Source organism: Hyaena hyaena, unplaced genomic scaffold (assembly GCF_003009895.1).
Source record: "Hyaena hyaena isolate Hyena2069 unplaced genomic scaffold, ASM300989v1 scaffold_4, whole genome shotgun sequence".
Lineage (NCBI taxonomy): Eukaryota > Metazoa > Chordata > Mammalia > Carnivora > Hyaenidae > Hyaena > Hyaena hyaena.
The window spans coordinates 8,568,546-8,621,238 of NW_024080636.1; the positions used below are offsets into that span (position 1 = coordinate 8,568,546).

The following is a 52,693-nucleotide window of genomic DNA, read 5'->3' on the forward strand; positions in this document are numbered from 1 at the left end:
TATCCAAGCTGTTTGGAATACAACTTTAAAAATCACTTGTCATACCAAGAACCAGGAAATTCATACTTGAAATAAAAAACAATGAACAGACACCAACAGTGAGATGAATCTGATGTTGGAATTGCCTCATGGGGACTGTAAAGCAGCCATCACAAAAATGCTTCAACAAATAATTATAAATTACGTAAAAACAAATGACAAAATACAAAATATTAGCAAAAAAAAAAAAAAGGAAATTAGTGAACTGAAAAATACTGCATGGGCTCAATAGCATAATGGATATGACAGAAGAAAGATTCCATGAACTAGAAGACAGAACAATAGAAATTACCCAATCTGAACAACAGGGAGAAAATAGATTGAAAAACAACAACAACAAAGCCTCAGGAACCAGTGGGACTACATATATATACATATATAAACCTAACATTTGTATCATAGGAACCCAGAAAAAGAAGGGAAAGTGTAAAGCAGAAAAAATATCTGAAGAGCTAATGGCAGAAACTTTCCAAATTTGGTCAAGGACGTACACATTCAAGAAGCTGGGAGAATCCCAAAGGAGATAAACTCAAAGAAATCTGTGCTACACACATGATAATCAAACTTCTGAAAACGAATGACAATGACAAAAATCCTGAAAGCAGAGAGAAACAGCACATTGCTGATAAGTGTAGAGGATCTGGCACAGCAGCGGCTTTTTCATCAGAAACCATGAAGCCCAGAGGTAGCACATTTCTCCAGGACTGAAAGGAAAGAGCTGTCACTGATGAATTCTATGTCAGGTGAAAACATGCTTCAGGAACAAAAGAAAAACAAAAACCTCAGACAAAGAAAACTAAAAAAAATTGACCCTCACAGAACTGCCTTTAAGAACACCTAAAGGAAATTCTCCAAACAGAAGAGAAATGATAAGAGAAGGGTCAGAACTTCAGAAAGGAAAGAACAATGGAATAGGTAAAATAGAGATAAATGTAGTAAATTATCCTTTTTATCATGAGTATCTTAAATTATGTTGGATGGCGGAAACAAAACTTGTAACTATCTGATGTGGCACTAAATATATTCAGGAAATAATTCAGACAATTATATATTTTTAAGTGGGGATGGTAAAGGGAGCTAAGTGGAAGTAAGTTTTCTACATTTGAATCCAAATGCTAAAATGGAATCAACTGACTGTGATAACTTACATGGGCACCCTATAATACCAAGAGAGCCCCTGAGACAGCTTTACAGAATGTTATGCTCAAAAGCACATAAACACATCAAAACAGAATCTAAACAATGTTTGCGTATCCCATAAGGCAAGAAAAGAGAGAGGAATTAGAGTGGATAAACAGGAAACAAATAATAAAATGGCAGACTTAAGCCCTGATATGTCAAAAAAATAATGTAAATGGTCTAAAACATTGATTAAAACACAGACTGTCAGAGTGGATTAAAAAAAATTACAGCCCAACTCAGGCACCTGGCTGGCTGAGTCAGTAGAGCACACAACTCTCAATCTCAGGATCATAAGTTCAAGCCCCATGTTGGTCGTGGAGCCTACTTAAAAAAAGTATAACTCACCTATATGCTATCTATAGGAAACTCACTCCACAACGCAGAGTACTAACCACTATACGATCACAGCGAGCGAGCTTAGGAAACTCACTCCAAACATAATAATGTAGGTAGGTTAAAAGTAAAAGAAGAAAAAAAAGATATAGAATGCAAATATTAGTAAAACTGTAGGAGTGGCCATGGTATATTATTTATTACATATTATAATATCATGTACATCATATGCTATATTATCAGGTATTTTACCATATATTAAAATTAGACAAACTAGACTTCAGAGCAAAGAAAATTACCGGGAACAGAAAGGAACATTATGTAAGATAAAGGGATTTATCCGGCTGGAAGACATAATGATTTTAAATAGGTATGCATCAAATAACAGAGTTTAAGAATACATAAAGCAAAATATTATAGAGTTAGAAGGAGAAATACCCACCTAAAATTATAATCAGGGGCTTCCATACCCCACTCTGAGCAGAACTATGAGACAGCAAGTGAACAAACATATAGAACTCTAAGCCACCAGACACCAATGGGATAGGGCAGTCCACCAAACAACAGAACACACATCTTTCTCAAGCACTGGTGCAAGTGAGGAGTTCTATCCACAGCATGGAATGCCCCTGGGCAGTACAAAGGAACAAAGTATCAATATACGCAACATCGTGGATGGATCTCCAGGGAGTGGTGCTGAGCAAAACAGCCAATCCCAGAAGATCACTCACTATGTGGAGTACTAAAGTGACAAAAATTCTGGGAACACGGGACAGATTAGTGGCTCCCAGGGACAAGTGACAAGGCAGGGGCAGGAGGGAGGTGGTTATAAGACGGCAACACAGGCAATTCTTGTTGCAACTCTTCAGCATTTTAACTGTGGATCCACGAACCAACTTCTGTGGTAAAAATGTACAGAATCTGGGGCGCTTGGGCGGTTCGGTCCACTAAGCCTCCGACTTCGGCTCAGGTCATGATCTCGAGGTACATGAGTTTGAGCCCCGCATCGGACTCTGTGCTGACAGCTCAGAGCCTGGAGCCTGCTTCAGACTCTGTGTCTCCCTCTCTCTCTGATCCTCCCCTGCTCGTGCTGTCTGTATCACTCTGTCTCTCAAAAATAAATAAATGTTAAAAAATAAAAATAAAAGTACAGAATTTGATACATACATTAGGACAAGTAAAACTGGGGAAATTGGAGCAAAGTCGGTGAACCGTATCAGTGTCAATATCCTGGCTGAGATTCCCCCCCCCCCCATCCTTTTAAAGAACGTCAGTTACCATTGGGTAAGTCCAGCTAACAAGGGGTCCTTCAGCATTATTTCCTGGAATTGCATAGGAGTCTGTAATTACCCCCATAAACTTTTCAATTAAAAAAATTCCACTGCTAAGAATGTTTTCTGACGAAGTAACTGGAGGGAACTGCCAAGGTGTCAGAGCAGGCAGGTTTCTCTGAGAAGGTTCTGGACAGGGAGCTGGACACAGCTGGGCTGATTTCACACAGAAGTTGATGTTTTGTTAAGTGAAATCAGTAGAGCAGAAAAGACTACACACAGCAAAATCTTTTCTGTTCTTTCAATCTGCAATCTTGTGTAAAAAAGCCTGGGCAAGATACACATTGAATTGTTTTCGAAGTTATCCTTTTGGGTTGGGATTGTAGAGTTCTCGCTTTTTCTTTATTTTCGTGTTGGCTGGATTGTTTATACCTGTAATGATTACGGTTGCTCGAGGAAATAAAGTATACCCAGTAAAACTTTAAATTTCAACTAAGTAATTTTTTAGTATGAAGATGTCCCATGCGACGTTTGTACTTGTATTTGCTAAATCTGGCAACCCTAGTAATGGCCATAAACTCCAAAGCCATTTCCACCGTGGAAGATAAAGCAGAGCCAGCTCCCTCAGGCGGGGTCCTCCATGCAGGAGGGCCAGGGCCAGCGCGTGCGTCCACCTGAGCCCCCTGCGCCGCACCCGTTCTTATCCAGGAGCCTCCTGGGTGCCTCGGCTCGCGCCAGCAGCAGCCACAGCTGTTCCCCTGGGATTATGTCACCATCCAGTCTTACCTTCTCTCATCCTCCCCGGACCCGTGCCCACCCCAGCCTTAGGAGACCCTCCAGCCCCTTTCTGATCTGACCTCTCCCTGCTCGGCTCACCATTCACACAGGTGCCAGTTCCTGCCCCAGGGCCTTGGTGCTTGATGCGTCCTGCGCCCCCTAGGACCCCATGCCAGCTGCAAGGCCCCTCCTGGCAGCTGCTGCTGTAAGCTCCGCAGCTGCCGCCCCCGCAGCTCCTGCCTGCCCTGGCCCCTTGCCAATTCTGGGATTTCTCTCCTTCGGCCCCCACAGTGTCCGCTGGAGGTGGCATGGCTCACCCCCGGGCCCATCACCTCAGCACCTCCCCGCACCCTGAGCGGCCTGACACTCATCCCCAATGCTCCTCCACCCTCCTCTTCTACACCCCAGGAAGGGGCCAAACTCCAGTGAAGGCCCCCCCAGCCACTTCCTCGTCCTCACTTTCCCAGCCAGCTGGTGTCTCCCTCCTCGGGGCCTCCACGTGGACAGGACCCGTCCGCCCTCGGAGCAGAGGGAGGAGCAGGTCTGGAGGCCCGGGGGCTCCAGAGGGTACAACTCCTACCCTCCTGCTTCGCCCCGTCACGTCACCTGAGAGTGGGGAAAGGGAAGCCCCAAGGTCTCAGCGGCAGGGCTGGGGCTGGGGGCTGGGCAGCGGCCCTGGGCACATTGGGTCGCCTGCCCTGACATCGGCGATAGGCACCCGGGGCCGGTGTTCCTTACATACCTACTCTGTGCCCGGGGCTCCCGCACCTTCCCATTTCCGGCCGCATCACTCCCCAGGCTGGCAGCATCATGACATCAACGTCACCAAGACAGGAACCATTTGGCGCAGCTCTGAGGTTCCAGGGCTGCGTGGCAGGCTTTCTGGAAGCTCATCTACCCCCACAGGAAGGTCACTCCAGGCCATGATTCCCCGGAGGCAAACTGTGGGGACACCTTCACACATTTGCGTTAGGGGCCTGGAGTCCTCTCGCCCCTAAGAGCACAGGGGTGATGAGAACACTTCACAGGTGGTGGCCACAGGGGCTTCCCCTTGCTGGTCCCGGGGGGCCCTGCAAACTCCATTCCAGCCTCCACCCCGGGAGGCCTGAGAGGTCCTGGGGAGAGCAGCCATGGAGACACCTGGACCCAGGGGGAGAGGCAGTATCCAGATGGGGGGCACCCGTGTGGGTGTCAATTCTGGAGGAGAGAGTTTTGGGGTTCAGCTGTGTCAGTGCCCAACTGCACCCTGGCAGCTGCAGCTCCCCCTCGCAGGTCAGGCTTGGTGTCCACCTGCCACCACCCCCCTCACCTCTCGACCCTGCCCTGGTCTTGCAGAGAGTGGAAAGTGCTCATCAAAGATTTATTACATGAATGGACACAGCTGTTCACTGCGGCCACCACACATCCTGACTCGCTGGGACAGCTCCAGTTTATGCTGGTGCTGGCTTCGCGGTCAGTAGCACTCGACTTCACGGCCAGCGTGTCCCGCTCAGGCATTAAGTTACACGGCCGCTGTAGGTACTCAATCATTCTAGGAAGGGTCCAAGTGAGCCACACCTGCTGACCTGCATGAGGGAGGGTGGACTTGGTAAGTCAGTCCCCCAGGGAAGAGTGACTGCCATTCCGAAAGGGGAACCTTTCATGTCCACACCTAGCTTGGCTCCTGGGAGTCGTGGGGACTCAGTCAACATCTTCTGCCACGACTCAGGACCTGCTTGGTCTTCTCCTGCTGGGCGTCACACATGGTGCAAATGACAAAGGCCCTATGCTCTCAGAGTGTGAACTGTACTCAGGGGGGCCGCCGGAGGCCGGGAGGCAGGGGAGGGACAGACGTGCCTCACAGAGAACGGTCAGAGAGAGCTTCCCTAGTACGGTGACATTTGGGCGAAGATATGAAGAGGTGAGGGGCGAGGTGGCCCCAGTTGAGGAAAAGCATTCTAGTCGGAGGGAACAGGCAGCGCCAAGGCCCTGAGGTGAGGCACAGAGGACAGTGTGGCTGGAGCCAAGTCAGGGAGGGAGGGCAGTGTGGGCCTGCTCACCGCGACTGTAAGAACTCTGGCTTTGAGTGAGACAGTCGCCCGAGGGTGTCAGCGGACAGGTGACCACAGCAGGGCGGAGGCAGAATGGAGTTCATTCATCCAGAGCAGGAGTCCACCACTTTTTCTGCAAAGGGCTAGAGAGCAAATATTCCTGGCTGTTGCCGTCACGTGTCCGTTTCGCCTCCTGAACTTGGCCTGTGCGTTGCGAAGGCTGCCGCCGGCCGGGCGTGAGCCAGCGAACTGGCTGTGCTCCAGGACGACTCCGTCAGGACACCGACGTTTCAATCTCCTGTAATGTCCACGCGTCATGAAATATCATTCTTATTTTGATTTTGCTCCAGCCACTGACAAGTGAGAAAACATTCTTAGCTCCGAGACCATAAAAACGAAACCAAGCAAACCAAGCGGGCGGCCGGCCGGATTTGGACGGTGTGTGGCCACACTCTGCGCGCTGCCCCCTGCGCTCCACAAGCGTCCAGCAGGGCTCTGCCGCCGGCGAGGACACACAGACAGCGGTCCGCAGCCCTTGGGGCCTGGTGAGAAGCAGGCGCCGGGCCGCGCTCAGTCACGGAGGTCAAGCCCCGAGGCCGGAGCGGAAGGAGCCGGCGGGGAGGGCGCGGCGGGGCGCCGGGCCTACTCACCTCATCGGTTAGCCTCGTAAAGTGCACGCTTGTCTCACGTCCGCACGACGCAAGCTGCGGCCTCCAACAACGTACATTCAGCGGGCGCGACCTGTGTGGAAACGGCACATCCCACGTGCGGGGCGCACCCACCCCGGGGCCGGCCCAGGGGAGGGCGCCGCCCGGGGGGTCTCGCCCGGACCCCGCAGGGCTTGTTTTAATCCCTGTGCTGCAGTGAGTGGGCCGCGCGCGGAAGCGCCTTATCGTCTTAAGACTTAAGGGCTTAGACGCACGGCCACGAAGCCGCGGCAGCCCTCGCAGCCCCGCGCACGAAGGGAGACGCTCCGCGCGGCTCCAGGGTAAGGCGAGCCCCGGGCCCCGCGGGCAGCTCGGCCCCGCGCCCCCCGCAGGTGGGCTCCCTGCCCCGGGCTTCCGCGGCTCTGCTGCTGGGCAGGCTGGGCGCCGGGCACCGCGGGCAGGAGGCCACCAGCTGCGGGGCCAGGGGCGCCGCGCAGGCCGCGGAGCCGGCCACCGCCCGCAGACCCCACGGCAGCCCACCCGCCTGCGGGCCCGGGGGCGGGGCCGGCACGCCGGGACTGCGCCTGTGCGGTCTCCCAGTCCGGCCCGGGGACCAGGCCGGCGCGCGGGGACTGCGCCTGCGCGGTTGGCCTAGCCGGGCCGGGGCACAAGGCCGGCGTGTGGAATCGGCGCCTCAGAGGCCGGTCCGCAGCAGCCCGGGGGGCGGGGCCGACGCGCGCAGACTGCGCCTGCGTGGGAGGCCCTCTCCGGGATGGGGGCGGGGGCGCGCCTGCGCAGTCGGCCCGGCCTGGCCCGGGGCGGAGACCGCGCCTGCGCAGTGGTCCCCGGCTCTCCCAGTCCGCCGCGCCTGGGTTCCCTGGTGCCGCCCGGCCGGCCGGCCCCGCCCCCGGCCCCGCCCCGCGCCGCGCGGGGCGCTGGGAGGGGCGCAGCGTCCGGCGGCGTCGCGGGCGGCGGGCGGGCGGCGGCGGCAGCGGGAGGGGCCGGCGGGGGCAGACAAAGCCGCGGCTAATGAATGGGAGCGTTCGCCCGCGCCGGCCGTCGTCCGCAGGCGGGCGGGAGCCGCGCCGCCCGGAGCCCGGCGCCCGAGGTGAGTGCGCGGCGGGCGGCTGGAGCGGGCTGTGCCTCGGCCGCGAGCTCGCGCCGCGGGCCCGGCCGTCCCGGCGCGCCGTCGGAGGTCGGGGTCCGCGCGGGGGCAGGGGCCGACGGTCGAGGCGGGGTCGGGGGTCGGGCCGCGGGGCCGGGGGGCCGGGGGCGCCGCGACATTGTCTGCGCCGGGCCGGGGGCGGCTTCGGGGGCGCGGCCTGCGGTGGCCCGGACCCCGCCCGCGCTCCCGACTCGGCCGCGGTGCCCGGAGGGCTGGAGCTGACCCCGACCCCCGTCCCCGGGACCCCCGGCCCCGATCCCCGCCCTCGGGGTTCCGGCCCGCGCCCTGCGCCGCCCGGCCCCGCGGCTGACAGCTGGCGTGCGGCGGGCCGGGCCGGTCGCACCCGAGACGCGTTTTCCGGACGGCAGGATTTTGTTGACAAAACACCTTAAGTGGTTGAAAGTTGGTGCGGGGTGCGGGCCCCGGGGTACGGGGCCGGGGTCCTGGGCGCGTCTTCTCCCCGGCACTTTGGTCCCCGCCGCCACGGCGAGTTGCCCTACAAATCGCATTTGGGATTTTTTTTCTCGGTGTTGCTCGTCTTCAGGGGTATTTCCAGGAAGAGACGGTCGCCGTCTCCGTGTCCGAGGAGGCGCGTGCTTGCGGAGCCCTCGGTCGTCGCGTCCCGGCCCCGCCGCCCCACCTTCATCAGTAAGGTGGGAATCCAACGGCAAAGCGTAATTCCACACGGCTTCCAGTGGTAGTGGTTGGTCTGGACCCGGGCTCAGTCGTGTGTGTCTGTCCCGCAGCGCCCGCGGCCCCCTCGCGCCCCCGCGGGTCGGGGTGACGTTCGGGGGACCCCGCGCGCCTCGCTGGAAGCGGTCTCCGCCAGCATTGGGACTGGCTTCTGTTGGCATTCTCCTCTTTGTGAAAAAGGGAAGTTATTTGTTTTGAAGTTAACTCTGACCAAATCGAGGACATGGTTTTAAAAAAAAAAAATCCTCTTCAGGCTTTTCTGCGGCCAGGTCGTTAAGGCAAGGGCATCCTGGTGACTTTTCATGAGAAATGTTAATATTTGTCGCTTTGTCTGTATCGTGGTGATAAAATGAGGCCTGGAAGTAGTTAGTTGGAGTTTTTCAAAAAGTACTTTGAATAAGCCAGATTTCACTTACAAATTTATTTTGGTCACACTCAACAAAGTTTCCTTTCGAGCTCACAGGAGCTAAACTTCAGGGCTTCTCTTGGGGTTGGTGCTCCTCCCTGTGCTCACCCCCCCCCCCCACACGGGGCATGTCCGCTTCCCATTTTCTCCCACAAGATCTAGCGGGAGGTAAGAGTTCTGAGCATCTGCAGGAAGTTTCGTGGGACACGGTTAGCCTCCTGTATGGGAAGGGAGCTTGGACTCCGTCTACCTGACAGGTGATCACTTGACAGCTACCCCTGACCCCTTCCTGACACCACTTCTTCTGGTTATTCCTGGTAAATTTTTTTTTTTAATTTTTATTTATTTCTAGGAGAGAGAGAGAGAGAGACAGCGTGAGCAGGGGAGGGTCAGAGAGAGAGGGAGTCACAGACTGAAACAGGCTCCAGGCTCCGAGCTGGCAGTCAGCACAAAGCCCGACGCGGGGCTCAAACCCATGATCCGTGAGATCATGACCTGAGCCGAAGTCGGATGCTTAACTGACTGAGCCCCCAGGGGCCCCAGAACTCTGTTCTCTAATGTCACTATGTGCAAGTAAGGAGGTTTGTACAAGACACAGGCTGCGGAAGCAATGTCCCAACGCCTTGGAGGAAGATTTAAAGTAGGTTGTTGGAGTAGCTCATGGGATTCCGAGTCTGCGGTGCAGCTGACACGTGGTGTTCGCTGAGCGAGGTAGTGCGTGGACCTGCGATCCGGGCCCCGTCCGGCGCAGAGTGTGGAGACCAAGCAGGTCAGGGGGGCATAGAGCCGGAGTGGGGGTCGTGGCCAGTGCAGACCCCTCTGCACCTCGGGTAGCGGTGTCGCCGGCTCCTGCAGTCTCCGCACTCTGGTCTGACGCGCTCCCTCGCAGTGACGGCCGCCGTGTGAGAGGCAGGAAGCAGGTGCATCACGTGATGCGTCACCGGACCTGGTGCCCGGGCCTCGGACGCTCGGCGAGCAGCCCCTTCGACTCCTCACCTGCGTCCTCTGCACAAAACACAATGTTTCGCACCCTCGGCTGCCGTTCTTCTAATTCCTGTTTGGTGTTCAGGCCCTGTTTAAGTCCGGGACTCGAGAACAGAAGCCGTAAGCGTCCGTGCTCCTTTTCCGTTCTGTGTTTCACTGATTTAGCTGCGTGGAGACGTCACAGCGCGCCATGGCCCTGACCGTCCTGCCGCCTCGTGTCTGCCTTCCCCTCAGTTTCTGGCCCCCACAGGGGTCTGGCCCTCTCCCCTTCCGGGGCTCACCCTCGTTACGTCCCCGTCTTTCCCGCCCTTCTCCCTCGCCCCACCTTCCGTCACCCGGAGTGTTCTTCACTCCGAAGTAGCTCACGCCACTTCCTTGCTAGTTGTTTGATGACGTGCTGTTGGTAGTTCAAGTTCTGGAAGCATCGCTCTGAGAAAAATGAAGCCTTTCCTTCTCGTGCTCCCTGTGTCTGAGGCAGGGGTGCCTGGGAGAGACAGAGCGGCTGGACTGAGGTGTTCTGGCCTCTCACGCTGTACCTAGCAGGGGTCTACCTGCTGGGGGCAGTAGTGCTTTTGAAAAGAAGGCTCCGGAGACCTGAGCCGTGATGCTGGTCATAGACTTAAACCAGAAAAGAAGGTCCAGCCAAGAAAACACCGGCAGGTGCAGGCAGAGGTGATGGCAGTTTCTGTTTGGGAAGTATGTTCCAGGAGACCCCTTCTTGGACGGAATCCAAGCCTGGAGGGTCTGGGGCCACAGACAGAGCCCCCAGGGAAGAAGGGGCGGCGTGGTGGATGGAGAAGCCGGCCCCTCTGCTTGAGCCTGAGTCCTGCGGGCCCCGCCGCGTCTGCAGCCGCCTGCGCTCCTCTGGGCGCCTGCTCTGGGAAGGCCTGTCCGTGGTCCACGTGTCCCAGAAACCAGGCTCCTGGCCTGGGGACCGGGCTGAGGTGGGCTGTGCCCTGCTGGCCACCCGGGGGCCCTCTGTGCTCCTCCATCCGGAGGGCCCTGCACCTGCTCTGTGCCCCCACAGAGGGACCGCCTGGGGGCTGAATGTCATCCATGGCCACCACGAACTGGTCCTCACCTCGTGGTCTGCCGCTTGCTCTCTGTTCGGGGGGAGGGGAGAGCCCTTCCGGGACGGCTCCGGTTTCTCTGTCACAGGCCATGTTCCTCGTCCTGTGGGTAGAAGGACACTTTCAGTCAGGACCCGTCGTAGCTTCCGGCCACAGTAGCGACTTCAGCCTGTCCCCCGTGGGACTGCCCTGGACCCCGCAGGGAGGGGGAGGCAGCAGGTGTGGGTATGGGTGTTGGGTAAAGGGGACCCACAAAGCAAGTGAGCAGAACCACACAAAGAGCCCTGGGCTGTGACCCAGATCGTTTCAGGGACAGAACAGGGACCGGCTGCCCTTAGCACGGTCTGTTCGCTTGCTTTGGAATGCGCCCTGTTGCCAAGGTAGCCTTATCGCCGCGTCTGACCCCGTCTCATGGGAAGGGCTCTGGAGCTGGTTTCCGCAGTTAACCCTTGGCGGCCGCCTCTGCCCTTGCCCCCGGCCCCCATGTGCGCGGAGCTGGCACTGCAGCAGCCTCGTCCTTCGTGAGCCCCGCCGCCCGGTGGAACGCGGCTTTGAGGCGCGTGGTGCTGCGTCCACCCCCAGGACGCGTCGGTTACGGTCGCTCACGCTCGGGTGTGTAAAGTGACTCTCCCGTGGGGACCGATCCTAGCTTATGACCTTGGGGGAAGACGGTTGTGTCCAGGTGTGAACCAGGCGGGCTGTCGCTGCGGCTCATGGATCCTGGGCGCTGGACAGCTCGCTGGGAGCTGCACACAGGTTGGCTTGGGTTTTAACGGCCAAACTGTGGAGTTTTCTGACTTAGAGCGCTGGCCGGAGCGTCACGGTCACCGCTGCCTTCTGCCCGTCTGGTGCTGGCCGCGCTTCGGCAGGGGAAGTCACATGCCTTCCTGCGCTTCACCCCTGAATGTCCTTTTCTCCAAAGAAGAGGCAAAAGGAGACCCTTCTGTGTGACCAGCAGCGCCGTCACCGGTCACGTCCAGGACGCGGCACAGTGATCTCTTTGCCCCCGCGGGCCGGCTGTCCCGATGCTTCCGTCGCCCCAGTAGCTGGTTTCCCCAAACCAGAGTCCACTCTGTGTCGTTCAGTGCATCACACCTCGTTACTTTCTGTTCTTCTGCAATAACGCCCCCCTACCCCCCGTTGTGTTCCATGGCAGTGACCCCTTGAAGAGACTGGGACCATGGTCTTGTGAGAGCCCCGTGTTCAGGATCTGTTCGCGTGCTGTCGTCTCCCTTGTCCCCAGTGACTGGCGGGAAGGGGGTCAGAGGCAGGTGGCGCATTTCCACAGGGGGACACCGCCTGCTCCGCCGTCCTGCTGCTGAGGCCGGCGTCCGGATGTTCTCGACTTTATCTGTGTCCCTCTGGCCCGGGCATCCCGGGAAGAGGGGACAGACGCCAGTCCCTCTCCCTGTCTCCCCTCTTGTCGGGGTGGACGGTCCTGTCTCCACCGTGGCAAATGCTTTTGTTTTTCCTTCTCCTGTTTTGAGTATCAGCGCAGACCGATGCATTTTTATTTATTCATTGCGTTGGAGTCCGTTAACGGCTTCTGTTTGTGTTGACGTTCACGTGGTTGTCGCTGAGCAGCGGTGAGCCCCACGAGCTGCCTCCTGCCCCTCACGCGGCATCCTTAGGAGAGCACCTCTCTGGTCCCTCTCCTGACCTGCCGTCGGTCACTGCGCCGGAGCTGCTGTGCTCCCTTTTAGCGCAGAAAAGAATTTAGAAGCCGAGACCTCGGTGCTAGATGAGCCCCCCGTGTGTACGATGGCTGCTCTAAGCGCCTGTCTCATGGGCAGAACCATGAAACGTTTTTTTCTTAATTTTTTAAATGTTTTTATTTCTGAGAGAGACTTCTGAGAGAGACAGCATGAGCAGGGGAGGGGCAGAGAGAGAGGGAGACACAGAATCCGAAGCAGCTCCAGGCTCTGAGCTGTCAGCACAGAGCCCGACGCAGGGCTGAACCCACGAACCGTGAGATCATGACCTGAGCCGAAGTCAGACGCTTAACCGACTGAGCCCCCCAGGCGCTCCCCCAAAACATTTTTTTTAAAACATTGTAAGTTCATACTGAATCTTTCAGTACAAATTTGAAATCGTATTAAGGTTTTACTTAATTTTTTTTGATTTATATATATTTTGTTAGTTTGAGAGAGAGAGCATACACAGGCTCACGGGGTGGGGAGGGGCAGAGAGAGAGAGGGGGAGAGAGAGAGAGGGAGAGAGGGGATCCTAAGCAGGCTCCATGTGCAGAATGATAATCACTTATTTGTTTTATGGACAAGTATACATAAAACAGGGTTGTAATATTACAATACTCGGTTACTGCTACTAATGAAACCACTTAAATAAGTTTAAGGTGCTTTTGTATTTGTTTTTTAGGTTTTATTTTTTAAAAATTTTTAATGTTTACTTATATTGGAGAGAGTGAGAGAGACAGAGAAAGAGCAGCAGAGTGCCAGAGAGGGAGACGCAGAATCCGAAGCAGGCTCTGGGCTGACAGCTCAGAGCCCGAGCCCGACGCGGGGCCCAAACCCACAAACTGTGAGATCATGACCTGAGTTGAAGTCGGAAGCTAAACAGACTGAGCCACCCAGGCGCCCCAAAGATTTTAAGTAATCTCTACACCCAGTGTGGGGCTTGAACTCAGAACCCTGAGATCAAGAGTCCCCATGTTCTCCAGCTGAGCCAGCCAGGCACCCCTAAGGTGCTCTTGTTTTTGAGGGTTTTTTATTGTTGTTGTTAATGCGCATTGTGAATAAAGTAGTGTGTTTTAAAACAACACTCTTGATGAATATTCTTTTGTCTGGAATTATGTTGCTCATTTGATATACAGTTAGGTTTGTTCGTTTCAGATTTGGAATTTTTAAATTTTACGTTCAAAATAATTACGTGGCTCAAAAGCCCAAATCCTATGAAAGATAGGATCAGAAATTTCACCCCGTCTCTGTCTCTCCACTCTTGAAGGCAGCTGTCCTATTTCTGCTTTATCCTGAAAAACCAAGCGCCACACGCATGTGTGTATCTCTCGTGGACTCGGCTGGTCTTTCATTAAAGGTGGCGAGTGCCGTTACGCTGTGTGTGTGTGTGTGTGTGTGTGTGTGTGTGTGTGTGTGTCGCCTTTTCATTGAGCACGTCTATGAACGTGCCCGACCTCCCCAGGGGTGTCTGAGAGGCTCTCCGGGCGCCAGGCTCGGACAGGTGCTGTTGTGCGTTGGCGGAGGGCCGTCTGCGGGGTCTGGTCCTGGCGCTGGGATTGCTGGGTCCAAGGATGTGATTGTGGGGGGGGCTTCCGGATGCCCCCCCAGCGTGTGGTCCCGCGAAGCCTTGTCGCGGCGCCCTAGTGCAGGCTGTCTCTGCGCCGCGTCGGCCAGTCCGCCCCGGTGAGACCCGGTGTCTCGGAGTGGTGTGCGCTTAGTACGCGTCAGTGTGGATGTGAACAATGGGAAAACACTAAAACGGACGTGTTGGGTACCCCGAGAGTACGAGATCAGTGAACAGACGGCTGTGTTAGTAAGTGGCCGGGTGTGACAGCCGGCAGCCGCGCCCCCGAGCGCTCGCCCGCTTCCTCCGCCGCCGCGCCGCCGCGCCGCCGCAGGTGGAAGGTGGTTTCTTTCGTCCTCTTGATAAAGAATAGAGCAGCAGCGTCTCCGCGTCCGGTGCTTCTGTACATCTGACTTTTTCTAGCCTATGGAATGGAACCTACCTTTTACTTTTTGGTATTTTTGTCTTTGAAACTAAAAAACGTGAAACAAATCGAAGGAACTTTGGTTGGGGCGCATTCTTTCGTCTCCTCCTCCTCTCCCTCCCGTCGCACGTCAGAATTTGGGGTTGTCAGAATTTGCGGTTGCCGTGCGCACCATTGGGGGGGCGGTGCCAGTTCCTTGACTGCTTGGTGTTCAGTCAGCATCCAGGTAGCCCGGGGGCTGCAGAGAGTGGGGGTGCCTCCTGTCTTGGGGCCCGGGCTGCGAGTGGCGGCCGCGGTGACCATGGAAGGGTGACGAGGTTTGTCCTGGAAGGACCCTGGGTTTGATGTGTCATGGATTTCACCCTATTTCTGTTTGCTGGAGAGGAGGGTCAGAACCATGGGGGTAACTGGTCCCAGACGCCACCCAGAGATCTCCCCTCCCAGGGTTGGGGGCAGAAACCTAACTGTCCTTTATACCTACGCAAATGGATCAAAACCACCACAGCAGCATAACCCTTTTGTGGTTTGAAATCCAAAGATAACCTGCTTCTTTTTTTTTCCCTTTAGTTTGTGCGGAAATAGTAGGAGAAGCTGATTTTCTTTAGTAGTAAAGCTGCTAGATCAGATGGCGGTGGTTCCCTTAAATTAGCAACATCATTGCTGCTTGTGATTATGAAATAATAGGCACAAAATTAGTCAAGCAACAGAGGGATATGTAAAATACATATAAAATAGAAAGTGAAAGTCGTGATGACTGCAGTTAAGTGGTGTATCCCCTTCTAGAAACATGTCTGTGTGGGCGCCCACTCGCACCCTGTGGTCCTGGCCGGCCTCCCCGGTGCTGCGAGGGCAGCCGCCGGGCGTGTGTGGGTGATTCCCAGCGTTTAAGTCCTCCGTCGTGACGCGTCACACACTCACAGAAGTGGTCATCTCTGTGAATTGTCACCAGGTCAAGAGATGGACACTCGCCCCAGGTCCCCCCACGCTCCCCAGTCCCAAAGTTCATCATTTTCCCGGCCTGTACCACTGTCAGTCATATACGGGGGGTCATGTGTGCATGTTCTTTTGTGTCTGGCACCTGCTCACCACGGTAGTGGATATGACAGTCTGTTTGTTGTCGTGGCTGTGGGATGTCCCACTCGCAAACCTGTCGCGCATGTTACCTGCGGTCAGGAGCCGGCTTCTGACCACGGTGATGATGGCCGTGAACGTTTTTGCATTTGTCCTTTGCTGTATAAGTGTCCAGGCACCCAGTGGGCGTGCCCCTGTGAGTGCTCACGCAACCCTGTATGTGGGGCTCTGGTTTGCCGGGTGCGCAGGCCTGCTCTGGTGTGGTTGCACTCGTGTGTCACGGGCCTTCACCAGCGCCGGGCACTATCGGCTCAGCGTGTGTGTGTGTGTGTGTGTGTGTGTGTGTGTGTGGTGGTACGGATTTAATTTGTATTTCCTTGATTTTTAAGTCTTAGTTTTAATGTGGCCTGATTTGTCCATCTTCCCTCGATAGTTCTGTTTTGCCCTAAACCAAGGTCGTAAGGATGTTTTTCCATATCACACTCTTTATTGTTTTGCCTTTAGCGCAACCATGGATTTAGGGGATGGCGTGGATTGGGGGGATGGCGTGAATTAAGAGTCAGGTGTCATTTTTTCCACGGAGAGATGGGCTTGTCCCGGCACCGTGTGTTTAAAAGCTCCCCCTTCCTCACTGCTGTCGGCGTCCCTGGCAACGACCGTTGGTGCGCAGGCCGTGTGCGTGGGTCTGTCCCCAGCTCTCCCATCTGTGCCAGTCTGTGGCCCCAGAACCAACACCACGAGACCCTCCTCGCTGTAGTTTCGTACCGTCCGCCTTTCTTAAACCCTTCTGACTTCGAAGTAGAGTGCGGACACAGACACAGAAGTAAGCGTACGGTTTGATGCGTTGTTATAAGGTGGACGCTTCTGTGACCGTCGCTTGGGTCAAGAAATGAACTTCTGCTGGCTTCCCAGATGCCTCGTCTGTGCTCCCCCCCTCCCCCACCAGAGCACCTGCCGGCCTCACTTGGGGATGGCAAGTCCGTCCTTGCTTGTCTTCGTGGTTTTGTGACCAAACCACGAACCAAGTCCGAATTAAGTGTTGCTGTTTACTCGGATGACGCTTCACGATCATCTGGAGCTCGCCCCCACCTCCCGTGATGGAAGTTTTTTGTGTTTGGACTTGGGGTTCTCGCAGTCTTCGTTCTGCTGATGGCGGTCCTCCCGCGTGGGGTCTCTGGTTTCCTCTAAAGGAGGAGTTGGATATCGAGGTTCAGTCAGATCGGGTTTGACCTCGGCAGGACTCCTTCGCGGCGACGCTGTGTTCCATCATGAGCACCTACCGTGCGTCTCCCTCCGCTTTGATGCTGGCAGCCGGCCGTGCGCGGACGCCGTGGGTTAATCCAGACAAGCAGCTTCGTGTGTCTGCGGGGCTTCCGGTAACCGGAGCCTGTCACCGCCATCGGTTACCCAGCGCTCCAGTCCACAGGACACGGGGATAGATGCTTGGTTCTTCCCTCTGTCAGTTTTCAGAATAATCAGTTTTCTGTCTCCCTCCAAAGGTGATCAGTTGAGGATTTTATTGTTGACTTACCTATTTTTATTTTTGAACGAGAGAGAGAATCCCAAGTCAGCTCTGCACTGTCAGCACAGAGCCCGATATGGGGCTCGAACTCATCAACCGTGAGATCGTGACCTGAGCCGAAGTCAGATGCTTAATGACTGAGCCACCCAGGTGCCTCATGAACTCAGATTTAAACATATTGGATGAGTTTTAAAGACTTTATTTTTAAGTAATCTCTACACCCAGCATGGGGCTTGAACCAAGTGCCCCAATAATAGTTTCTGGGGGGTCAGTCGGTTAAGCCTCCGACTTTGGCTCAGGTCGTGATTTCACAGTTCGTGAGTTCAAGCCCCAGATTGGGCTCTGTGCTGAGAGCTCAGAGCCTGGAGCTGCTTATGATTCCGTGTCTCCCTCTCTCTGCCCCTCCCCTGCTCACACTCTTGTCTCTCTCTCTCTCTCTCAAAAATAAATATAAACATTTAAAAAATTTCTTAAAAAGTCTGTTTGACTGGATATAAAGCCCTCGGCTCACATTTTCTTCCCTTCAGTATCTTAAGTATGGTGTTCTCTTGTCTTCTGCCAAAAACACTGCTGTCAAATGCATGAGAATTTGACTTTCTTTCCCAGATAAGTGACTTAGTCTTTGGCCCGAATGCCGTTCTGTTGTAGTGTTCGTTGTTAAGCATGGATTTCTCGTCCACACGGCCTGCTCCATCGGTATGTAGCTTTACAAGTTGTAGTTCAGGAAAGGATTTTAAGTTTTCCGTATTCTGTTCCCTTGCTTTGTCCGCTGGGACCCTGTGGGGTGGGGCGGGGCTCCGGTGCGTGGGTGGGTGGGGTCTTTACCAGCTTCCAGTCCGTTCCTCCGGAGTGCTCTTTAGCCCTCTTTTTCATGAAAATAAATTCCTTTCCTCTTCTGTTTGTTTTAAGTGATTAGTTGTGGAGTTTACTTGTTCTTACTGCGCTTCCAGCTTAGTCTTTATCTTTATTCTTCTTTTATGTTTGTTTTTGAGAGAGAGAGAGAGAGAGAGAGAGAATGCGAGCCCATGCACACAAGCAGGTGGGGGGAGGGGCAGAGCAAGGGAGAGAACCCCAAGCAGGCGCCATGCTGTCCACATCGTTCGAATCCACGAACCATGGGATTGTGATCAGAGCTGAAATCAGGAGTTGGACGCTCAGCCGACTGAGCCAACCAGGCACCTCTCTTCTGTTTTCAAAGAATTCATGGAGTGTCGGTAGCATTTTCCCTGTAAATGTTTGATAAAATTCACCAGTACAGCTATTTGGGCCTACAGTTTTCTTTGTGGGAAGATTAAAAAAAATTTTTTTTGATGTTTATTTATTTTTGAGAGAGACAGAGTATGTGTGGGGGAGGTGCAAAGAGAGGGAGACACAGAATCTGAAGCAGGCTCCAGGCTGTCCGCACAGAGCCGGACGCAGGGCTTGAACCCATGGACTGTGGATGCTTAACCGACCGAGTCACCCAGGCGCCCCGGGAATATTTTAAATTACTAGTTCAATTTCTGTGCTTGTTATATATAGGTTTACTCCAGTCTTCTAATTCTTTTTGGGTCACTTTTGGTAACAATTATAGGAACTTTTCTATTTCCCCTGAGCTGAATTTGTTGGTAGAGTGTTGTTCCTTGTATTGTTGTATTCGATTTAATCTGTGAGGAGTCATTGGTAATTTCCTACATTTTTGCAACTTGTCATATAAATTAAGGATTTGTCAGTTTTCTTGATCTTTTAAAAGAACTGACTTTTGGTTTTCTTGATGTTCTGTACCAATCTTTTGTTTTCTGTTTCACTAATACCCTCTCGAATCTTTATTATTAACTTCTTTTTTGCTTTTTTTGGTCTAGGCTTGTTGGGGTTTTTTTTTTTTTTTTAAGGTGAATGCTTACGTTATTAGTTTTTTTACATGAATTGTATGACTTTAGGTTTTTTAAGTGTTTATTTAAATTCCAGTTAGTTGATATCCAGTGTAATGTTAATTTCAGGTGTAAAACATAGTCAAACCTTCTATATGGTCTCAGTTTCTTACTGAGACTCGTTTTGTGGCTGAACGTTCTCTATTCTGGAGAATGTTCCATGTGCACTTGAAAAGAGTATCTATTCCACTGTCTTTGGATGGAGAGTTTAAAGAAATGCTTACATTGTTGATCTGAGGCTTGTCTCCTTTCCTAATACAGGTGTTTAAAGCTATGAATTTCTCTCTGAGCCCTTTAGCATCTCCTGCATTTTGGCGTGTTACTTTCATTTGGATGAAAATACTTTCTAATTTCCTTTGTAATTTCTTTCTAACACATGGATTATTTAGAAATGTGCTTTTAGGGGCGCCTGGGTGGCTCAGTCGGTTAAGCATCCGACTTTGGCTCAGGTCATGATCTCACAGGTTCATGGGTTCGAGCCCCGCGTCGGGCTCTGTGCTGACAGCTCTGAGCCTGGAGCTGTCAGATCCCGTGTCTCCCTCTCTCTTTGACCCTATTGCACGCACGCTGTCTCTCTTTGTCTCTCTCTCAGAAATAAATATAACATAAAAATAAAAGAAATGTGTTTTTATTTCCAAGTATTTATTGATTTCTCAGATTCCCTTTGTTATTGTTTTATACTTTTTTTTTAAATATTTTATTTATTTTTGAGAGAGAGCATGAGCAGGGGAGGGCCAGAGAGGGAGGGAGACACAGAATCCGAAGCAGCTCCAGGCTCTGAGCTGTCAGCACAGAGCCCGACATGGGGCTTGAACCCACAAAATGTGAGATCGTGACCTGAGCCAAAGTCGGACGCTTAACCGACTGAGCCCCCCGAGCGCCCCTATTGTTTTAGACTCTAAGTGCGTTGTGGGTGAAGGGCACTTGTATAGTTTTAGCCCTTTGAAAGCAGTTATGCATGTTTCCCGGCTGTTGGAAAGCGGGGGTTGCTCTTGGGCCAGTGCTCGCAGGCCAGGCCACTGTCAGTGCAGGGCAGAGAGTGGAGGGCGGCGCTGTTCAGTCTTCTGCGCCTCTGCCTGCTTCCAGCCCGGCTCTTCTCACTGACGTGCCGTCGGGTTTGCTGGCTCTTTGGCCCGCTTCTGGACCCTCTAGTGACTGTGTCCGTTGCAGCTCTCCGTTTCGACATCCCGTAACTTCTGCCTGGTTCTCCTTCAGCATTTTTCTCTGGACGTCGATATTTATTTGATAAGATGTTGCATATTGTTCTATATCTCGTCTGTATATATCGTTTCCTTTAATTCAGCTAACACGTTTATAATGCCCAATTTAAGGTCTTTGTCTAGTGGGGCACCTGGGTGGCTCAGTCGGTTAAACTTTCGACTTTGGCTCAGGCTGTGATCTCGCAGGTCGTGAGTTTGAGCCCCGAGTCAGAGCCTGGGACCTACTTTAGATTGTGTGTCTCCTTCCCTCTCCGCCCCTCCTCCCCCACACCGCCCCTATCGCTCTCAAGAAAAGCATTAAATAAAGGTCTTTGTCTAGTAAATCCAACATCTGCGTCCTCTCAGGGACACTCTGGGGCTGCTGTCCCCCCGGGTGTGGGCCATGCTTTCCGGCTTCTGTGCGTGTTTTGTGATGCTCTCAGTTTTGTTGAAAACTGGACATCAGATCCTCCTCCCTCTTGTGTTTGTTTTTATGGCTGGAGTTTTGTTTTGTTTTAGTTTATTTCTTCCGTGGCTTTCCTCAACGAATTCTAGAAAGTCTGTCCCTTGTCGCATCTGGCCTCTGTCCACTCTGCTCGGTGAGCGTGGTGGTCAGTTGAGGGTTGGTCAGAGGTTTCCTTAAATGCCTGGAACCGGTGTGGCCGCTGGCCCTGCCAGAGGCTGTGTGTGCACATCTGTCCCTGAGCGTCCCGCCCTCACCTTCACCCCCTGCTCACACAGCGCTTCAAGGTCAGCGGGGGGAGGGAGCAGGCCGGCCGCCCCGGTCTTTCCTGGGCCCGGGCACCGTCCTGCACGTGCGTGTCCTTCTGCGTCCCCAGGAATTGGTCAGAGCTTTTCAAAGCCCCCCGTACGCACCTTGTTCCCCAGGTCTTCCTTGTAAACCTCTGGCCAGGCTCTTGCTGGCCCTACAGGCTTGGGAGCTGTGTGTTCTCCACAGACTCCTGGGGACACGGTTTTTCTCACAAAGCGAGTTCTCAAGTCACATAACAGCCATGCCCTGTGAATGGGGCTTTTCCAGGGACCTGTGACAAAGGTCAGGTAGCCGTGGTGCTGTGGAGGGGGACTTTCTGCGGCTCCCGCGGGGAAGGACGATGGCAGTTCCTGCATCACAGGTTATGTTCTGAGCCAGAGCTGCTCCGGCTGTCGTGAGCCTCCAGTCCCCCCGCCCCCGGAGATCTGGCCAGGCCGGCTCGGACGACTCAGCAGCGCCGGCTGGACTCCCGCGGAGCCGCGGGTCCCAGGGGCCCTGGTCCTGATGTTCTGGAGCAGCGGCTGGCTTTCGGAGGCCCCTTCTCGACGCTGTCCTCCCTTGGCTGCTTTTCTCCCCACGCTGCTCAGTTAAGTCAGTTCCCAGCAGTTCACGCAGGTCCTTGCCCTGGAAGGAAGTTCTGGCTGGTTGTTCGTTCCAGCCTCTGTGGGCCTCCCCATGGGCCGCTGACACACATCAGCTTTGTCGTGCGGCAGCCACCCCGTCCTCGGCACGTCCGCTGAATACCTGTGGGTTTGTCCCTGTGGCTTTGGGATTGCCGGGCTGTCGCGTGCCCGGGCCGCTTTCGTACAGATCTGCTGTCTCACAGGCTTCGTATGTGCTCTTCGTTTGTTCTCTGTGCTTGTGTTTTAGAGATGAGGAAATTCTTGTTGATTCTGCCTCTTTGATGATGTCCTCCTCAAGATCTTGGTTTTTCTCTTCTAGTTCTGTGCTGTGTTATCGACATTAACAAGTGAAGCTAACTGTATTTCAAAGGAATAAAATACGCTTAAGAGGGAAGACTGACCCAAAAAACTCTTGGACACAGTGCTAAACCCACGAGCCCAGACCCAAACATTTATAAATTACTGTCTCTACTTTGAACACTGTTTTTCCTCGGTGGTAAGTGTTAATATCCTGAAACTACTTTCCGGATGTTGTAGGACTGAGCAAATGAGTAAATCTTTGAAGGATCAGGGGAGCCAGATTTCTCACTGTTGGAGAAAGAAGCTACAGATGCAGAAGAGGGAGGCTGGCAGGATCTGTGGTGTTGGGCTGAGATCGGAGCCATCAGTGAGAACTGCGAGTTTATTCACGACGTGCGTGCGTGTAGGTGTGCGAGTGTCTTGATGGTTTTAGTTAATTCCATTGATCAGTTTCTAGAAGCGCCGGCCCCCAGGTGTGATGGGCGAACCGAGCACCGGCTCTTCAGCTACACCATTCTTGTTTTCACTGTTCTCCTCGCCGTCTGTACGCCACTGAGCCTCCCTGCGGGGTTCCGTCATTCCTGCCTGAAGGAACCCCGTCTGCAGTCCCTTCAGTACCGGCCGCCTGTGACACACCCTGTGCTTGCGTTGCCTGACGGTGTTTTTATTTTAGATCAGTTTCTTCAGGAATATTCTGCTGAGTATTGAATTCTGGTTTGGCCTTTTTTCAGAACTTCAAAGATACCATTCCTTTGTCTCCTGGTTCACGTTGCTTCTCTTGGAAAGTCAGCAGTCCGTGTAATTGTTTCTTTGGGTTTTTTTGTTTTTCTTAAAATAATTGTTCCGGAGGGAGAGGTTAGGACACGCGTTCCTCACCCAGCTGTGGCAGCTACCGGCTCATGGCCATTCGCTTGTCTGTTTCCCCCACTCAGTTATTTTTTTTTTTTTTAATGGTTTTATTTATTTCTAGGAGAGAGAGAGAGACAGCGTGAGCAGGGGAGGGTCAGAGAGAGAGGGAGCCACAGACGGAAACAGGCTCCAGGCTCCGAGCTGGCAGTCAGCACAGAGCCCGACGCGGGGCCCGAACCCACGAACCGCGAGATCATGACCTAAGTGAAAGTCGGACGCTTAACCGACTAAGCCACCCAGGCGCCCCCCACTCAGTTATTTTGAAGCAAATACCGGAAATCCTATTTTACCAGGACGTGTTTCAATAAGTGTCTTGAAAACAGGCATTCTTGGGGTGCCTGGGTGGTTCAGTCGGTTAAACGGCCGACTTCGGCTCAGGTCATGATCTCATTGAACATGAGTTCGAGTCCCGTGTTGGGCTTTGTGCCGACGGCTCATGGCCCGGAGCCTGCTTCAGATTCTGTGTCTCCCTCTCTCTCTGCCCTTCCCCTGCTCACACTCTGTTTCTCTGTCTCTCAAAAATAAATAGATATTATTTTTAAAAAAAGAAGAAAAGGCGTTCTTTCAAAAGTTGTATCCACAATACCTTTATCACAGCTTTAAAACTAATGATAATCCTTAGTATCAAATATTTGGTATCCAAATGTCCCACATTATCTAAAAAATATTTTAATGACTTTTGCTAGTTCAGGTCAGGATTCAAGTATAGTTTGTTTATTAAGGAAACTGGATTGTTTCCTGAAGAATTTCCTATAACCTGGCCTTTGCTGATTCTGTCACTCTGGTGTTTAAACATGTTCCTCTGTCTCATAATTATTTTAAAATAATTTTTTTGAAATGTTTTATTTATTTCTAGGAGAGAGAGAGAGAGACAGCGTGAGCAGGGGAGGGTCAGAGAGAGAGGGAGTCACAGACTGAAACAGGCTCCAGGCTCTGAGCTGGCAGTCAGCACAGAGCCCGACGCGGGGCTCGAACCCACGAACCGCGAGATCATGACCCAAGCGAAAGTCGGACGCCCAACCGACTAAGCCACCCAGGCGCCCCTTGTTTTCAGCACTTCTTAAACGAAGATCTTGGGGTTTGTGAGCTGCTTGGGCCTGTGGTCTGCAGGCTCCCGTCAGCGCTGGGAATCGCACTGCGGTCCCGCCGCCTGTCTCCCACGCTCTCATCTGCAGCTCCCCGCACCCCTGCCCCCCAGCGCGTGGGTCTCTGCCCACCATTCCATGCCTGTGCGCCCTGGACACGTGTCTCAGCCTCTCTGGGCGCTGCGGTTTCCTCGTGTATTAAAGTACAAAAGGGAAACCAGACTGTCCTCAAAATGTTGTCACGTGGTTTATTTCAATGAGTGACACAACTCAGACTCTCGCACGCTGGCCCGCGGCAAACACTCTGTGAGCAGTAGCCCTTCCCGTCCTCCTCAGCTCTCCCTCCTGCCCTGGGAGGGTCTCGAGAGACAGCCAGGGTCGATCTGGAACACGGCGTTAGCCGGAAGGGAGAAGATCTGGGCCCTTCCCGTCCCGCAGGGCGAGGGGCCCCCCCGCGGCGCCTGGAGGGGACGGAGAACAGCACTGTCCAGGTTGCGGAGCGAGGGGCGGCTGGGGGGGGCGCAGTCATCCTGAACCTGCCTTTCCCTGGGGTGACCACAGGACGGCAGCGTTACCTTGTCCCTGCCACCGGCCTGCGTCCCCTGCCTCCGTCACGGTGGCAGTGGCAGTGTGGCCTCAGGGGCGGGCGTTGTGGCCGCGTCGCGGAACCTGCAGGGCGCACGCTGTGGCTCCCTGCTCCGTGGTGGCCGCAGTGGCTCTTCCCCAGTGTCCTCGGGAGGCCGAGGGCTTGTCTTCTGCTCTACTGAGCACGCTGGTCATGAGTAGGGTCACAAGTGCTGTAAAACGTGCCAGATCTAATGTGACCATCGTTTTTGTCCGTTGTCCTGTTCGTGTCTTATCTGCTGATACTCCCTGACCCATGGCGTGTTAGCTGTCATATGCGGTGCTACGTTTAATTCGCTAATTTTTTTAATGTTTTATTTATTTTTGAGAGACAGAGTATGCATGGGGGAGGGGCAGAGAGAGGGAGACAGAATCCGAAGCAGCTCCAGGCACTGAGCCGTCAGCACAGAGCCCGACAGTGTGGGGCCTGAACTCACAAACCGCGAGATCATGACCTGAGCCGAAGTCCGACGCTCACCGGAATGAGGCACCCGGTGCCCCTATTTGCTGAATTTTTAGAACTTGCTAAGTTTTGTTGAGGTTTTCCTGTGATCACGGGGATACGCATCTGTTTCCTGTAGTGTGTTTGCTGGTGTTGGCGTCAGGAGAATGCTGCTCAGAGGGAGTTGGAAAATCTCTTTTATTTGCTGGAAGAGTTTGTGTAGAGCTGGTACTGTTTTCTAAGGTTTGGTAGAATTCACCAGTAAAGCCAGCTAGGCCTAGAAGTTTCTTTTTGGGATGGTTTTTTAACTATAAGTTTATTATTATTTTTTTACTGTTTATTTTTGAGGGGGGGGGAAGGGCTGAGAGAGGGGGCAGAGAGGATCCCAAGCAGGCTCCAGGCTGTCAGCACAGAGCCCCATGTGGGACTGTGAGATCGTGAGCTGAGCTGAAGTCGGACGCTTAACCGACTGAGCCCCCCAGGCGCCCCTCCCCACAAGCTAAATTTTTTTTTTTAATGTTTTATTTATTTCAGAGAGAGAGACAGCGTGAGCAGGGGAGGGTCAGAGAGAGAGGGAGACACAGAATCTGAAACACGCTCCAGGCTCTGAGCTGTCAGCACAGAGCCCGACGTGGGGCTCGAACCCATGAACCGTGAGATCATGACCTGAGCCGAAGTCGGACGCTTAACCGACTGAGCCCCCCAGGCGCCCTCAAGCTTAATTTTTTAAAGAGCGATCCGGGTCGTCTCTGTTGAGTTTCCGTAACGTGTTCTTCCAGGGGTTGTTTCACAGACGTTGCTGATACACAGCCATCCGTGTGCTTCCTCACTACCCTCCCGTCTGTGAGGCCTAAGACGCTTCCGTCCTTCGTTCCTGCTGTTGGTGAGGTCTGTCTTTGTCCGTGTAGAAGTTTGTCAATTGCATTGATTTTCCAAAGAACCAGGGTTTGATTTCATGGATTTCATGTCTTTCCTCTGTGGTTTTTTTCTCTCTGCTTTCTTTGGGATTAAATTTGCTTCGCTGTCCTTGCGATTTTTGTCTCTGACCCTTGGCTTAATATAGAAGGGCTATTGATTTGAACATATTCTGGATTTTTCTAGGCATCGCTCTGTTGGTTTCTCATCCAGTTCCCTTATTGTCAGGGACTTTTCACATTCATGGAGGTTTATTGTCCTGGGAATGGTTGATCTTGATGAATGTTTTATGTGCACCTGCAAATGATATGTGTTCTGTTTCTGTTGGTTGGACATTTCAACATGTCAACTAGGGCGTGTGGTACAGTGTCCGTAAAGCTCCTGTTAGCTTTCTGATTTTCTCTGCTCCTGGAGTTAACTGTTGCATTAGATGTGTCTCTGTAATTTTGACTCGCTCCAGTCTCCCTTTAGTTCTGGCCGGTGTTCATGTCTGATGAGCTGGCCCTCTGTCACTACCCCTAGTCTCCCTGTTGTCCGCGGTGCGTCCCTCTCAGTCTCCATCGGATGGTCATGTGCCCACTGCAGCTTTCTGTGGATCAGTATCAGCCTGGGGCGCCTTTTCCATCTTTGGCTTCTGATATGTTTGTGTCTTTATGTTTAGAGTGTGTTTCTTCTGGGCAGTTAGTCTTGCTTTTTTACTCAATCTTGCAGCCCCTGCCTTTTTTTTTTTTTTAATGTTTTTTATTTATTTGTGAGAGAGAGAGAGACAGCGTGATCAGGGGAGGGTCATGGAGAGAGAGAGATACAGAATCTGAAACAGGCTCCAGGATCTGAGCTAGCAGTCAGCACAGAGCTTGACATGGGGCTCGAACCCATGAACCGTGAGATCATGACCTGAGCCGAAGTCGGACCTTAACTGACTGAGCCACCCAGGCGCCCCTTTTTTCTTTTTCTTAAGTTTATTTATTTTGAGAGAGCACGTGTACATGTGATCCACGAGCAGGGGAGGGGCAGAGAGCAAGGGAGAGAGAATCCCAAGCAGGGTTTTGATCCTGCATCACAGGGCTCACTCTCACGACAAGACCCTGACCTGAGCCAAAATCAAAGAGTCGATGTCCAACCAACTGAACCACCCAGGCGCCCTAAAAAGCTTTTGATTTTCAAAATACGCTACTAAGAAAAAGAAAGATAAGTCTCAGACTGGTGGAAAATCTTTGCAAATCACATACTGGATAAAGGGCTTTTTTCCAGATTTGCGGAGAACTTTCCCAACTCAGGATTCAGAAGTACCCAACCTCTTGATCTCAGGGTCCTGACACCAAGCCCCAGGTGGGTATAGAGATTACTAAAAAATAATAATAAAGTAAATAAAGTTTCTTATTAAAAAGTGGGGGGCACCTGGGTGGCTCAGTTGGTTTAGTGGCCGGCTTCATACCAGGTTTTCATCTCATGGTTCCTGAGTTCAGGCCCCACGTTGGGCTCGCTGCTGTCAGTGCAGAGCCCGCTCTGTCCCCCACCTGTCTATCCCTCCCTCACTCTTCCCATTCACGCTCTCTCTCAAAAATAAATAAACATTAAGGGGCGCCTGGGTGGCTCAGTCAGCTAAGCGTCCCAACTCATGGTTTATGAGTTCAAGCCCTGTGTCGAGCTCTGTGCTGACAACTCAGAACCTGGAGCTGCTTCAGATTCTGTGTCTCCCTCGCTCTCTGACCCTCCCTCCGCTAGTGCTCTGTCTCTCAAAGAAATAAACATTAAAAAAATTAAAAATAAACAAACATTAAAAAAAGAAAAGAAACACTTAGACCAGTAAAAGCTCAGGCAAGTATTTCACAAAGAAGAGACACAAACGGCCAAAAGCCATGAAACAACCAATTTCCGCACACCTCTGTTAACACCTTTTCTTTGTCTCTTTCTGACAGTTGTTTTGTAGTACTGGCCAGCCGGGTGGGTGCGAAGTGATCCTTCCCTGTACATTTGGTTTGCCACATCTGTAACGATTAATGATGTCACGCATCTTTGTGCGTCTTCTTGGAGAAAGTCTAGTCCAGGCCTCCGCCCATTGTTGAGTTGGGTTCTTGTTGAGTTGTAGGAGTTCTTTGTTTATCTGGGTATTAACTCCTTATCAGAGGTATGATTTGCAAATATTTTCTCTCTTTCTGCATCTTTTCATCCAATTATGTCATTTAATACACAAGGTTGTTTGATTTTTTTTTTAAGTTTATTTTGAGAGAGAGAGAGAACATGAGCAGGGGAAGAGCAGAGGGAGTGGGAGAGAGAGCCTCCCAAGCAGGCTCTTCTCAGTGTGGAGCCCTCTGTGGGGCTCGATCCCATGACCTCAAGATCAGGACCTGAGCTAACACGGAGAGTTGGACGTTCACCTGACTGAGCCACCTAGGTGCCCCGATGCACAGGCTTTAAATTTCTCAGTTTTTTTTCTTTCTCTGTTTCATCGTGTTTTATTTTTATTGCTGTGTCTTAATAATTATTGATCTTTTATTGTGTATAAGTGGCCATTAACCCCATCTAGTATATTTTTCATTTCAAATAGTGTATTTTCGTTGCTAGAAATTTCACTTATAGTTTCTCCTTATCATGTTTATCATTTCATTTACCTCCAATTACATATTATATTCATAATACCAGTTTTAATGCTCTTCTAATCTTATCTGTGTCATAGCTGGATCTGCCTCTACTGATGGTTTTCTCCCGGTTAGGGGTCTTGTTTGCCTGCCTTTTCGCGCATCTGGTAATTTTTGTTTGATGTCAGCCATTTCGAGCTCTCCTTTCCTGGGTGCCCAGGCCGGTTCGTTCCTTTGGCAGGGGTGTGATCAGTCAGCTGCAGTGCGCCCCTCTTTTGCCTGCTGGGGAGCTTCTCGGCCTCCTGCTGAGGGTTCCCGCCCCGTTTCCTCTGGGGACACGTTCCCGGCCGGTGACTCTCCCATCAGCTTTTCCCACTGCTGCTCTGAGAACGGTGTCCTTACACCGCCGCAGGTCACCAGCCTAGGACAGTAGGGAACCGTGGACGGATCTCCTGGGCTCTGAGTGCAGATCCCAGCCAGACCGCACGGAGCAAGGGGGGGGGGGGTCACTGGGTCCGCGGAGGGTCCTGCCCCCCCACCCCCGCGCGGTAGCCTGTGCCCAGGGCGGCGAGCTTGACCGTCACGGTCCGTGCCCTGTGTCGCGACCCCGTGCTTCCTGTTCACCCTCCTCACGTCGGCGCTGGAGAACACGGTTGCGGAGGTCTGGCCGGTGGCTGGCTGTGGACCCAGCACGGGTAAGCCCCGCCCCTTCGTGGCTGGAGGCGGGGCTCCCTGTAGGTCCTCCAGTTCCGTTCTTTTTCAAAATACGTATAACCTGTAAAATGGGTGCTTCTCGGCTGTTTGTGTTACATTTATTATGCACCACATTCTTACAGTAAGGTGAGCTAGAGAAAGGGAAGTGTTCAGAAAACACCAAGGAAGAGACGTACGCTGCCAGTGCTGTGTGTAGTTAGTGGCAAGATCTGTGTGTATGTACAGCCGTGCCCTTCAGACCCGTGTTGCTCAGGGTCCCCTGTGTTTTCCAGTCACCTGTAGGCCACTCTAGTCGCCTTGGGGGAGTCAGAAGTTAACATGCAGATTTTTGACTATGTGGGGCTCAGCACCCCTCACCTCCCTGCATTATAGGAGGGAGGTTATTTTATTTATTCCCAGTTCTTTATATTTCTGTATAAATGTTCAACTCTGCTTATCAGCTATGGCCAAAAAAATATTTGGATTTTGTTTGGAATTGTATTGAATTTATAGATCAATTCCGGAAATACTGATATCTCACCGGTATTGGCTTTTCCAAGTCATGAACTCCCTCTAGGTGGTGATGTTTCAGTTTTCAGTGCACAGGTCTTAGACATATTTTTTCAAGTTATCTCTACACATTTTATGTTTCTGTGTGTCAAATGTGGAATTTAAAAAATTTTATTCAATTATTTGACTATAGAAAATCAATTGTTTTCTTTCTCATAATTTTTAAAATTGAATTATTATTTTTAGTAGATTCCTTAGGATTTTACACACAAACATGTAATATGAACGAAGACACTTTTACGTGTACGATTTCCGTTTACCCGTCCTTGGTTTCCTCCGGCTCCTGCTGCCGGTGCGGCACTGCCCGGGCGCGAGGAGAGCACATGCCCGTCCTGCTGTCATGTCGGGACGGCGGCGCTCAGGCTGTGTCCGTGGGCACTGGCGACCCTGGCTGTGGGCTGTGTTTACGTGCCCTTCATCAGGTTAGTGAAGTTTTCTTTTGGTTTTCATTTGCTGAGAATTTTTATTATGAATGGGTGTTGAATTATATCCCGTGTTTTTTCTTTTTTTTTTTTTTTAATATTTTTATTTTTTTAATTTTTTTTATTTATTTCTAGGAGAGAGAGAGAGAGAGAGAGACAGCGTGAGCAGGGGAGGGTCAGAGAGAGAGGGAGTCACAGACTGAAACAGGCTCCAGGCTCTGAGCTGGCAGTCAGTACAGAGCCCGACGCGGGGCTCGAACCCACGAACCGCGAGATCATGACCTAAGCGAAAGTCGGACGCTTAACCGACTAAGCCACCCAGGCGCCCCATATATCCCGTGTTTTTTCTGCATCCACTGAAATGATGGTAGTTTTTGCTCATTCTCCTTGCTGTGGCAAATCATATGGACTTACTTTCAAATGTTAAAGGAACTTTGCGATCCTGGATTAGCCCTGTTCAGACCTGGTGCATTATACTTTTGGTTTACTACTGAATCTGACTCGTTAACATTCTAAAGTGAATATTCATTTACTTTTATGAGAGTTATTGGTCTATAATTTTGAAATCTCTTTTTCATTAAGGGGGCACCTGGGTGGCTCAGTCGGTTAAACATCTAATTCTTGATAGTCAGCTCAGGTCATGATCTCCGGGTTCGTGGGTTCGAGCCCCATGCTGGGCTCTGCACTGACAGTATGGAGCCTGCTTGGGATTCCCTCCCTCCCTCCTGCCTTCCCTCCCCTGCGCTCATGCTCTCTCAAAAACAAATGTTAAAAAAAATCTTTTTCATTCTGGGAAATTCAAGCACATCCACAGGTAGAAGCATTAAACCGCAGCCAGTGGCTGCTGCCACGTGCCTGGTCCGTGGTTGTCCTTGTGTGGACAGTGTATCTTCTGCCCGCCCCCACGCCAGACTGGACTATTTTGAGGCCAAAACCCGAACAGCATATCATTTTGTCTATAAATACTTGAACATAAAGACTTAATCACGGTACCATTTTCACTCTCCAGATAAATACCTTCTTAACAGATTCGGATGCTCACTCGGCGCTCACAGTTCTGCAGCTGTCTCCATTCCTAATTCTTCAGATTTATGTTTCCACCTCGTGACGTCTCTCACCCACCCTCCTCAGTTTTCACTTTCATTAATTTTTCTGTTTGGATTGAAATTCGAATAATTGCTTCACTTAGTCCATCGGGTGTATTTTATGCTTCCGTGTATTTTCACATCTGTCCTTCATCTGGACACTGTCAGGACCTTTCAGACACCACCGCTCTGTCCCCGCCTGGTTCTCGCCCGAGTGCCTGGCCCCACATTCCACTCCTCCGTCTGCTTCCGCGTCAGTGCTGACTTCTCAGGAATTTCTTTGGATCCATCTTCAGTTTATTATTTTTTCCTTCAGCTGGTTTTAATCACCTGTTTCCCTTATGTTTATTTTAGTTCTGTAGTTCTTTACTTATAATTTTTATTGAGATGTCACACACACACCATCAAATAAACCTTTGTGAAGTGTATCGGTGAGGTTGCAGCCGTCCGATTCCAGAAACTTCAGTCACTCAACAGTGCTGCTCTCGTGCTTCCACTCCCCCGCCCTCCGCTCCCCTGCTCCGTCTCTCTCTGAACACGTGCTAGGAAGTCAGGCACACAGTGAGCCGTCTTCCACGTCTGGCTTCCCGCAGCTCGATGGCTTCCAGCTCGTCAGGCGCGTCTGCAGCGTGGTGAGCGCGGCCCTGCTGTTACAGGAGAGCGTCGCGTGTGTCGTCTCCTCGCGCGTGTGCGTGTGGGCTTCCACGCTTCGCTGCCCTTCACGTGCAGGGCTTTGAGCGAACACATGTCTTTGCCTCCCTGGGCCACGTGGTGACCCTCAGCCTCTCCAGCCCCGCGGGCGGTGGGCGCGCGTCCTCTTTTTCCACATCCTGTTGTCGCTCGTCTTTCTCGTTTTGATTTCAGCCGTCCTGGCAGGTGTCTCTTCCGTGTTTTGATTTTACATATACCTGTAATTCTAATTCTTAATAAGTCTTCTCCAAGTTGGGTTTTCATTTTATAGTGTCTTGTTTTTTGCTCATTTTTCTTTGTTCTCTGTGTTTTACACGTAATTGGACGTGTGAACTGTGTATGTACGCCCAGCGTTCTGGAAATGCATTTGCTGTCACTGTTCTGCGCCCTGTGCCGCCTCACAGCCCCGGTGGCTGCTCCCGGGCGCTTACGGAGCCTGGTCCATAAGCTTATTCTTTGTTCTGACCATTTGCCCGAACTCTGTGGGACTTATTCTGTGGGAGGCCTTCTGAGAGACCTGTGTCTGCTTCTGGTGAGGGCCCTGCTCCAGGGCGCGGGCTCCCGGCTCTGCCCACCGGGCTCCAACAAGCCCGTCTTTCCAGCATTACTATCATCCACGCTTCCATCTGCTCTCAGGAGCGCGCTGGTTCGGAACGGCTTCTGGACCGGCATCGCTACGTTGGCTGCTGCGCTCAGAGATGGCTCACGTGGTTGGTGTGGCCGCCGGCGGGCACTGCCCGTGGACAGCCTTGGTCTGTGCTTCAGGGCCCAGCTCCGCCCCTGCCCGGTGTCCGTGTCTGTGTGGAAGAGCCAGGCAGCCGGTCGGGGCAGGGGGGCAGGGCTGCCTGGAACAGGGGAATTGACTGGCTGGCTCTCCGCGCTCACATCCTGCCAACCCCACTGCGCGTGGCCAGAGGCCCCACCCAGCAGGAGTGCCGTCCGCCTCTCGGGGTGGGGGGGCTCTGAGGTGGCCAGCTGGTCCTGGCCGGCGCGGAGCTAGAGCCCAGGGCTCGGGGCTGCCCTGCAGCTGCTGTGACGGGGATGAAGTGTTCCTCGCCAGGTGCCGGGACACAGGCCCTGCTGGCTGGCACCGCGCCACATGGTGAACTCTGGGCACTCAGTGCCCGTCGGCGGCCTCGTCCGGGCTGTGCTGGCCCCGGGTGGGCAGGCTGGGCACGAGGTGGCCAAGGACGCTGTGTCCGCATGGATGCTGGAGGCATGGAGTAAGTCTGGGGCCAAACAGTGACCCCATCGTCTCCGTGGGCAGCTCGGATGCTGCCGCAGCGCGGTACCAGCCCCCAGCCCCGTGGGCCTCCCAGCGAGGCAGGGCCCCCGCAGCCCAGGCAGCTCCAGTTTGGCTGAGGGTCGATGAGGGGCCTGGTCCTCCCTGACCCGGGGCCTCTGTGGCCACCCTGTGTGACACGCCCCTCTCTTCCCACAGCGTCTCTGCTTCGCGCTTCCTTGATTTCTCCTTGTTGGTTTTATTGGGGGCTGGCTGAGCCAAAGCGTCAGAAATCTGCTGTTTGTCCTCCTATGGGCTCTTCTGGTTTTGATTTATGTGTAGTTTTAAGTTGTCTTTGCTGCTTGTATTTATAACAAACCCCTGGTTGCTGTAGGAAGAAAGTAATAAGCTTCTTGTAGCTTTGCTGGGGGCCGCTTTTACATGGTACGTACACCGCCTTCCTGTGCTTTTCCATTAGCTGCCGCCTCCCCGACGTGTGCCCCACGTGTGCCCCACGTGTCCACCGCGTCCCTGTGTGCTGACCCCACCTGTTGCCGCCCCGCCTGCTCACCGCCTGCCTTCACCATTGCAGACCGGCTCCTGGCATCTGTTCAGTGTGCTGGTTCCCAGGGGCCGACGCGCCCGGCACGGTGCCCGGTGCCCGGCCCAGAGCCTGTGCCTCTCCCCAGCGCCCAGGGAGCGGACGCTTGCTCAGCCCTCACGGACTTCCCTCCCCTCTTAGATGCTGGGAGTCACCACTTTGTCTGTTCCGTTCGGTGTTGGGTCTGTGACCTGATGACCAGACAGGTTCGCTGTGTCAGTCCCCACTTTGCGTATCGGTTCTTACAGCAGAGCCGGGAAAGAGCGGGTCTCCAGCGGCTCCTCGTACCGGGGGCCCAGCGGCCTTTTCTGCCATCGTAGGGTGTTTCAGTCCTGCAACCCCGTATGAAGAGGCCATTGGACTGTCAATTCATATCTTTATCTTGTGCTCATTTTGCAGTTTTAGAGTATTTTCCGTGTATAAGTGGATTATAAAACGTCAAGGAACAAGTTTTGTTTTGTTTTTTTTAACTTACCATTACGGAACTTTTTCTGTGCACATAGATTTGAAATGTACAATTTAGGTCGGCGCTAACCTTCGTTTCGTCTTCTTTTCTAGATAATGCACAAGAGTCAGCGTGCCGTCCAGATGACGGCGCTCCCCTCTGCAGGACGAGACGCAGGTCTGCGGTGCAGCAGCAGGTGTCTGTGCCGAGCAGCGGGTGGCGCCGGGGCCCCTGGCAGGTGGTGCCCCGCACCCTGAGATGAGACGGTGCACTCGCCGGTCGCAGGCCCCTCTTCTGCAGTCAGGTCTGTGATCAGCTGCATTCGCACGCGCTTCGGAACATGGCATTGTTTTGAAAAAGCCGAAGATAAATACGTGTGGGGGCACAAATGAGCCTTCGGATCAGGTTTTTACCCACCTGAGGTAACACGATGAAGCAGCCAGAATAGTTATGGTTAGTCATGGAGAATAACCAGGAACCTCATCCCCAAGGGGATGGCGAATTTGTTTCCGATAAGGTAAATTTTAAAATAGAAGAGGAAGATGTTGTTCAAATCACGAATCACGGTTTGGAAAGAGCGGAGCTTAAGCACGAGCAGGACCGACAACGGGCGGACGGCGGCGGGGAGCGGGCGGGGGCCGGCGAGGCTGGCCGGGGCTGTGGGGACGAGGAGTACGGGGCCCTGCTCTCCCACTACAGCAGCACGCTCTACGACGTGGCCATGGAGGCCGTGACGCAGAGCCTCCTGTCCGGCCGGGGCGTGAGCTCCAGGAAGAAGTCTCCGGCCTGGAAGCACTTCTTCATCTCCCCGCGGGACAGCACGAAGGCCATCTGCACGTACTGCATGAAGGAGTTCAGCCGCGGGAAGAACGAGAAGGACCTGAGCACCAGCTGCCTCATGAGGCACGTGAGGAGGGCCCACCCCACGGTGCTCGTCCCCGAGAACGGAGGCCCGCCCGCCCTGCCCCCCCTCGCGCCCCCCCCGCTGCAGCCGCCGCCCACCGACACCGGGGCCCCGGGCGCCCTGCTCTCGCCCCTCAAGCTCGCCCCCAAACTGGCGTCTGAGGTCCCTTCCCCTGATGACGCGACGGAGGAGTCTGTGGTCTCCTCGGAGGAAGTCCCCTCCGACGCATCCGCCTCTGAGAAGCTCTGCAGGGAGGAGGCCCCGGGGGTGCCGCCACCCCTCCCCGCTCTCCACTGTGAGGAGGCCCCGGAGAACGGCCTGGAGAAAAACGCCCCGCTCCCGAAGAGCGCATCTGGCTCCCGGAGGCGGTCTGCCGTGTGGAAGCACTTCTACCTGTCGCCGCTGGACAACTCCAAGGCCGTGTGCATCCACTGCATGAACGAGTTCAGCCGTGGGAAGAACGGGAAGGACCTGGGCACCAGCTGCCTCATCAGGCACATGTGGCGCGCGCACCGCTCCATCGTGCTGCAGGAGAACGGCGGGGGCTCGGGCATCCCGCCCCCGTACGCTGCCCCCCCCACCCTGCTGCCCGCCCTGCCGCCCCCGGAGGGGGGCCCGGGCTCCGTGTCGTCCTCCCCCGGGACGCTGGTCCAGGAGTCCCCCTCCACATCCCCCGACCGGCCGGCCGAGGACCTGCAGGGGCATCCGAACCCCGGAGACGGGCTGACGGAGGAGGCGTCGGCCCTGTCCTCTGACGACGTGGGCGAGGCCTCGCGGGTGTCCTCCCCCGAAAAGCTGCGGGGCGACGGGCTGGGCGACGGGCTGGGCCCCGGCCTGCGGGAGTCCGGGGCCGTGTTCCAGCAGAACAAGAAGGTCATGAAGAGGCTGAAGTCGGAGGTGTGGCACCACTTCTCGCTGGCGCCCACGGACAGCCTCAAGGCGGTGTGCAGGCACTGCGCCTGCGCCATCAGCAGGGGGAAGCGGGGCGACGTGGGCACCAGCTGTCTGATGAGGCACCTCTACAGACGCCACCCCGAGGTCGTGGGCAACCAGAAGGGCTTGCTGGGTGCGGGTTTGGCCAATTCTCCGTACGCTACCTTGGCTTCTGCAGAAAGTTCCTCCTCCAAATTGACGGGCTTGCCAACGATGGTCACAAAACACAGTCTGTTTCCCATTAGCAGCAAAAAGACCTCCAAGCTGTGGAACCACTTCTCCGTCTGCTCCGCAGACCCCACGAAGGTCGTGTGCTTGCACTGCGGCCGCACAATAAGCAGGGGGAAGAAGCCCACCAACCTGGGCACCAGCTGCCTTCTGCGCCACCTGCAGCGGTTCCACGGCGGCGCGCTGAAGACGGACGCACCACGGGCCGCGCGGCCGCCCTCCCCCGGCCTCCGTGGGCCCCTGGGCGCAGAGCTGGCGGGAGCCGCCTCCTTGGATGACACCGCCGAGAAGTTTTATGATTCTCATCCAGTTGCCAAAAAAATCACAAGTCTCATAGCCGAAATGATTGCACTTGACCTCCAGCCATATTCTTTTGTAGACAATGTTGGCTTTAACAGGCTGCTCGAATACTTGAAACCTCAGTACTCCCTGCCGCCGCCCTCCTACTTCTCCAGGACCGCCATCCCAGGCATGTACGATAACGTGAAGCAGGTAGTTCTGTCCCACCTGAAGGAGGCGGAGAGCGGCGTGGTCCACTTCACGTCTGGAATCTGGATGAGTAACCAGACCCGCGAGTACCTGACGCTCACCGCGCACTGGGTCACCTTCGCGTCGTCGGCCCGGCCGTACCGTGAGGACCGCCACTGCTCGGCCCTGCTGGACGTGTCCCAGGTCGACTGTGACTACAGCGGCAACAGCATCAGGAAGCAGCTGGAGTGCTGGTGGGAGGCCTGGGTGACGTCCCCCGGCCTCCAGGTCGGGATCACGGTCACCGACAACCCGAGCATAGGGAAGACGCTGAGCGAGGGGGAGCGGGCGAGCGTGCAGTGCTTCAGCCACACGGTCGACCTCGTGGTCGGCGAGGCCATCAAAAGCCAGCGGATGGTCCAGAACCTGCTTAGCATCGCGCGGAAGATCTGCGAGCGGGTCCACCGGTCGCCCAAAGCGAAGGAGAAGCTGGCGGAGCTGCAGAAGGAGTACGCGCTGCCCCAGCGCCACCTCCTCCAGGACGTCCCGTCCCGCTGGAACACGTCCTTTCACATGCTCGAGCGGCTCATCGAGCAGAAGCGGGCCATCAACGAGATGTCCATCGAGTGCAACTTCAGAGAGCTGATCAGCTGCGACCAGTGGGAGGTCATGCAGTCCGTGTGCCACGCGCTGAAGCCCTTCGACGCCGCAAGCCGGGAGATGAGCGCCCACGCGTCCACGCTCGGCCAGGTCATCCCCATGATCCACATCCTCAACAGGAAGATCGAGATGCTCTTTGAGGAGACGATGGGCATCGACACCATGCTCAAGTCTCTGAAGGAGGCCATGGTGAGCCGGCTGGCCGCCGCGCTCCACGACCCCAGGTACGTCTTCGCCACGCTGCTGGACCCTCGCTACAAGGCCTCCCTGTTCTCGGAAGAGGAGGCGGAGCAGTACAAGCAGGATCTAATCAGGGAACTGGAGGAGCTCAACTCTACCTCAGAGGAGGCGCCCGTCTCCAATGGGCGCGCCCCGGGCCCCCCCTCCAGAGACTCGGTCGGGGAGGAAAACCTGTGGTCCCTCGTGGCCAAGATGACCAAGAAGGGCCCCAGGGAGAAGACGAAGGTGCCCGAGGACATGGTGCTGGCCTACCTGGAGGAGGAGGTGCTCGAACACAGCTGCGACCCCCTCACCTACTGGAACCTGAAGAGGTCGGCCTGGCCGGGCCTCTCCGCTCTGGCCGTCAGGTTCCTGGGCTGCCCCCCAAGCATCGTCCCTTCTGAGAGGCTGTTCAGCACACCCACCGAGAACGGCGGCTTAGGCCCGTCCAGGCTCCCGATGGAACATTTTGAAAAACTTATCTTTTTGAAAGTGAATCTTCCCTTAATATACTTTCAGTATTGAAACTCCCCTTGGAGCCACCGGACGGAAAATACTGTTGGTTACTACGCACCAGCTGTTTGTCCCCGGGTGGCGGCGCGCTCTGGGGGTGGGGGTGGGGGCGCGTGGGACGCCGCAGCCGGCACCCTGAGGCGGCACGAGCCTCACCGTCCAGCTTCACTGTAATGTCTCCGTGTGCCTTACTCCCAGCACCGCAGGCCGGCGTCACCGCGGGCTCTCGGGCCTCTACAGAGGGCCTGTCTTGCCGATCATGAAATACGATGATTAGGGTTTCATTTGTAACTGTAAAGTTTTTTAAAAGTTGGGGGTTAGTGATTTGTTTTACTAGACTGGCAGAGAAGATGTAAACGATTTTATCCTCTAGGCTTTTTACTCAATTATGTAAAAACCACAAATCAGGTACTGTATTTTAGTTTAAAAATTGCTTTAATTCAACCAAACAGCTTTTGTGGCTGTTTAATGAAATCTGTAAATAGGAGGTGGAGTTCAAGCCATCCCGGCTGAGCAGTTTTTAACTGCAGGCTCTATAAAGTGTGTCGAGGAGTACAGAGAATATTCTGGAACATACCTGTTTACTGCAACGGAGGTGTGGCATTTGAAGACAAAACTAAGCGTAGCTGTCCTGCGACGTTGGCTGTGTAGTGATGTGGTAGAGAGGGTTCCGGTTCATGCTTTTCATTCAGGTTTTACGCAGCCGGCTCGCTCAGAGGCCCCGACTGCCGGCCGCAAGCCTCTGGACGCCTGCTGCTGGCCACACGCAGTGGCCAGGTCACGGCGGTCCTGTCGGGGGCGCCCGAGCCCCGGACCTGGTGTCCTGACACCACGACGCTCTCCTCTGAAATTTGTGCACTGACCCCGCTGACCCACTCTGATCAAATTATGTATAAAACTCTTTTTAGAAGAGATGGCTTATTAACAGGGAAGAAGATTGTTATATTGCAGTTGTGAGAATAGCCTTAGGTGTTTAGATTTTTTTATATATAGAATAGGGAAGAGTCAGCCATCACGGGGCGTTTCAGGATCCCAAGGACATCAGAACGAAGCGTCAATGTCACATTGTTTTAACGATGATACGTCTTCAGAGTTTTTGCTTCAACGTCTAGAAAAGGGTTCATTTTCTTATTTCAAACCAGTTAAATATTCTGGATGAAGCAAGTCACTCATTTGCCTGTGACCTTTTAGAAAAATTGTTTTGTTAAAAACCTGTACCTATTATTAATCTGGATTTGCATTGACTATGTTTTAGTGTATTTATAAACGGCGAACTCAGTTTCTGAAATTAAACTTTTTATTTGCAATTTTCCGCTGGAGAACACTGGCTTTTATTCCCGGGGAGATGGAAGGGCCCTACTGCCTGGGGAACCGCTCACGGGCAGCTTTTGACATCGGTTCCATCCTGGCCCCAGGCGGGGTCGGGGGTGGGGGGGTGGGGAGGCGTAGACGCGGTTCTCCCAACTGCGTCTCTGATACCGGGAACCACCTGGTGAGACCTCCAGGCCTCGTGGCCACTGTGAGCTGTCACGCGTTTGGTGCGAGAGAGAAGAGCCTGGCGGGCAGCACACGCTCAGCTCCACATGTGGCCTGAGCACACGTGCACACCCGTCCGCACGTCTCAGCTGCGAGGTGGCGCACATCTCCCGATGGCAGCTTCTGTGCAGATGTCCCAGGAGCGCCACCCAGGGACACGCCGGGGGATCGCGCTGCTGAGGTTTCCGCAAGAATTCCCGCGCGAGTTGAGAACGACAAAGTGCCCGAGGCCTTCGCCAGCCTTCCCCAGCCCGGCCGGGACCCTCCCCCACAAGGCTCCGAGTGAGTCCCGGAGGCTGGGACGGATGCTACGAAGGTGGAGCCCACGGCTTTCCCGGAAGGAGCCGTTGCGCCTCTGCTTTGCACACGGAGAGCAGCACGCGGCCGGTGGGCTCTGGGAGCCGAGCGGGGCCCCGGTGGGGCCGGGGTCGCGACCAGGGACAGGAGCGCCGTGTGCCCACGTGCGTGCAGGCAGGGATCTGGGACAGGTGTTGGCGCCTGGGAGGGTCCACGCAGGGACAACAAGCTGGGGATGGCCGTGTGTCCCTGTCCCCTCCTGTCCCCGTCCCCTACTGGGACAGCCTCCCAATTCGGTGAGCAGGGCTCCACCCCGGAGACGCTTGGAGCCCAGTCCAGTCGGCCGTGGGGCTGCGGAGGGAGGGGGACTCGGCCCCGCGGTCCTGGCTGCGGGGCTGCTTGCGGGCAGGAGGGGCCACCTGCTGACCTGCTTTTCTTAAGGTTCTGTCCTGAGAGGGAACACTATTCGAACTGGGGGACCCCGAGCATTGTGGGTTGTGCCCCCGGGGAGCACAGCATACCTGCAGGATGTAACCGGCCCGCTCGGTGACCGAGGGGCCCAGTGGTTAAAGGGGACATGGTCCCTGCTCCTCGGAGCCCGCCGGCGGGAGGTTTTCTTGGAACAGCACCTGCCCCCGAGCTGCCAGGCCCCCCCGAGCCGTGCCCAGCTGACCCAGACCTCAACCATCCATGTCAGGTGCCTTGAGCCCCAAGCAGGATAAACTAAAAACTAAACATCACAGCCGAGTGCCGGGAACCGAAGACAAAGCGGAAATCTGAAAAGCAGAGAAAAAAGACACCTTCCCCGTAAGAGGGACTTTTCTAACCGAAGCCGCGGGGCTGTCAACGGGTGGAGCACGTCCGTGAAGGGTCCACGGGAGTAACTGCCAGCCCAGCTCCCGCTCCTGGAAAGGGAGCCTCAAATGAGGCGGAAGTCAGGCGTGGCTGAGAGAATCTGCCCCCCCCCCCCCAAGCCCTCCCCTGTGATCCCCTGAAGGGAATGCTCCGGACGGAGGGCCCGCAGTCCCGGAGGGAAGAAGGAAGACCATTTCTGGGTAAAAAGTAGAAATCTAGATGACGACCCTTTGGACTGGTAACATCTTTCCAGGGTTGAAGTACAGTCAGACTTAAACACTCGCCACACGGGCGGCAGCTGCAAAGGGAAGGCGCGGTGCGCTCGCGGCCCCACAGGCGGTAAAGGGAAGAACCTGATTCTAAAGACTCAGATGCACATCATCTCAAAGACAAACACTAAAGGCAAAAATGTTTACGGAACTAACCAGGAGAAGAATGGATTAACAAATACTTCAGGGGCACCTAGGAGACTCAGTCCATTGAGTATCCAACTGTTGGTTTTGGCTCAGGCCACGATCCCAGGGTCATGGGATCAAGCCCCACATCAGGCTCAGTGCGGAGCGTACTTGGGATTCTCTGTCTCTCTCAAATAAATAAATAAACTTAAAACAAAAAAGATTTAACAATTACTTTACTGCAGAATTGGGTAAGGAAGGAACAGAACAGAAGGGATGGCTAAGCAAACAGTAGACGGGGGCGGGCTCCGCCCACGGTGGTGGGGTTTGGCCACCGGGGAAGCGCCCATTGGTCAGATGGGCCGCGGTGGCGGCTGCCAGGCGGGGCGGGTCATGCACAGCGGTCGGCCATTTCCAGGCAGGAAGCGCTTCCGGAGAGCGGGACGTCGGTGTTCGACACAGTCCTTGGAATTCCCGAACACACCAGAGCGTGGCCAGCTTGGACCGTGAGCTTCAGTGTGGACACGGGCCCCATGCTGGCTGCTCTCCCGCCCTGACGCCCAGTTCACTCAGGAAGGAGCCTGAGAAGGCCTCCCCCTCCCCTGCCCAGGGCCGGGCACTCGAGGTGCTGCAGGGCCCCCAGGGCACGAGGGCAGTGCAGGGGGAGGCGCGAGGGGCCGGCCTCCACCCTTCACAGAGGCACTGCTGAGCCCCCCTGGTTAACAAGAAGGGGAGGGGGAGGGGTGAAGGCTGAGGGCACTGAGGAGGGAGGAGACCGGCCCCACGCTGTGATGGCGTCCCGCTGCTGTCACAGGCCCGTCCCCTTCCTGTACGCGCAGCCGTGCTGGCGAGCTCCGGCCCATCTCTGGGCCCTCGCTGGACGCCGGGGCTCTTCGATGGCACCCCTCCCTGCGGCACGGCCACCCCCCTCGTCCTGTGTTCGAACGTCACGCCGTGCGGTCATGCCTCATCCTCCTTGCAGACACTTTGTGACGTAGGTTGGTTTGTGCCGGGGAATTTTTCCTGTGACATTTTCAGCTGGCGCCGAGCTGTGTCCTTGAGGAAGAACCAGTGCTACTTGGGGACTTTACAGTTCAGTAAACATTCAGTTGGTCGCAGTCACCAAAACTGAAGAGTTTCTTCTGTGTATAAACCTGCTGAATTTTAACCTAGCAAAGTGAGTTGCGGCGAGGAGGCCGGAGTGATATCTGGGTGGGGCCCGGGACGAGGCGGGGGTGGGGCGCGCCCCTGTGCCATGGGGACCGCCGGGCCGCACTGCCGGCGGCTGGCCCTGGCGCTGTGCCGGCCCCCCCGGGAGCATGCCCGTCCTGCACAGGCCGCCCCGCGCTGTCGGCGGGCACAGGTCTCCAGCACAGGCTTCTGGGGCCACAGGACTCCGGGCCTGGGCTTCTGCTCCGTCCCTTTCCGAATGGCTGCCACAGGCCCAGGCGTCGTGTCCCGAGCGGGGACTCCCTGGCTGCAGGTCCCATCGAGACTCCGGCGTTTTCTCCAGGACTGAAAGCTGCTCCAGAGAGCGACTGTCCCACACGCCCCGGGCGGCTCCTGGACCCCTGTCCACGCTCGGTCTGTTCCCCTGCGCCCGGCACCGCGGCCTGATCTTCATGTCACCCCCCCGCTCGGCTTTTCAGTTTTCCCAGGTACTTGTGCTCTGAAAGTTCTAAATCGATCCCAACAGTATTTGGATTGATGTTTAATTGAACTCACAGATCCATTTGGGGCACATAATTGTGTCGTATGTATACTTCAGACAGCCTCTTGTTCGTATTGTTTACCTCTGACCCTGTAGAAGCGGCATGGGACCCTGTAAGATACAAAACAGACGAGCAGAAAGGAAGGGAAGCAAAAATAATATAAAAACAAGGAGGGGACAAAACATTAGAGACTCTTAAATACAGAGAGCAAACTGAGGGTTGCCAGAGGGGGTGGGGATGGGGGGACGGCCCAAATGGGGGAGGGGCGTTAAGGAGGACACGTGTTGGGATGGGCACTGGGTGTTATACGCAGGGGATGAACCACCAGATTCTACTCCTGACGTCATTACTGCATGATATGCGAACTTAGATGTATATTAAAAACACATCGGCAAATCAATTAAACAAAAAGAAATGGCCTCTCCTGGCGTTGCCGGCCAGGCCACGAGAACTGACCGCGCCACAGAGGCAGTGGCGGATCGTCAGTGGCTGCGACCGCGACTGGCGCAGACTTGGGGCCACGTGCTGCCCCCAGGGCCACCTCCCTCCAGCCTTGGAGTTTTGCACAAGCCACCTTGTCCAGTTTTAGTAATTCCTGTGTGCGGCTGGTTCTAGTGAAAACCCCTGACTATAAGCTGGTTTTCATAAAATCTGTAACATGCAAACTAGTTTTTAAAAATGATTTCATCTGAAAATAATCTGACTCCCGCGGGCTCGTTGCAAGCACCGTAGGAAGAGTCTCCTGCCTGAGCCACCTGGGAGGGCGCTGCGGGCCCGATGCCCCGTGGCCCCCGAGGGCCTGCACACCACTTCTCCGTAGTCACAGGCTCACCGTGACGGGGGTGGCCCCTCCCGGAAGGTCTGAGGGGAGGAACCAGGATGGTCTGTCCACCCAGGGCCGGCCGTGCGGACAGGGTCCAGCCCTGCAGCTTGGGTTGCATTGAGCTGACCTGCCCCCCAGCCCCTTCCATCTGGAACATTCCTCAGCGTCCCCTACCTCTGCACTTGTGCCAACAGGTGGCCATTCTGTGGACTGTCCCTCAAGCGGGGCTTGTGTGGCGGCCACCGTGTCCGCCAGGTGGCACGCGGGGTTCACTGGTGCCACCACTGCGGACGCTTACCTCGTTACACACCTGGTCAGTCACCTGGTGCAGGGAGCACCACCGGATCTCACTGCACGTTGTTTTTTCTTAGTAATTAAAAAGTATTTTGTGCGGAGGCTCTTTGAGACAATGTAACATCCCATTCCTCATAAAAGTTTAAATCTATTCGTTTTTAGTCAGTGGACCCAGGGTTTTCGGCATCATTTATAAGCTATGTGTTACTCCCACTATTTTGCACACGTTTTCTCGGGTCTGGACAGTGGGGGCTGCTCAGTCTGGTCTGTGTGTCCTTTGGGCCATCGTCTTTCTGCAAAACTTCCTTCTCCAAGTGCACATTTGCATTTGTATTTATTTCTGTGTCTAATACACTAAAACCATGATTCTGCATCACCAGTTCCGATCTAACATCCAGGGTTCGTTCTGGTTTTCTCCCTGCCCATTCGTACAGCCGCCTTCTCACACTCTCTCGGATTACCCTTAATACGTTCACTCATTTGACAGGCGCCCCTGTCTCTGGGGGGGACCCGATGTGGCCCCTCTCCCTGATGCCCTCCTACCCTCACGTCGGGCCACTGTTCCCACGCCCCCCCCTCCCCATGGGAACTCTCCTTCCTCTGTGTGGCCTCCACGCTGGGTGCCAGGCTGCCCTCCGGAGCAATTCCCTCCTCAGGCACCGGACCCGGCATACCTCGCGGGCCTTGCCTTGGTGGCTCCCTCACTCCTCTGTGGCAGGTGGTCTGGCTGGGCCGTCCCTAATAGTTTCTGGATTTTTCAGAAAGGGAAGTGGTGGAGCTGCAGATTTCTGTCCCCCACGGCGTCATCTGCCAATAACCATTGTAACCGTGGAAACAAACACCGCGCCACTGGGATGGGGGGGCACCCCACGCATGCCCAGTGCAGCAACAGCTGCAGTTCACCTGGGAGGTGCTCACGCCAAGACGATTTACCCTGAATTTGTTGAAACCCGATGACTTCATCTCCAGCCCACAAGGAGCACAGGGAGTCAACCACCAGGAGGACGCAGTCAGCAGGACATCAGGACACCCATTCCTGAAGCCGGCGGCGAAGCGAGAGGGGCCCCCCGGAGACAGCAGATGGGTGCCAGGACAGCTGTCTGCAGTGGCGCTTCTGCAGTTCAGGAGATTGTTGAAGCTTTGCACTTCCCAGTGAAGGCGTGGACAGTTGTGTTCGTTCGGGGGGCAGCGTCTGCTCTGAGCACACGAGCAGCCCCACCCCACCCCACCCCGGCCCCTGGCAGGCAGCTGTGCACCTGCCCCAGAGCAGCTCGCACACAGCTAGTGGGAGGCAGGCTGGGAAATGGACCCTAGCCTCCAAGTACCAGAGGCCCACACTCTAATGGCTGGTTACTCCTGGTCAGGGAGGTGCAGACAAAGACACAGAGGCAGGCGGCCATGCGGCGAGCCCCCCTCTTCTGAAGCGACCTTCAGGGCAGTTAAAGTCAATCACACATACAGGAGGTGTTAGAATGTGACCCTGCTGTTCCAGGTAAAGGCTCAGAAAGGACATGAGAAGACACCAAGTTTACACCCCAGGCTGGGTAATCCTTGGTACTGAGACAGCCTACAACCATCAAAAAATCTAAAAATGACCCAAAACAGCAAACCCTGGGTAAGGGGAAGACTCTGAGCTCAGAGTTACAGCACTAGTGGGTTAAAATATCCCACCATGAGGCAAAGAGACAGGAGAGTATCACCTGCTCGAAGGGGAAACGGTCCATAGCAGCTGGACTTCAGTTCTGAACACCTGATGGTAGATCTACCGGACAAAGACTTAATGGTCGAAGATCCTCACAGAACTACATGCGGATGTGGAGAAAGCCAGGAAGGTGATGTAGGAACAAAATGGAATAAAAAGATACAAGACCTAAAAACAAAGCACAAGGAGATGAGGGGCTGACAACCGCCATGACTGCACCGTCGATGGGATGGACTCAGAGGCAGAATCTAGCAGAAGAAAGAATATGTGAACTAGAAGGCAGGACAGTGGGAATTAGCGAGTCTGAGAAACAGAAGGCAATAAGACAGGAGTGCAGCGAACAAACTCTAGGGCACCCATGGGACACAGGCAAGATGGCCACCATGCGCATCATGTGGGGTCCTGGAAAGAGAGACATTGGAAAACAGAATGACAAAAACATGGAAAACACGAATACGAACATCCAAGTAGCACGGTGAACTCCCCATGCGGTGAACTGAGGAGATGCACACGAAGACACGTTATATAATCGAACTGTCAGGAGACAGGATGTCCTGGAGCAGCGAGTGTCCTCACACACAAGCTCCTCCACACGGTCACCAGCAGGCCTCCCCCAGAACCCCTGCAGGACACAAGGCACCAGGCTGCTGCCCCCAAAGTGCTGCAGGAAAACAACTGCCCATCGAGAATCCTGCATCTGGCAAAACTGCCCTTCCAGACAGAGGGAGAATGAAAATGTTCTCGGTACTCAGACGCCGAGGCAGCGTGTGACCAGCTGACCTTCTCTGGAGGTCACACCGGTGAAGAGAAGGACGTGGGCAGGAGTGGAAGCTGCGAGAAGAAACAGTCATGAAAGGTAGGCACACCGGTAACTGTCGTAACGATGGTTTGTAACCCCACGACGCTGGTACGTTAGAAAAACAAGGCACCCTTGACCGTGGCTTTGGGTCCCACACACGGAGCGTAGAAGTTGTAGCCCGAACCAGCAGATGCAGGTGAAAAGCGGGTCAGGCTGAGAAATCGGGGTCTGAAGAGGGACGACCCAGCAAACTGCTACGCCCGCGACCCGACACAGGAAACAGGGTCTCGGCTTTGGGGGCAGGAGCTGCCGTGGGAGCTGTGGCTGATGGACTGCGGGGGCTCAGAGGCCACAACTCAGAGGGAAGAGCCTCGGGAGATCCAGCCACCAGGGTCCCACAACAGAGTGGGGTCGCTCCCCAGGACCCCGGCCAGGTTCAGCTTCCCACAGCAAATACCTGGAGCCCCTCCTGCTTCCTGCAGCGGAGGGAAAAGAGCCCTTTGCTCCTTCTCTCACCAAGGCCTGCGCTCAAGGAAAAGCGCTTAACCAGAGCCTCGCTTTCCTCAGGGAAGGGAAATGCCCGACTCCGGCCCCTCCGGACACCCGTCCCGGCTCCGAGGAGAGGGAGGCAAGCAAAACCCTGGGGAGCACGAGTGCCCCCCCCCAACGCCCCCCGCCGCGGACGAAAAGCCGACTTCACCCGGGACAGCACGTCCGGCTGTCAGAAGAACTCCAAGGCACATTACACGATTCAAAGGCAAGAAACACGCCTGGGAGAGAGAACCAGACGTGGCGGCACCTTGGAACGACCAGAGGAGCCGAGAAACGCTGCGGTCGATACACTGAGGCTGACGGATAAAGCAGACGGCGGGCGGGAGCGGACGCGCCACGCGGGCGGAGCAGCTGGGGTCCTGAGGCCGAGCGGCGGAAGACGCTAGAGCAGACACGCGGCGGCAGGGAGACCCCTCCGGGGCCGAGCGAAGATCTCCAGGCTGCAGGCTGCGCCGCAAGAATCCCTGAAAACTGAAAAACAGAGAAAGACTAAAACACAACACAAAACGACAAACGCGAGGACCACAGGACGGCCACGAAGGTCTAACATGCAGTGACGGGGGCGCCTGCCGGGGGAGGGGGGGGGCTGCCGGGCAGAAGAAATTCCTGAAGTGGTGACAGAATGTCCCCAACTTAACACTGGACCATGGAGCCAGAAAGCAAAAAAACAACCTACACCTTTAAATTTCCTTCCCAAATTATAGAAAATCACACATTCGTTTGAAACCCTGAAGAAGCAGAGTGGGGGAGCTATAAAGAAGTATACAGAAAGATAAGAACCATATCTGGCTTTTCAGAAAACATGCAAGCACAAAGAAAGTTCACCGAAATACTCTAAAAACCCACCAACCCAGGACTCTGTGCGCCGTGGAATTATTCTTAAAGATGGAGGAGAAATAGACTTTCTCACACAAAAACTGAGGGAATTTGTCTCCAGTATAGATCCTTGGAAGAAATGTTAAAGGAAGTTCTTTAGAGAGAAGAAAAATAATACAAGTCAGAAACTCATAACTACATAAAATAAGGAAGATCACTGATGAAGTAAAAAGTCAATATTTTACTCTTAATTGATCCCACAGCTAAGTTTGAAATGATATCAATAATGAGTAATTATGTATGTTTATATACACGAGACACACATACTCACACTTACGCACACCTATGTATAGGAGAAATGAGTGTTGGCAGAGATACAGGGACAGGACGGAAGAATTAGGATTATTGTGTTATTATAAGGCACTCATACCACCCAGGAAGTGGTACAGTGTGATTTGAAAGTGGACTCAGATTGGCTATAAACACGTATGGTAAACTCCAGGGCAACCACTTAAAAGTAAAAAAAGAAATATAACCAATATGCTAAAAAGGAGAGAAAACGGAATCATACAAAATGCTCAATTAAAAGACAAATTTTCAGAGTAGATAAAACAAAAAAACAAGACCCAACTCTATGCTGCCTACAAGAAACCCACTTTTTTTTTTTAAGTTTTATTTAAGTAATCTCTACACCCAACGTGGGGCTCGAATTCATGATCCTGAGACCAAAAGTCGCATGCTCTAGGGGTGCCTTTGCCTCAGGTCACGATCTCATAGCTTGTGAGTTCGAGCTCACACTGGACTCTGTGCTGACAGCTCAGAGCCTGGAGCCTGCTTCAGTTTCTGTGTCTCTGTCTCTCTCTGACCCTCACCCCTGCCCCCTGGTCTCTCAAAAATAAATAGCATGAAAAAAAAAAGCCACATGCTCTAATGACAGCCAGGCAGGCTTCCAGGAAACCCACCTTAAGTATAAAGACACATATGGATTAAAAGTAAAGAATAGAGGAAAGTACGCCATGCTAACAGTAATCAAAAGAAATCAAGGGGCACCTGGGTGGCTCAGTTGGTTAAGCGTCTGACTTCGGCTCAGGTCACGATCTCACGGTTCATGGGTTTGAGCCCTGCATCGGGCTCTGTGCTAACAGCTCAGAGCCTGGAGCCTGTTTCAGATTCTGTATCTCCATCTCTCTCTGACCCTCCCCTGTTCATACTTTCTCTCTCAGAAATAAATAAAACATAAAAAAATTTTTTTAACTAAACACCATACAATGTCTGATCTCAGACCAAGATGAAATTAAACTAAAAATCAGTAACAGAAGAACAGCTGGAAGATTCCAAAATACATGGAGATTAAACAGCATGCTTCTAAACAACTCATGGGGCAAAGAAATCTCAAGAGAAATTTTAAAATACTTGAGAACTAAATGAAAATAATAAAAACGCAACTTTTCAAAATCTGTGCAGTGCTGTGAAAACATTGTTTAGAGGGAAATTTACAGAATTGGATACATATATTAGAAAAGAAGGAAAATCTAAAATAAATAATCCAAGTTTCCTCCTAGGAAACTAGAAGAAGGAGAACAAATTATGTCCAAAGTAAGCAGAAGAAATAATAGAATCAGAGCAGAAATTCATGAAATAGAAAACAGGAAATCAGTAGAGAAAATCAATAAAACCAAGAGCTGGTTCTTGAAAAAGACTAATGAAATTGATAAGCCTGTAGCCAGGCTGACTAAGAAAACAGAGAGAAAGGACACTTATTACTAATAACAGAAACAGAAGAGGAGACATCATTACAGATCCATGGACTTAAAAGGTTAATAAAGTAATATTATGAACAACTATGTACACAAATTTGAAAACCTAGATGAAATTAACCAATTTCTTGACAGACACAGTCTGCCAAAATCACACAAGAAATAGACAATCTGAATAGGCCTATATCTATTAAATAAATTGAATCAACAATTAATAACCTTCCAGAACAGAAAGCACCAGGCCCAGATTAGTTTATTGGTGAATTCTACCAACCATTTAAGGAGAAATTATACCAGTTCTCTACAACCTCTTCCAGGAGATAGAAACAGGTAATTCCTCCTACCTTATTTTATGAAGCCAGTGTTTCCCTAAAACCAAAACCAGAGAAAGACCCTATAAAAAACTCATGAGCAAAGATGAAGAAATCTTCAAAAATATATATATTAGCAAGTCAAATCCAACAATGTATGAAAAGAATTATATGCACCATGACCAAATGGGATTTATCCCAGGAATGCAAGGCTGGTTCAACATCGAAAATCAGGAATGTAATCCATCAGATCAACAGGGTAAACTGAGAGGGAAAAACCTGTTATAAGACGGCTAACGGGGGGACGCCTGGGGGGCTCAGTCGGTTAAGCGTCCGACTTCGGCTCAGGTCATGATCTCACGGTTCGTGGGTTCAAGCCCCACGTCGAGCTCGAGCCTGTTTCAGATTCTGTGTCTCCCTCTCTCTCTGACCTTCCCCCACTTGTGCTCTCTCTCTCTCTCTCTCAGAAATAAATAAAACATTTAAAAATTAAAAAAAAAAAAAAAAAAAAAAAAAGATGGCTAACAGGACTGATAGGGAAATCCCAGTCCCCGATCTAAGACTTCCCTTCTGGGTTCTTCTTCCTACCCTGCTTGTCGCACGTGCCAAATTACTACTAATGCAGAATGCATAAGTGACAGACTATAAATTGTTCTCTCTGCTTACGCCCTGGACTCAGACCTCTGGAGAGTGATCTCCTCTCAGCCCGCCGGTGTGAAATAAATCCCCTGCCTTCCAAGGTCCCCGAGTGCCGCTTGGTTCTTCCGCCGGGTGATCCAGACCAGGCTCTGTAACATTTGGTTCCTGACCGGCAAACCCAACCGCACTGGGAAAATGGCGCGGCAATGATGGAACGAGGAGTCTCACCGGAGAAGGCGGGCCCTGCCTGATACCGTGCAGCCTCCCGCTCGCCTCAGGCCGGCCCCGCTCTGCCGTTCCCACCAGACTCGAGGAGACTCGGCAGGTGAGGACCTGGACCCAACATCGGATACCAGTAAGGCCTGGGGCCCCTGACCCAGTCAGACCCACCCGTCAGGGTGTTAGGGGAGCCTGATCGCCTCCTGGAGACCTTTTAGAGGTCTCACAGGTAGGGATTCCCAGGGAGGGAACGTGTTAACATCCAGTCTGAGTGTGTGGGCGAGTGTGCAGCCCCACCTGGCCCTCCAGCAGGGACTGAATCTGCGGCCCAGAGAGTCTGAGTGGGCCCATCTGCGATTCCGTGGTGAACGGCATAGCCTATGCCTGCACCGGAATAGTTTCCGATCATAAGTCACAAAGCTGAGACCACTACGGCTAAGTGTCACCTAAGCTCTTTTAGGATACAGCCAGATGGGCAGCTGACTGGTCTCATTGTTAGAGGGGGTCTCTACCCCGCCCTCCCATCTTTGTGACTTCATATCATGAGAACATTATAGGGTCAGGACAGAGCAAAAAAAGGGGGAGACTGTGGAATTAAGACCCCCGGCAAGTTAAGGACCCTATGTGAGTTAGAATGGCCCACTTTGGGTGTAGAATGGCCCTCAGAGGGAACCTTAGATGTCCCAACGGTCCTCCACATCTGGCATGTTGTCACCGGGGACCCAGGTCACCCTGATCTGTTCCTGTATATCGACTTCTGGTTAGAGATTGCTGACAACCTTCCCCTTGGGTACAATCAACAAACAGGGACAGGCTAGGGTCTTAGTCGCCTTGACAAAGTGCCTCAAGGAAGGTCAACAGAAGCCCTGAACTCCACAGGTTCTCAGCGGTGATGCGGAGGAAGAACCAATCAGGCCCCCACCATATGAACCCCGTGGTTCCCCACACTCCAGCACCTTCAGTCTCCCCACCGCCTCCGGCGGCCCCTCTCCCCCGCAGACCAGCGGCCAGACTGTGCCCTTGGCCAGGTCAGACGCTCTCCAGATGCCGGCCCACAGCCGCTGGTACCACGAGGCTCTCCCCAGGGGATCCGAGCAGAGGCTAAGAGGCCCATGAAAATGCCCAGCTGCAAGGGGAGTCCCCTGGGGTTATTATGAGCGGCGATGTGAGGCTCGCCGCACTTACACCCCGTTTGACTCCCAGGCACAAGAAAGCCACGACTAAAGGATGGGGAAGGTCCGGCCGCCAAAGGAGGGAGGCCCAGAACCTCCTTAGCAAGGGACCGGTACACCGACCGCAAGGAGAAAGGACATTAAAAAAATGAGTGTCCCAACCGGGGAAAGTCCCAGAAACCCAGCCGGTACGCAGAAGAGCCCTGCAGAAAAGCCCTCATAGGCCTGGCAGGAATAGGTTCAGATTGAGGGCGACCAGGCTCACTTCTTGGCCCCCATGAGCCCACAGTCAAAATGAAGGTAGGGGGTCAAAAGGAAAGTATGACTTTTAGGTCTACACTGGGACTAAACATTCTGTGCCCCCCCCCCCGTGGCCCCCTCCCCCATGGCAAGACTACAGCCATCCTCGGGGCCACAGGAAAATGAGCAACATCCTTCTGCCACGCCCATCACCGCGAACTCAGGGGCCACACGGTACATACAGCACGAGCTCCTCTACCTGCCCGGGTGCCCTATTCCTCTCCTCGGCCGGGAGATACTCTCAAAGCTGGGGCCCCAATAACCTTTGGGCCAAAGGGACGCACCAGCCTCCAACTGGATCCAAGACAAGAAAGCTTTCTTTCTTGAGGCTGTTCTGTGCTCAGGTCCAACAAGCGGCCTGCCCGAATTCAGGGCTGCCTTCCCCACTCTATGGGCCTCGGGCAACCCCCCCACCCCCGCTACCGTAGAGTGAATCCCGGGGGCTCCACCGCAGAGACAGTGGCAATCCCCCTCCCAAAAGAGGCAAGGGCAGGCACCCAGGAACACCTGGCCACACCCAAAGAAGCAGGCACCCTGGCTGAATCCCCATCGCCCTGGACACCCCACTCTTGCCAGTCAAGAAGCCGGGAGAGGGCACCGACCAGTCCAAGACCCACGAGCTGGCAGCAAA

General features: G+C 53.8%; 1 protein-coding gene and 1 long non-coding RNA gene across 3 annotated transcripts; one reads left to right on the plus strand and one right to left on the minus strand.

Moving 5' to 3' along the window:
* Positions 1-4,943: 4,943 nt before the first annotated feature.
* Positions 4,944-6,983, minus strand: LOC120233785. Of its 2 annotated transcripts, none has more exons than XR_005528916.1 (2): positions 6,283-6,983; positions 4,944-5,930 (listed from the first exon to the last, which is right to left on the minus strand). It is a non-coding gene; the product is annotated as an uncharacterized LOC120233785 (long non-coding RNA). The 2 variants fall into 2 exon arrangements; XR_005528917.1 differs by having other exon boundaries at positions 4,944-5,985.
* Positions 6,984-7,262: 279 nt separating this feature from the next.
* ZBED4 (zinc finger BED-type containing 4) lies at positions 7,263-39,195 on the plus strand. The gene is made up of 2 exons (XM_039235149.1): positions 7,263-7,387; positions 34,072-39,195. The coding sequence occupies exon 2, from the start codon at positions 34,419-34,421 to the stop codon at positions 37,893-37,895; it is 3,477 nt and encodes a 1,158-aa protein (XP_039091080.1). The 5' UTR covers positions 7,263-7,387; positions 34,072-34,418; the 3' UTR covers positions 37,896-39,195.
* Positions 39,196-52,693: the final 13,498 nt, after the last annotated feature.

Coding starts and splice junctions, on each gene's coding strand:
- ZBED4 (XM_039235149.1), top strand. CDS start 34,419: ATGGAGAATAACCAGGAACCTCATCCCCAAGGGGATGGCGAATTTGTT.